This window comes from Opisthorchis viverrini (assembly GCF_000715545.1).
Source record: "Opisthorchis viverrini unplaced genomic scaffold opera_v5_310, whole genome shotgun sequence".
In the NCBI taxonomy this organism is placed as follows: Eukaryota; Metazoa; Platyhelminthes; class Trematoda; order Opisthorchiida; family Opisthorchiidae; genus Opisthorchis; species Opisthorchis viverrini.
The window spans coordinates 1-72,089 of record NW_008751966.1 but is presented as its reverse complement, the minus strand read 5'-3'; the positions used below and the strand labels follow the sequence as shown (position 1 = coordinate 72,089).

At 43.4% G+C, this 72,089-nt stretch overlaps 2 protein-coding genes across 2 annotated transcripts; both read left to right on the top strand.

The window, feature by feature from the left end:
- Positions 1–18,492: 18,492 nt before the first annotated feature.
- On the top strand, positions 18,493–37,180 carry T265_09830 (hypothetical protein; the record flags this gene model as incomplete). The annotated part of the gene is made up of 8 exons (XM_009176016.1): positions 18,493–19,036; positions 22,558–22,683; positions 26,503–26,771; positions 27,716–27,916; positions 28,602–28,751; positions 32,380–32,464; positions 36,791–36,895; positions 37,008–37,180. 8 exons carry the CDS (start codon positions 18,493–18,495, stop codon positions 37,178–37,180), a joined length of 1,653 nt encoding a protein of 550 aa, XP_009174280.1.
- A 15,095-nt stretch (positions 37,181–52,275) lies between these two features.
- Positions 52,276–71,021, top strand: T265_14965 (hypothetical protein; the record flags this gene model as incomplete). The annotated part of the gene is made up of 5 exons (XM_009176028.1): positions 52,276–52,840; positions 59,537–59,662; positions 67,570–67,838; positions 69,351–69,551; positions 70,872–71,021. Coding segments are annotated over 5 exons (1,311 nt in total), but the record flags the coding sequence as incomplete, so codon positions are not given.
- Between the last annotated feature and the right edge of the window lie 1,068 nt (positions 71,022–72,089).

The window sequence follows — 72,089 nt, the reverse complement described above, 5'->3', positions numbered from 1 at the left end:
ATCCACACTGACAGCCAACGGGGGCGACGGTGCATTCAGGTCCCTCGATCGTCGAGTACTGAAAAGTCTCAGGAGAGACTGAGAGCTTGGGTGGACAATGAAAGCTCATGAGATGGAGAGGGTTTATTTAGCCTTGCCCTATTTAGCCTAATTCGATAGACTGATTATAGGAAATGATTAGTCAGAAAGACTGATCAGTGATTCATCCGCAAAAATGCCGATTGGAATGGTGGATTCAGCACTTCGAAATCAATTTTGCTGGGCTGCTGCAACACCGCATCCCCAGTTCCTCTGGCGATTAAAAAAATTCCTCAGCTGTAGCAATCTTTCGGTGTCTCACTGTCATGCTACCAGAAATAAGCACGGGGGCTGGGATACTGCTAGGTTGCCCAAGCTTAGACAGGGGAATTCGAGAGGCAGAGGTCGGGTTTGAACCACGGACCCTCCGGTCAGTAAATTCGTACTCTAACCACTGAGCCATCTCACCCAGTTCTTGATGATCTTCTGGGTCTTCTTTACGGCCCGTTCCGTCTATTTGTAGGTTAATATTAGTATGTGTTCGCAATTTGATCTTAATAAACATGTGGTATTCCTTAGTTGAATCAACAGATTCCTCAACCTGAGTGTTTCAGAACTCGTCGATTTGACGAGACGCGCTCGCATTGTTTACATTCTTGTTTAGAATGTCGTTCACATTCTTGGCTTCTATCTCACGTGCTATCGGCTCACTTAGCATCCTTGATGGCATGGCTTGTACTTCTGGGTTTCTTCGTTCAATTCAGTGTTGGATTTCTCAGTTAAGTGACCCTTGGGTCAAGGTTACTTTATTAGGTCTCCGCAACCACAAGGTACTTTACGTAGTGTGGCTTGTGCTTTTACTCGAATAACCTCGTGAGGAATTAGATGTATTAACGAGTGAGTGGGTGCATTTCCAAACTTGAGACCCCATTCAGATATGAAGCTTGGGTTTAACTCATTGGGAATTATTCATCTCACTGCTGGTGATTGAATTGAATTTTTTGTAAAAATGACCATCATTCTCCACGAAAGACCTCATAAGTCACGAGCCATTTAGTCGAATTCGACTGCAAGCTTTAGCAAATATGTAGTTAGATCCCGAAAAGCTCAAGCATGGGAGGGATTTCTTTCTCATGGGAGTTGGTGTAAAGAGTTCACCACATGCGTTAAAGGAAGTTAAGATGATCAGGAAAAGTGAAGTGGGTTCATTAGCACCTCTCTCAGTAATGTAAAGGGCAGCACCCCGGGTGAGCCGTTTCAAACTGTTCTCAACGGTGCTGTCTCCCCTTTAAAAAGTGTCCACACAGAGATCAGTCGATTTCCACACCTACTTCCAACTGGTCAACAACTAGGGGATCTCTCACTGTGAAACGGATAAACGGGAAGCCAAAAGAAATAAAAATTTTGCACAATATAGCATTCTAGTTTATAAAGCTATAAGTTTCAAAGAATTTTCGTATATTTGATCTATTTGCCAACCTCTTACCCAACCACCAAATCCTGTATGTAATTCTCCGGTTAAATGCGTTTCACGAAAAAGAAACTAGTGTGAAACGGAAATGTATACCATAGATTACGATTGGGTGCAACACTGCCTCAAAGTAAATGTTAGATTTCACCGGTATGGAAATAAAATCAATACGAGTCTTATTCTGTGCCATTCTCTACTAGTTGTGTAAACCGGTATTGGACAAAAATAATTCTCTGGTGCACAAATGTACGAAATGATAATTTCCTGAAACATTTTCAGTCTTTTATCGAATCAGGACACCGACGAGATTGGCAGTGTGTAACCGAAACTGAACCTAGTTCGACGGGTGCCGCGGCTGCAAGTTCCGTCACGTGATATGGGATAGCAGACAGATGACCTTGGGTTTTCGCGAGCACACACACACACACGCATGTACACGTGCTAACTGACGCCAGACAGGCGACGTAGGATGCTAAACAATCACGTGTGCGGTCGTCACCGATTCGTCAGTTAATTATCGATCATTTGGGATTTCATTAACTACATCCCATAAATTTAAGCCCTCAAATAACGATCACACTCTGACCGTTGGGCCTATCGACTTGTCATTCTCAAAGAGGAGGCAACTTGCCAGTTAACCACGGGGATAGCCGAGACGGCATTACTGGGACACCACCAACAGGGATAGATGCGGCGGCCACATGTCCACTGTGAGCAGCAACAAAAATAACTATACAGCACCTTTAGTACGTGTTTCCAGAGCACCAACAAACGGATGCCGAATTCCTGTAGTCACTCAAGACATAGCTCGCAGTCCTAGCCACATTACATACAGCGACTGTCTGGGGACTTATGCTAAAGAAGGTCTCGTTAACCGTCATTAATGAGTTCATTTGGACTCGGATAAAGGTACGGCATTTTCGTTCAGGTGTCAGCAATACGAAGACATTTTCGCGCTGAAAGAACCCGCCAAAGTGCGTCTCCTGATGCAGTGGCTATGTGCCGGGTAGCACACGCGGTATTATAACTATATTCCCCGACAGAAGCCTTTTCACTTCACCTTCAAAGGCTGCACTTTGGAACTGTTTCAGTTTTTAATGAAGCAACATCGACGTTTGACTTTCCGGGTAACTGCTTAAAATTTCTTGATAATCTACAGAAGTATCGTAGTGTTTATCAGCCGACTATACCAAGAGCTCGAACGCTTCCAAGTAAGACCGGTCCCTGAGTCACATTTGAAAACTCTACTATTCGCTACTGAGTTGGTAATCTCCAGAGAACGCTGATATATGAATGCTTTTTAATAAAACCTGGATTCCTCCACAGAATTCTCAGGACTCTTACTTCGTCAGTTCAACAAGGTAATTACAACGGACTGTGATATGTTTCACGAACGAAAACGTAGGCTTGAAGTCACAAATCACATGGCTGCTGGGCAGAATTTAACTATCAGTTCTCGTCTAATATGCATCGGCCTTGAGGGACCAGTGTACAATGCAACATCTGTAACAGCCAAGAACGACCGTGGACACCACATCGCCTTCCTTAGTGAGTGAATTTATACTTTCTGTTTTAGGAATAAGCTTGACTCTCAGTAATCTCCGTATCAGAAAAGATTGGTTTGTTTCGTCTACCGTTTAGTTCTACTTGTGACGCACAGCACTACTAATTTCCCGACGTTTTAAGGCGAGACAACAAGCTGCAGCAAACTGTACATCGATTCTTTTTAGCGGCCACCAGACAAGTTTTCCGACGCCTTTATGATCAATCTGGTCAAGCTCACAAGCTCATAAGACCAAAAACTGGGTCAATATTTTGTCCTAAATGTCGTGTCATGCACGATGGAGGTTGGAGGTTGCGTAAAGCAGCGTAGAAACTGCAAAGGCCTTGACAAGTGCATCCCCTCTTGGATTACTCCGATAATAGTGACGGCTACATTAGACACATTTGTGGGGATCCACCTACGGATCAAAACATGGTACTGCGGAACCATCAACATCCACTTCCCCAGGATTTATCACTTGTAACTGAGAAGGGATAGGCACCACCATTCGTGCGACAGATGTTTCTGAAGACGCCAAATAAACAGGCCAATTCAGCAGTCACTCACATTCCTCGATGCGGAACGTCGCGTCCCTTCGACTGAGCATGACTCCTCCAGAAAGGCTGTTAGATGTCAGCTCATGCACGGTCGGCGTGTTGTTATGGAATGCTGGTGGAATCAGAAAGCCCTGGAAATGGAGAAACCCAGTGAAACTCGGTATGTTCAAACTCTCTCCCGTAAAAGCTAGCTGGAATTTAATGGGTAACAAGGGCCGGCAACTTGACCACGGTCTGAGTATTCTGAGCGTAGACTTCCACTGTTTCTGAACTGCTACTATGGCCTTCCACTTTGAAGAGTCATCCGGTTGCTGGGCTGGCTGAGATCCAACCACTGTTGGACAGAGAGGTTGATGAGTCTTTTTGTTTTGCCTCGAGCAGATTTTTCAGATGTTTTTTTTTCAAAACGTTGGGGGTGAATAAGTCATTATGCCTTTATTCAACAGGTTATTCGAGCATAATCCGTACTCCGACTATTAGGTTCGATGATGCAACGACTTATGACCACATCACCCTAGACTCCGAGATCACCAGACAGAATGTTGACCAGGAATGCACTGAACACGTCTTTATATTAAGCGCATCAAATCAGCATCACAGAACGCTCACCAAATGCGGCGGTCTCCTCTGACTTCAAATGAACCTCCAATCCGTGGTTAGGTTGTTTCTCCCGCATATACTTGGTCAACAAGGAATGTCCTAGAGGTTTGCACTTATTCCTCGGATCGTTTATTGCCGCGTGTTGGGTTTAATAATGATCTCTCGTAGAGTTTTTTCATAACCAGTTGGTTTCACCGAATGCGTCACTCTCCCATTTTTGTTCAATGTTGTCATGGCCACCATCATGGGGTGTTCTCTCCAGGCAACCGCGAATTCCGTGATGAAATCGCACCAGGAAGAAGATGCATATACTTGGATTTTAGGGGTGGCCCTGTTAGTTATTTGACCCGTGCAAATTACTCCAATCAGAGCATCAGAAGTGGTCCCGTTTTAGTGTGCGCTTTTCACCATCAAAGTGCACAAGGACTTACATCAGGGTTTCTCGTACCCCTTTTAAACTGCAAACTGAGGAGCTTGGTTTTATTGATAGGTGGATATATAGGTCTTGGGTGCACTTTGACCGCTGAAATTGATGCGCGGATTGTCAATGCACGATCAATCTTTGCCAACTTGCGTCATCTTTGGCATCAGAAACCAGTGTGACTGTGGTTGAAGGACCGTGTCTATAAAACAAGTTACTCCGTGGCTTTGAAACAGTCTATTAAATACTCAATCAGCCTAATCACCAACTACCAAATAAAGCCGTATTTTCCATTCCCGACTGTTGTTGGCGAAGTGTTTTCGGAGGACGGGTCACAATTTTGTAAACTGAAACGAAAGCAGCTGCTGTTAAATTCAGCGTCGTATGATCTTCGCCCCTTCTGGGTAGGGTTGGAAACCCTGGAGAAGTCGAGCGGCTGGAGATCATAGAGGACTTCGCAAGTAGCCAATTCCATTGGCAAGCTTTCCCTCAATTCTCAGCCGAACTGCTAACCAAAGATCATTCGTCGTTGTATGCTCGGTTTGCATTGGCTGAGGTTCTCAAATTACGAGACAATCTGGCTAATGACGTCCTGGTCCAGCATGATGATCAAATGTGTTTTTCTCAGTGGCTTTGTAAAATATAAGCACGTCTTTGGCGTCTTCTCTAAAGACATCGGGCTTTTTCGCAATGAAATACCGCCCCCTTATTTCTTTTCATCCTTTACTAAAGTCTTCTTCCGCCATGATTGCATGGCATTTGAAAACTAGTTTCCACCAGTGATGGTGATGGTGATGATGGCCAACCGATTGAGTGAATTTGCAATCATTCTTGGGCCTCTAACATCAATACTATCACACTTTTATGCCCGGTATACATAGGCGATAAAGGCATTTCTGAATACTCTGTAATGCAAAGCTACCAAATGGGTTCGGTCTTGTGCCTGTCCGTCTGCGTTTGGTGGCCTCGATCGGATCTTGACGCCTGACCTATTATTGACACATGACCCTGATATCTCAATCATTCTGCCTACTGGCGCTTCTGACTGCAGCTTTAGAGTGATGAATTTAAACATTTTTCGGACGGCCACCAAAGAGAAGTCAGTCGCGCTTCGCAAGCTGAAGGGCATGCTACTTCACCTGCCAATGGGACTTCAAAATCTAGGACAGGCTATTCATTGCCTATGATTCTTTGCTCAGGTACATCCGAACAGAGTTACTTGGTCAGGCTAATACACTCTCCAAACCGATTGTGGCTAAGTTTAATGAGCGACGTGGCCATTTACCCACCGAGGTCGACAGTAATGTTCAGAGATTTTGTCGAAACTTTGTTACTTCCACCATGATTAGGTGTGTCACGTGACTAGATCTTACCTTACGAATAATAATGCTCTGCTTGCCTATGGGCTGGTCAAAGGAAGTGCCTCAGGGTTGCCAACCATACTTCCAACACTGTGATGCCCTAACGGTTGCAGACGGTTACTTGATGCCGTCAGATTGGATAATGATACCACTAATCCCGAGAAAGTCTGATAAACAAATGCTTCACTGTGCTCACTTTGGTATAACAGGTATTAAAAATTTTAAAGCGAAGTTACGCATACTGACAGTGAGTCAAATACGATATTAAAAGCACAATGAAACCACTTAGACGGTGTGCACAAACACCCTTGAAGCCTGAATTACACCGTCATTATCATTGAGAGCAACATACTGGTAACATGCTGGTGCCATAAGTGGCACCACTTACCCGTGCTAGGTGGTCCCCGAAAAGGAGTTAAGGCAGATCCCGCTGGCCTACTCAGTGGCTAGTAATTTCTTTCCAATTTTCTGCGACCACCACTTTTCTGAATCACATGGTCGCTCAGTTCACTTGTGACTGACAGAGCTACAAAGTTCGGTTCAGAGCACTTTTCTCAGTTTTGAGAGTCTTCTGATTTAGGCTGTGTCCGAAGTCTGCCATACTATCCTCCGTCAAGCAGAAAAACAGAACCATTCGCTGATACACTAAAAAGGTTGTTGGGCGAATGTGAGTAGGGAGGGGGAACGGGTGAAAGTATAGATACTTTGGCCACCTGCTGTGCTATGCTAAACACAGCTGTGCCAAACGGCCTTTGATCATCCAAATCCTGTCGAACAGGCAGGATAACTCGGCATCAAGGTGAGGGGGCACTTCGGTCAACATATGGAGCCGAAACCTGTGAATCCAGTCCAGGTGGCCCAGTATATACTCGAAAAAATTTGGCATCACCGCTGTACGTGGGTACCAGGGACTGTGGTTCAGTACCGTCGTCGTTCGCTGTGTGTTAACATCAAGAAGGAAGGTCATCACATTACCGACAACCTACGGGTCAGTGAGAGTCACGTGGAGGAAAGCGCAACACGAGAAAACCTTGTCATCGAGTCACGGCTCTCGCGAACTCGGGCTTCAATGAAACACTTTAATGTGGTTCCTTCCAAAAGTCATACAAGCAGTGTTTAATGCAACAGACGAGTGTTAGATAGAAGACGAACGACCAGTCCTGTGTTTACACACACACATCACGCATGCTAAGTCTTCTCAGATGAATAACGGTTCTCCAGTTTGTTATTGGTTCTTCCGCATTTGGCAATTGGTCACAACCTAGAAACTTGTTCACTCACCAACTCATGTCCTGTTTAATCCAGGATGGGGCCATTCGACGGTCAAAAATAAGGTTAAAAATAAGTCGTGGGTGGAACCGGTCACAATGAGAACGGAAGCTCACGAGAATGGGTCAAGAGCCCGTTGTGAGCCTGTTTTTTATCTGACATTGGGCGGCTTCATCGGAACGCCGTTGCAGGGGCAATGAGGCTGCGCATCATTTCAATACAGCGTCAATGGAAATTTGAGCAAAATTTCAATGAGCTGAAAATGTAGACATAATACAGACGAATGTTTAACTCGTGATATTCTCCTCAAAGTTTGTCCAAAATTCAAAGAAGGCACACAGAGATCACCCATCAGTGCCAAGTTCACTACAAGGTCGTGGAGGAACGTCGAATTTGAAGGTCCCTGGGGACTATCACCTGAAACTTGCAGTTGGACAACTTCGAAATCTGACTGTTTACTGTGCTGATTGTTCAGACAACGAAAGGTCTTTTCAACTCGTTCAGAAGAGCTTGGTAAACAATCGGTAATTTTTATTTGTTTGGCGTTTCGCTTTTGACACAAAAGCTTGGCCTGATGAAGCTTTTGTGTCAAAAGCGAAACGTTGCCCAAATAAAAACTACCGATTATTTACCAAGCTCTTCTGAAACGATGACTTCTCAATCGGTTCCAAACTTTTTCCAGTCCTTTCAGCTCCTTTAGCCAACGAGGCTATCTTACAGGAACACAAACAAGTGCAAAATACGCGATCGGTTTTCATTCTCGTCCGTGCGTGAATAGCAAGAAGAACAAATTTCGATTTGAATAACGTTGATATACGAGCACAAGCAAGAATAAAGTAGAAATGTGAGTTCAGGGAAGCATTGTATTCCACCACCAGTGTGAATGATCCAACTACTAAGGACAAGAGAACTCCAAAGACCCGAAACTGCGCAACAAACACGGGGTAAATCTGGGGAAGAAGCGGGAAGCCGGAATCTAACAAAAAATACTTTACTTACAGTTTACAGCCAGCCAATAAATTGAGAGATTAAACTGGAGAAAGGACAGCATCTGAGTAACAGGTCAAACACAAAGTAGTCAACCACTATAAACAGCGATTCCAAACAGTCAAGTAAGCTGGCTAGGGTCGGACTGCAAACCTGTGCCAATTTGGAACCGACGAAGCAGAATTCAAAGAAAGCCAATGAAAAGGACACCGGAATATCCAAGCAAAATCGAACAAGACAGATCGCAATGCAACATAAAGCGTGAACAGACCAACGAACCAGTTGAATGCAGAGAATACGAACCATGCACAACAAACTCTCATGACCATTCACGAGGAGGTTGTCCCTGGACCAGCCAATCACGTCAAAACATATCAGATAGCCCGTAAAGACTATATAAGCCTCAACCGGCAAGGAGAAAGTGCACATTTAATCGTGCACTCAGTTGGTGACGAAATACTGCCAAACTAATTACCAAGCTCGGCGGACGGATCAACAGTCAGCTGGCCAACAACCAATGGGTGTCGGTTTTGAACACCCGGCGGGTGTCGATTCAGGTGCCAGATGCCGGATAGCGGAATTATGCGGTGCCACTGGAGTGGTGGAATATTTTCGTCAGGCCCATGGGTGCCAGGAAGTGGCAGCGTTCAACACAGAATATCGGTATAACAGGAGCACATTATTAACATCCACATGGCCAGCTGGCATCCTCATAGGTAGACCAGTGGAGAAGAAACCCCGCACATGCATGGAGTGAACATGAATTGTAATTACTCTCCAAACTCTGTTGTGTTGCTCACTTTAGTTTCGGCCTCTCAGCAGAGTACCGATAGTGGTGTTGTAATGAATGACACCACTTGCGCATACGGACCTTGGGTCTGCAACAGGAAACCGGACCAAACGATGGCCAACCATAAATCATGTCGTGGACATATATTCGTGGACATCGAGGACGTAACTCACCACTTTCTGTCTTATCATCAGTGTTTCCAACAGAATCAGGAAAATGAGACATTTGAAAAGTGGCTGGCTAGAGTTGTGTGAGTGATTCCAACACCTCAAGAAACTGAACCAACTGATCTGGAAAGGATGGCTGCGTAGCCGAAGAAAGATCACATAGAAACAACCAACCACTGATAGATGTCACATTCCAGTACACTGCCAAACAATACATGTACTTATACAGAACAAACACTAGCTGGTAAACAGGCCATGCACTCAATAGGTGATCACCTCGCTGAAGTGTGAAAATTAAGGAGAGCTTTTCGTCATATTGCTCTGTTTTCTCTTTTAGCTTTCCAGTGTCAACTTGCTTGTTGAACATCTGTGATGCCGGACCAGGAAGGTGAGTAAAAACCTGCTCTTTCTATATTCTTATGGTGACTGTATATAGCATTTTATGTAATACTAGAGCGTCGTAGATGACATATTATTCGTTCAGGCATAACTACAGTGAACTTTATTGTCACGTACCTCAAACTTTGTCAATCCTCTCAAAATTACATTAGGCCGCCAATGGATTAGTCTTGGCGAATACAGTCTAAGCGAATACAAGCAGTTATCAAGTGTCCCGATAGAAATTTTGTCAAGATGAAATCAGGGACCCAAAAGGGTTAACAATTCTTCCAAACATGGAACGCCGTATGTCTTTTTGCAGAATACAAGACAATGGACGCATTGAATCGGCAGACACATACACGTTAGCTTCGTTTACAATTCGATGCCTTGCTAGGTCTGCTTGTCACCTTTAGGTTGCCTAATTGTCTGGAAAACTTCCACAGCCTCATTAAAAACAAAACGGCACGGACAGAGCTAACCTTTCCGATATCTTACCTTTTGGCTCACACTTGTATTCATATACATCTGGTCAAATCACTAGAAATAATTAGCCGGAATCACTAAGCTTAGAAGAAAGGTTAACGTTCAAAGTGTTTGTCATAACTAACACGCTGTTTGAGAGTTGCGCAGATATATGATGAGTTACGTGCGTAGAGTATTTCTGAACACAAAGTTGAGGTGTATATATTCGTACACCAACGGCTTCAGCAGTGACTTGACGGAGCCTTCTCAATAGTGTAAAAACAGGTGCAACGATGACGTGTGTCAAGCATATGTACTAATTGTGTACTTGAAACATGTCCAGTCTTATTGCTTGACCGTTGTACACGGGAAGTGATAAATTAGCAAGAGATGCATATGGGTTGTCTGGCCGAGGTCCTTGTCCCTCAGATTTTGTCTGATGAAAGGGAAATCGACGAAGAAGACTTAATTAGGCCGCTTTGCAGGTTCTCTCAAAGGTTTTATTATAAACAGAATCCTAACCAGAATTTCACTGACTGGGTTTGAATGTCAAGGCATATGAGACCCACCGCGTAGCTTGCATGTGCTTCTCGAGAAATCTACCTGAATAACCAGCCCCCCTCCATTTTTCCAGTAGGAACTCCGTGTGCTTCGCCAGGTCATCTGAACAGATCTTTCTGGCTCTATCGTAGAGAGGACGTAGCAAGTTGCGCTTGATTCTCAGTGGTGCGAATTTGTTAAAGTGTACGTACTGCCCAGTCCATGTGGCCCCAGGGCACATGCGCTGCAGAAACTGGGGGTTCAGTAATTCGTTGGGAAAGGACACTTGGTTTTCCGGCTCGGACCCACAAGTGAATAGAATTTTCCGAAGTGTCTCGCTAAAAACAGTCAAAATGGACGATGGGTAAAGGCGGTAGTAAATGTCAGAAAAGTCCCACTGAAATATCTACCGAAAAGTTATTTTTTGCTGCCACATTAGCCAGTGTAGTGTTTGCAAGTAACGGGCCGAGTGGAGTGTCTTTGGATATTTTTTCACCTTTCTGTAAACTACTTCTCTGAATTGGAATTGGACGTTCAGTATGCAGCTCAAAACTAGTTCATTCAGCTCGCCAGAAGATAAGCTGATGCGGATTTGTTCACTCTGAATAGTGTTACGTACATAGTGCACATATTCACAGTCCAGTTCTTGGATGACTCCACTGGTCACTTTCTAGTTGGTTGGTGTACACGCGCTTTTGAGTTTGTGCCAATTTGACCCGAATGCAACACCTAACTCTCCCATCATTTGAGTTTGATCAGAGCTCTGGCGCAAATGAGGCGGGTGATTGAGAAACGTGTGTGAATCTTGACTTCATATTGTAGGTTGCTGTGACCCTCGTAAGCACCGATATGCATCTCATGCTGCTTGAATGAAAACTAACGGATGCTAACTTTGTTAAGAGAATTAAGTTCGTATTAGATTCATTATGGCTCCACGTTGGTGTGCGATTACAGAAACCATTTACAAATACCTCTGGAAATCGGGCTGCGTTAAATTATTTTCAGAACGCACTCCTCAGTCAGACGAAGTATGCTTCATTCGGGAAATCCCTTATCTTCCCAGATAAATACTCAAACGAGATCAAGCAGTAGATCTGCGAGTTCTGTCTGTCTTCTAGAAGCATCTCACCCTTCCGCTCCCCGGAACTGTCAGCAACCTCGTGAAGTTGAGCGTAATCAATTGCCCGCCAGTATCAAATTCGTAAAATCACCGCACAAGAAGATGAAAGTGGCAAAAGAATTTCGTGCAAGTTGCATATTATGCCTTAACAAGAAGAACAACGACACAGTGAGGTAATTCGTCCTAGGCAACTCAGATAGATAAGAAAACCCGCTCTTGTTTGCTACCCAGGAGGCTTCTAGGCCAAACAACTCTTTCGGTTCGACTTTGTCACCAATGGCCGGCTACCTATAAGCTTATCAATAGACTATTAGTATCGATCCAGCTGGGTTAGGTGAGGCCGTTTGACTCGCTCACCTTCACTGTGAAGTCATGATGCACGCATGTTTCTCAATCATCAACATCGTTTGCATCAGAGCTCTGGTCAAGACCTAATGAAGATAACAATCACTTTTGCCTTCGGCCAATTTGACACAAAGAAAAAAGTAAGCGCACACTAGCCAACCTGAAAGTAACCAATGGAGTCATCAGTTCTTCAAATTTCCAATGAAATATGCGTGCGTAGTGTAAAGGTACAAAGTAGAGGTACAGTAGAGGTACAGTGTAAAGGTGTAAAGGTATAAACATTCAGCAACCTTAATGGATTCCACTTGCTTTATCCGCGTGTTCCGACCAACGGTTAGGTGACACATTGAATAGGGCAAAATAAGTGAGTCGCTGAAGGTACATCTGTCGGGCGACTGGAAATGTGTTTACTTTCAAGTGTCCTATTTTGCCTTACGGTATTCTTCCAGTTCTTTCTAGAAGCGAATGTATTATGGCTTCACGTTTTAGTGCTCAGATGCGCTATTCTTTTCCCTACTGATTACCATCTTTTTATTTTTGCTTGATAAACCGTTTGGACGCATTCCGTACCCGGAATTACCAGGTTTACGTCCTCAGATCGCTATTCTTTTCCCTTCTGAATACCATCTTTTTATTTTTGCTTGATAAACCGTTTGGACGCATTCCGTACCCGGAATTACCAGGTTTACCATTGTCATCAGGACTGCCGCTCCGTCATGGTGGCGCAGTTTGAGTGGTTTGTGATACACTCACTGGAACTCCGCTTACCTAAGTTCAGTCACGCTAAGGAAGCCGTAGGTAAGGGCGAATTTCTGCACGGTGAGTAGTTCTATTACAAGGAGGCCTCCAAGTCAAACCATTGTTCGTTGCAGTCAGTGTTCAGGCAATGGAGTTGCTCATTCCAAAGGCCAGTATGTCCGTGTTCCTCAGTCTGAAGAATGATGGACTAGAAACGATCGAGCCTAAACTCGCACATCGGTTGGTCGCGATTTTCGGAAACGTACGAAATAAGCTTGTAAACCCCAACCTTCTTAGAGGTAAGGTGTAGCCGTATCCGAATCTTTTAGGCACAGCACCTCTACCAAGCTTCCCACATCCTCAGGAGAAGCTAGTCGTCGCATCCACCCCTGGATTGCTAGCATCGGACGGTGTTCCCCATGAAAGGCTACAATCCGTTGCTTTATGTTTTTTGTCTCAAAAAGGCACATAAGGCCCCAAGCTAACCATTTTCCTCAAATTACTTAGAAAGGGCCTACTTACTTCATATTTCATTAATCACGTATGGTGACCCCATGGGTGCTGTTGCGTGGGACTTGCGTTCAACTGTAGGGCTGAAATCGGTTCAATTAGGTCGACACGGTAGACTGCGGTACTTTGTGGGCCAATTAGGTTAAAAAGAACTCGACACGGTAGACTGCGGTACTTTGTGGCCGGCAGACTGCGGCTCGGTAACGGAGAAATGTAATTTCTAACTAACTGTTTTACGATTGTTTTCATAAATAAAATGCTCAGATATTGTGAATATAGTAAGTGATATGGGTGAGAAGGCTGACTTAACTGAGAGAACAGAACAGTTTCATTGAAGATTTGGAGTTGATTTCTACCGTACGAACAATGGAGAGCAACTAGTCCAGTTATTAGCCAAAAATAACTCGAACTTTCGGCACATGTGCTCGCACCATATGACTTGGTGACCAACAATGGCAAACCACACATAGATTCAGTTACGTCATGCGGCGGTCAGTTACGACCATAGTTTAAAAAATGTTGTTATTAGTTTCGAAATACTCAACTTGATTCTGATCACGCGGGTTTGGCAGTGCGTTCGATTAACTTCAGGACCACACATACCTATCAACTACAAAATATCTGTCACTCGACAATATCGATTTGAACTTGTTAGAAAGCCATCAGAAATTCGGAAAACAGTGATGGTGGGGATCATTCAGGGGAGTCTCCCGAGCGAACGGCAGATACCAGGAAGATCAACATCTCTTATTGATGCCGGAAAAAGCAATTAACGGCTATGACTGCCTACACAGATCAATCAAATGTCGAATATTCAGGATCCCAAAGAATGGCAAGAAGCACTGGCAAACATCAAAATCTCAAGGGATGGAAAGTGCGACTGGAAATAAATTTGCCCGATATCATCGATTCGATTGACTGGCCAGGAGAAGATGGATTTCGGCGAAACAGTCTAAAAAACAGGAGAGGTCAGAAATCCGTTCACGAAGTTGTCTTTTTCAGTAATGGGCTCAACGAACACTGAAATACATTTCATATGTTTCGCCAGAAGACAAGTTGCAGAAGAACCCTACGAATCTGAGTGAGATGTCGACACAGGGCCACAACGGAAATCCAATGAGAGACCTGGTTCACTCAGTGCAAGAAGGCGCCATGCTCGGACCGTTGGCACCCCACTTTCTTCAAGGATTGGAGTGAAGCTGAGATAGTGGATCTGACAATCTTACCGCAACTTTTTGGAATGGGAACAGAATATCGCCGGAGTGGAGAGTCAGATCACTGTACGACAACCAGCTAGGTATGCGCCTGGCAACCGTGGGTATGTTGCATTAGGTGATCGATTAGCCGGAGAGATAAATTACTGAGACAAAGCTGGATGGCGCATTGGTCGAAGATGCCGTGATCGTATCTGGGCCGTGAGACGGATGATGGAGCAGGGCAGCTTCTTCCAGTGATCCGCAATGGTCCTTTCTCTCAACTATACAGCTGCGTTTGCCTCTCTTGATCGCTAGGCACTACCAGTGTCCGGGAATTGGAGGTGTCGTTGCTAAATTCTTGTCTATTTTAAGGGCCTATTACCTAAACTTCCATGGTCGCTTACGGTTAGCTTTCGTTTGAGTTTATCGTGCACAGTGGTACCAGACAAGGCTGTTATCTCTCAACAATTCTTTTCGATTTTCTTTCCAACTTACTTCTTGGAAATTGTTTCTTCTGTCATCAGGGCGTTTGCTCATAAATGCTCAGTACGCGGGCAATTGTGCTGTTTTTGGACTGTCCGCTTCAGAAATTCAAACAATTTTATACAACTTTAATGATGCACCTACTCGGTTTGGGAATAGTTTCATACCCACTATTGGGTCATTCAAGATTTATGGTTGCGGAAAGACCAGTCGATGTAGTAGTTAAATTCCTTTAATTTGGAGTTGTATGAAATAAAATCGCTAGTCTAGTTGGGAAGGATATAGTGAGCTGTCGACACAGAGGTACCAGTGTCAATTTCTCTATGAGAACAGAATGTCTGCTGCTTTTTGGATCACGAACGAAATGCCCGGAAGCTTTTAGCCTTTAACTCTTGGTATATTAATGGCATTATCTCATTCTGGTAGGAACGTCTGATCCGTAATTCGGGGGTGAATAAAATGGTTAAAAAAAGAAAACTTCCACTGTAATATATGAGCTGCTCACATCCAGCGGGTTTCGCTGGTCAGGTGAAATACTTTCTAAAAAGCAGCCTGCCTTGCGAATTTCTGTTTGCTTAGTTTTGTGCCAAATGGCGTCGACCGGAAGGTCATCACGCAACGAACTATGAAAGCTCTGACCAGTAAACTCGATCGAGTTGACTATTCGTGCCTCTGGATGTGAACTCTGAGACGCGACACATCAACGGTTAACCATGCTAACAGACGTGGATTAGTCTCATAGTTAAGGGTACATTTTGATCAAAACTATCACCTCCACTGTTTGTCGGTCACTTACCTTATCAGAATAAGATCAGTGAACTGGCTATGCCATTGCCTCCAATCAATATCAGTTCCGTCCTTATGGGAACGTTGAAACCCTGGCACCAACCTGCCTCCAGTACAAAGTTACCACTATAAAAACGTCGAAATTCGCCTCCGTAATACAACTGACTGCGGCAAATTCTGAACGCGACAAGTCTAGTCGCTTGATTGGAGGTATCGCACGGATATATCAATGCCTTACATCGTTTAATAGCGGCTTTTGTGTTCTCAGAAGGTCATGTCAAAAAGACCTCAACTATTCGTGGCAAATCCTGATGTCAACAACCTACACCCGAGCTTGTACCAGTTCGTTCGTTAAATCTTACGGAGTTGTCAGTCACTAAAAACTGATCAAACCCTTGGCTATTTCGTGGTTATTGCAGCGCACAATTCAGGCTGAAAATTCACACTAAATGCTGGATATATAGTGGATGGACCATGTTGACAGCCTGTGAGTAAATAATTACAGAATACCCAAATCAGGTTGTTTTGTGGGTAGTGACAGAGGCCAAATAGCCATGAATTTACCATCAACGCATGGGTATATTGTGAGTGCATTATGGTTAAGTAACCACGGAACGCGAGTAGAATGTGGCTAAATATCAAACGGATGACCACAAAAAGATGATGCTTACATCCTGATTAGGCTTTGGTATCATACCCATTCAGTATGGCGATTTCGTAGACTGTTCACACTTATTTCACCGCGAGTGTTGGGTAGAATGTGGCAGAATACTAGTCACTTACCCACATTTGGGCATAATCGTCGCCTGGAACTACTCATTTAGTGGTTGTTTCACAGGTTTTTGACGATTAAGTCACTACGAGCGGCTGTCTGTTACTCGTAAATCGAAAGTTACATCATGCTAATAAGGTGTGGAGTCACCATCCGACGGTTATTTCGTGAGTAACCATGGATTTCGGTTAAGTTATCACTGAAATGCGAAATGACCGAGGTTACCACTTAGTTCGATGGCATATAATCAACCATGCAACGGCGGTTGTTTTACCCATGTGTGCTGCTAGGAATGTTGTCGCTTGAATATCCCGTCAGAAATGTTGAAATGTATAACCCAGCAACCAATCGTACCACGGGATTTCATTTTGCTAGACCATTTCACATAACCTTATCAGTTCCATTTTCTTCATACTGCTACTTTTATTATTCATGGTACTGATGGTTTTGTCGTTTAGTTTGGTGCAGGTAAGTCCCTCTTATTTATTGTACTGGACTATGCCAACCAATACCGTTTGTGGGATCCTTATGGTAGAAAAGGCTAGCCTTCTAATGAGGTGTGCGCTTTCAGTCACGGTGACACTAGTGGATTGCGAATGGCTTTCGCGTTAGTAAACTTACCATTCTCGGGATTTAGGACTTAAAACTAGCTGACGTCAGTAGCCTATCATGTTCTAAGTTGGTTTGAGATTCTTCAAAGTCGTCAGCTATGGATCTATATTGTTATATATTGTATTGTTATGATTGCGGGTCGGCTGTCTCATGTCATTTACAGATTACAGCGAAAGAAGAACGCAAATTCGTGATTAGTGTGTCAGCTACCGCCCCGTGGTTTCTAGGATTAGGTGACAAAAACAGTCAGATCACTTCTAATAACTGTAATTACATCCAAATGACAAAAGTTTTATCTACCGCGATTAATTTTCCTTCTGGATTGTATTTCGGGTAACCTGCTATTCATATTTGCTACTTATGAGTAGCTTCAGTTTCATCTGGAATTTTTTTTCTGCGGCTCAGGCAGCATTACCCGCAGTGACATGCCGAAAAAGCACACGCGAGAACCACTGTCTTGAGCTGATCAGACTTTTCGATGTTCTGGTGCAAGTCGTGTACTCTGTGCGTCGTTATCCAATTGGCGCTATCGAGAAAATTCATGTACTGAATGCTGGAATAGACACTATTAGATAGTTGTTGGTGCTCACGATCCGATTCCATTACGCGATACATGATACCACTCTGTAATATTAGGTCACTGAAGCGGCTTCCCCTTAGTGGATGCGCGTCATTTCCGACCCGAAATACTGTGTTTGATGCACCTCGTGGGATTCAGTTTTTTATCGTGATTTCTTGGGAGTCATCCCGATAAAAACGCTTTTTCAGTGGTGTTTGCCAGAGCGGGCTGCAATGGCTGAAAAGTAATAATGGAGTAGTAGTAACAGTACGGGTTGAGATTCCATGGAGTTCTAGTCTGCACTGCAAATAGGCACCTCCCATGGTGTCACCAGTATCGAATTGCGATCTTGTACTAATAATATTACTTCCGTTGACCAATGTATCTGTCGAAGCTTCGGCTTGAGCAGGACTCACAATCTGAATTTTTTCGCCCGTTCAGTTCAAGTTATTAAACAATTCATCTGAATAAACCGCTATAACGTTAGCGTATTGTAGGTGAAGTTCGTGAATTCCTGCTCAATTGACAATTGTAATGTTGCTAACGTTTTTTTAGATTCATTCTGGTTTCAAGCTGCTTTCTTTGACTTTCCCCTACAAGCAGCGAAAAGTGCCTAAAAAAGGCTGGCATACAGATTGAGTCGATTGAACGGTTTCAGTTGAAGATAGGCTGATTAAGATCACGTCCTAATTTGCAGTTGCATAGTGAAGAGTCAGCAGCACATATCAGCCGTTGGGCTCAACAGCAAGTTTTGATGCGATCTTGGCAGGCTCAGATAATTTTGTCATACTTTGCTCTCGTTACATGTTCTTGCTCACGGAAGTTATTCGTATGTTTCTCCGTATAGATCCACTTTCAAACGTGTTTCTCAGAGTGATTCCATCCACCCAAGGAGATGACGAAAGTGCTAAACTTGAAGTTCACAAACCGGAAGGTGCCAGGATGGAGAAGTCCATTGGTTTGGTCACCAGCATCACAATCATTGTTGGTTCGGTAATCGGATCTGGAATCTTTGTCAGTCCACAGTTTATTCTTGTGATGACAAATAGCTTTGGAGCCAGTATAGTCGTATGGATTGCATGCGGCTTGTTCTCTCTGATAGGTGCCTACTGCTATGCCGAGCTTGGAACAATGATGCCCAGATCGGGCGCAGATTACTCATATGTCTATGAGGCTTTCGGTCCATTCTTCGGATTTCTTCGTCTTTGGATTGAAGTGGTTGTTGTACGGCCTGTTTCGGCAGCTGTCCTCTCCATGGTATTCGCCAACTATGTGTTGAAACCAGCCTTCCCGGCATGCACAGAAACGCCACAGGCAGCTCTCAGACTTATAGCTTGTGTATGCGTGCGTAAGTTCACTTTATCGAATTCCTGGATAAAAAGCCGAAGGTTACTTGTTATCCATATCTTCATAGCACCAAATCCAGAGCAATTACCCTTTTTCAGTCGAGTCATCAGAACTTCTAAACGGTACCCACTACCGCATAAACCACCAGCGAAACAGAACCAGTTGTTTATTTGGTGGAGGAATAGTTTCACAAGATGAGCGAAGGTGAGAAGTCGTCACTTGAGGAGCCAGTCAACAAGGACCACTTGATGTGCGTCCCTCTATTGAAGGATAAGTGACGCTATATCCTGTATAAGTGATAACTAATCACACTGCTGATCAGCCACTCGTGACCGAACGGTTGTGCTCAATTACCACCCTGGAGGTTGTGAGTTTGGTCATTCCAACTGGAGTTTCGTGATCTCCAATAATAATGGAATAGCTGGACAGCGAATTTCGGCTTTTTCAGCCAAGAACGACATTACTTAAAAGTACAAAATCTCAACTAAGTAGCACTAGGTGAACTTATTCTTGTCTACAAAATGTGCTCTTGAGACGTCTTCCTATGCCCGCGATGGCAGCCACATGACAGACCCAATTGCGGCCTTGCAGTAGGTCCTCAATGTTGTAGTACCGGTGTTGACCTTTTCCGAAAAACAGCACTTTTGCGTGCGTTCCCTATAGTTGCCCTAATGATTGGACCAACTGAGTACCGCAAACGCACACAGGGAACATCCTCTTCACTCTGCCATAAAACAAATATTGCACCTGTTTGAGCTTAACCTTACTTCTCTAGCTAAACTGAACTATTTCCACTTGCATAACGATGGCGGACCAAAACTGTTCAGTCCTGTCTAGCATTCTTTTCAAACTGATTTTGTTTTTCTTCCAAACATGAATAAACACTGAAAATTACATCCAGGATTGTTGCCTTTACCAGTTGGTCATCAATGAAATTCATTTATCATCTTTTGGTTGTTTCACAAGAACGCATTTTGCCAAAACGAATCGGGCGTGAATATTTTTGCGCACCGAACTGAGTTGATCGCAGCTCCAGCAGCAACGTTGCAGTTGAATTGGTTTCTGATTTGTACTGACCCATACCCACTGTCTTTTAGGCATGATGGTACGGTTTTGCAAACACACAGAGTACAAAATTGAGGGGATTTCCTTTTTGGTGTTGCTAAATTACGTACATGACGTCATTTAATTGATAATCAAAGAATAACAACAGTTACTCGACTAACACACCTTGTTTATGTGAGCAGAGCTTCTTGAATCGCGACTGGATGATGTTACAAAGGTACCCTCTGCACTGACCTCCTGATGCAATGACGTGAGTCGTGTGATTCCAGTGGGCTTTTCAAAGAACTGATAAATACTAACAACCACTCAGCCCAGTTTTACATAGACCTCCCTGTTGATCGGTTATAGGTCGGTGTAAGGCTATATGGCTTTGTCACACGAATGTCTTCGTTTTTCGTCTTCGGCTGAGTGGAACATGTCAAAAGCCTCGGAGTTTTTGTCATGCACCTCAGCTGAACAAAGTTATTTGAGAAATATACTCATCTACACACTAGGTTAATTTGTAAATGGAAACCCAGATGAATGCCAACTGAATCTCTCGTTTATGGCGTCTATCGGCTGAATATGCCGCATAAGGCAGCTTCATTTTCCTTTGGTACGATATTGTAGTACATTTTCTTGAGGGAACAGATTATTTATAACGCTTCCGATAACCACAGCAGCCCACGACCGGTTTCGCCTTTCTTCGGGCACATGAGATAAGTGTAATTCCGTATTACCCGTCAACTTCAAGTTCTCCTTGCCCACTTTGCAAAACACACCAGTTTGTTTTTAACAGAAAATCCAACCGAATCCCAACTAAATCTCGTTTGTGATGTTCTCCTTCAACCCTTGGTGGGTTGTCCTAAAGTTCTAAGCAACCTAATGTATAGTATGTTGCATCTATTTGGATGAAGTTGTCTATGCCTTTGTAATGCACTACTCATAAGGTTGCTGAAAATCCGTGGACAGCCCACGACAGGTTTCGCCCTTTTTAGGGTTCATCAGGTAGGCGCAGTCTCCGGGTTTCCGTCAACCTTATGTTCTACTTGAAATCAAATTGCACCAAATTAACGAATATACGCTCATTTGCAAACTAATTTGGTTTTTCGAGAGACACACCTGGAACCTAGCTGAATCTCTCGTTTGTGGTGTTCTCATGCAACTGAATGTGCTGCACCAAGCTGCCTCATGTTTCAGTCGCTACGATATTTGAAATATCGCGATACATGCATATCTTTGTAATGTACTACTCATAAGGTTGGTGAAAATCCGCAACAGCCCACGACCGGTTTCACCCTTTTTGGGGCTCATCAGGTAGGCGCAGTTCCCGGGTTTATGCCTTAACAACTACGGGACGAAAGTATTCCATTGCTTGCATAATCTGACCTCCAGTCCAGCATTCTCTCACAGTTGATGTTCTCTTTGAAGAGGATTCAGTGGTGAATTTGGGACCGGAGGAAGTTAACTCCTAAAGCTAAGATTTTTACTAGAGGGACTCCCTTGTCAAGGGAACCACTGCGGGGACAAATATCGTGAGTTCCAAAGGGGGTGGGGTAAGGAACACAACACAACGATAAACTCGTGCTCCTCTCACACCGAGCGATTAATAAAGCTTGCCTCATCAGTCTCAGAAGTGTATCGGAAATTCTCTCGCTGACTTGCCGAAAGGTAGCCCAGGTGATGCAAAAACCAGCAAGACTTAACTTATTTATGGGAATGACTGGGAAAAAAGCGGAAATCTGAGGTGTGATCTTTCAGCGGCGAAAACCGACAAGTTGTCAATGCTTTTGTTTCGAACCTGAGATCGGTTAACCATAGATTCAGCTATCCTTCAAACATCGTTGCCAACCTCGCATTCTCTTCCAAGGCTTTGGAAAGCCAAATTCCAATAGACTCGCTCTGGAGGATATTTGGCCATGTCCAAGATACATGAGACTAATGCAAACAAGTACACACGTTTAGCGATCGTGTTGAATGCAATAAACCTATTACGAACCTCGCTCAATGGACGCACTACTCACTAACTCCACACAAACAGTGGGTGGGAGATACTACTAGTATATTCTCCACCGAGTCTAGTTACGTTTCGTTTTCTGCAGGGTTTTCCGACACGATCCGGGAGAATTATCTGGCACACACTCAGACAAGTTCGGAGCATTCACATTGGTCGGTTTGACGGTTACTGCAAAAAATTGCGTCTTTTCAGCTAATTAAGCTAAACATTCCGTCATCGTATCAACGCTTCCTTAAGGTAGGGACATTCGTGGAGCCAAAGATCCGGTTTCTTATGTATGTAGGCGATCATATCGCACTAGTACACTATTGTTGCACGCAGGACTTCAGTATTGACACGCGGCAGTGTCATCCACTACAATTGCTTCGACTATTCCGTAAAACAGTACCTACTGATTCTAAAGCAAGACAAATTGTTTTCATGTCCAAATCTATTACAGTTTGTTCTGTTTCTGTTCGCAGTACTTGTTGGTTTCATCAATTCCTTGTCTGTTCGCTGGTCTGCGCGAACACAAGATGTATTCACTTTCGCCAAGGTCGCTGCGTTGCTCTTGATCATCGTGACTGGTCTTGTCCAAATTGGACGGGGTAAGTTTTTGCTGTACCGAAGAAACCTTTTTGCTAAACGAATGATAGGAACATTTTTTGCGCTTGGTGCTTCCGTTGCGTTAGGTGCCCTAACCATTTTCTTGTTTAGCTTTGTAGGCTGAACACAGAATGATATGACTCAAGAGAGATCATGTTGTTTTATCAACTACCGTGAAGTCGAAAAAGGGGAATAACTGAGCAAAACCCAATCTGAGTTGCCAGTAAAAGTACAGTGAAGCGATTTTAAGGGCTTCCAAATGAAATAACAGGAATAACTCAACAAAAACTCGTTCAATGGGACGACAACCTTGGGTGCCTCTATAACTCAGTCACTTCCACTTCAAAGCCTTCTATGCACACCCTGTAACTTCTTGGTTTGGTTTTCAGTAGCATCTATCAGCTCCTGGCTACCCGTTCTCCTGATACTTATGTTTAAGGTGACTCCATAACTTTCAAGTGTGACCTACTGATAAGTTACAACCCCTGGGGTAGGTCAATAACCAAGATTGCTACATGGGCCAAGGTGCTTCTTGTAACTCAACAGCATGCTTAGAATTTGCCCATAACTTCTTAGGACTCCGTTTATTAACAAATTCGCCGTCAGTTCAGTACGTACACTTTATGATGCACGATCAGTTTTGTTTTCACTACCATGAATAAATGTCTATCATCCAATTGATCAGTGTGATTTTAGTTACAAGACACAGTGAGTCTGGATGTAGGGGAAGTGTTTGAAGATAGGAGCTGTGAAAGGTCAAAAACGAATGACCGTAACTATAACTATGGCATGAATCGAAAACGACCCAGAACTTTCACTGTGAATGGATAGAGCAAACAATATTCTCTCCATAGCCATCACATTAAATACACTGAACAAAAACATGGGAAGGTAGGATCGGGGTGCAAAATTCTGACTTGAGACGCGTAGTGGTCGTGTTTTTACCCTGTTTCCCACTATCTTTCAAACGATCTCATTCAGTGTCAGCTCATGTTTTTTGGTCGGCATTTAAGCTAACATAAAGGCGTAGTGTTCTGCAACGGAAATTTTATCAGAATATTCTAATGCTTCTAATCTAGACTTTATCTTGCGAGTGGAGTCAAGCTATGCTGAAAGGCTGAGAAGCAAGTCAGAGACATTTTAGCCCTTGAAAGGCTCATCAACATTGTGCACTCTTGAATTCCCGAGCTCATCCGAGCTGCAACTATGTCGATCGCCCCCACTTGGTCAGTTTTATCGGAGGTTCCAATTGCTTACTGTTCACGTCTTTTATGTCCATCTTTTCAGAAATAAAATGGAGAAATGGTAGGTGAATTGTGCTGTGCTATTGGGCATAGAAATTAGCATCACGCTATCGTTTCAGGGATATATATAGGTTGGATCACATCCATGCTAAGCAAGTGAATGAAATTAACAACACCATATGTTTCAGGGATATATATAGGTTGGATCACATCCATGCTAAGCAAGTGAATCTAATAATGACTTACATAATCCTGTTTGCCATATCTCCATCAGTGTTGCTTCGGAAACGGTTGGGACGTATCGCTGCTGTGGAGTCGTGATGAAGGACAACATTTTACGTATTTCGGGAACATTCCGTGGATTCGATGACTATTTGTACGATCCCGCCATCTATCGATCTTATAAGTTAGCTTGCATCGTGGCAACTCCATCCAAAATGATGAGTGATACGTAGGGTTGTATAATCGGACGTCATGTGAAGCCTGTTTTTCAGGTTTGTAAAGACCTGTTCATCGGTAGATGATACCTTAGAAAATGATCACTCTTTGACCACTACTGCTAGGGTTTAGTGAATAACGATTTCTAAGAAACACTATTCTTTCTAACGACTGAGCCTCGTTGAATAATTGTGTGCTTTTCTGAAACGTTTCCGCGCAGTGTCATTTTCCCGAAATAGGGTTTTTTAATTTACAGGAAAACCCGTAGCAAATCTAGTCACTGACACGCTCATGGTAATTTCAGGAGCATAACACTGCTTGCCCTGCTTTTGATTCTGGATAAGTAGCTGGTGGGGTTGAAAAGAACTTAACGTCACCGTGTGAGGAAACGTTGGTTACGAGTAGTTCGGCTCATCAGGCAATGAATGTGGGTTGGAAGTTTGGACCGGGGCAGATTGTACTACTGTCCATTTTAACTAAGGACGTTCTCAGTATTTAAGCGTGCCCTTGCTTATTTGTCGTCAGAACTTTATAATTCCTTCAATTCGTACTTAGAAAATTTGGTTACTAAGTTGCTACTCAAGCACTGGTCCACACCTGTCTGTTGCTGGATGCCACTGAGGGTAAATTTCGCTTTATTTTGTAAGTAAATGTTACTTCAGCCATTTTTGGCCACACTATCTCGGGGTCGTGCTTGATTACGCAAACACGCACACAGAAGGCTGAGTAGGAGGCCACTCCATCGAAGATGCTGGTGTTTCCCATTGTGAAGGAAGTACACTTTGTGTAAAAATCCCCTCTATCTGAATGGAGCTGAACTTTATTGCGTTGCTCATTCCGCTTTCGACTCGAGTTGGAGAGATGATGGTCATCATCTCCGACCTGTGCATCACAGTAACAACTGAATTCATCTGCCATTGAATACTTCAAGGCAGCAAAACAGAACCGCCCTAGACAACGGCTTGAAGTGGGTCATGCTGTGGAGTACCATCAAAGGTACACTGATCGAAAGTCGAGGGACAGGCGAACAATTCACTGTGAACACATCAGAAGTAATGAAAAATTACAGTAAAATGTACTAAAATATTTGAGAACGATTGTTGAAGCAGCGAAGGAAGTAAAGGCTTTTCAAATGACATGGCATTAGCCTTGCAACCGATGTGATTTAGATCGAGAATATTTACAATATTTCCCCAATTTTAAAGAAACTTCTCATTTCCGCCAATTACTCTCATTTGCACACTGAGTTGGCTTTCGGGGGGACTCAACTGAATCTAGGTGAGTCTCCCGTTTATGCTGGTCTACTCCTTGGAGACAAGATTGCTCAAATGGTTAGAGTGCTAAACTCACTGGAAGGTCTATGGTTCGAACCCGACATCTGTATATCGACTCCCCCTGTCTAGGCTGGGGCAACCTGGCAGAATCCCGGCCCTTATGCTTCCTTTGGGAGGCATGACAGTTAGGCACCGAAAAGGTGCTACAGCTGAACAATTTCTTCATCTATTTAAGATGGTTTTCTTCAGCTGAATGTGCTGCACAAACCTGCCTCACTTTTCGTTTCATACACTATTTGAGATATCGCAGATATCAAGATAGTTAAACAAAGCACATTGCCAGTAAAGCTGTTGGAAACTCTTGGACAGCCGATAAATTGAAATAACCTCTCATGGGCGGTGAAACTTGAATCGGCTTGTTTGGGAAACTGTGCACAAGGAACCCTTTTTTGAATGATTTTTTTTCTGAACGTTCAAAGCCGGTTATGTCACTCCGTAACTGCGAACGGTCTTGAAGATATCGGTAACACACACTGATCGCTGACTATCCTTTCACAAAAAACTTGGTCTCTTGCCTTTCGTCGACGCATTTTTCTTTCATTCAGTGAGCACTGTCCATTTGGGAAGAGAAAACCTCATCGTCCAATTTCGCTGACTCATTTTGTGAAGAATAGTCACAAATGCTAAATATTGAATCGATAATATAACACCAGGCTCGAATAACTCACTTGAACTATGCATACACGGTGAGCAACTGATGGGATATCTCCCCGGGTTGATATCTGTTCATTTTGGGTAATACCAGGTAGCATCCAGTCTGTTGTGGACCGTTCCTATATCTCTTGCTTTATTATTTACTTACCAGGTAGAATCCAGGAATTCCAAGACCCGTTCGAAGGTTCCAACTGGAACCCTGGGAATTTGGCTGTGGCCTTCTACAACGGTCTGTTTGCGTACCACGGGTGGAACTATTTGAACTGCATGATTGAAGAGATGAAGAATCCAAGACGTGACCTCCCCATCGCCATTGTTTTCTCTTGCCTACTTATCACGGCCATCTACACCATGGCCAACGTGGCCTATGCAACGGTGCTAAGGATACCAGAAATACTAACATCAGATGCCGTTGCTGTGGTGAGTTGTGTCCAGATAGACTCCTAGTTTCGTGTGTTCCATGTCCGTTGGATCTCCTCTATTTATCCTTGGTCTACAACTAATAAGTGATTTGAAAGTTAGTGTGATCAGAACTAAACAAATGGCGGAGATATGGACCCGTCGACATATTCCCATACTGTTGGATGCTGCGATGACTCCCACCGAAACAGTGCATTGTTTGAGAAAACTTCTGTACCACTCGATGTACTGGTTGAGTTCAGAATGATAAGCAACCGTCTTCCAATGTGTATTTCCCTTTCCGCTCTCTGAAAAGAGCACCTTAATTGGTCGACCGCAAGTGCCATATTCTTGAAGAGATCTAAGTTTAGAAAACAACTTTAACGGATCAACTCTGAATGATCCCCTCTTAGAGTTGCTCTAAGTTACTTTTGTGGTTGATACATTTTTCAGGTTGGACATCCAACTACTCTGGTAGCAGTGTTTATACGGATAGATGGAAGCGTGTGCTACGCTGGTGGACTTGTTTTTGTAAAGTTTCACCAGTAAATGACGTTTCGCAAGGGACTATGCATCGCCCTTGAAAAACCACAGTAATGCGTGACAGATTGTATGAAATGCAACACCCAATCGCTATCTCCATAGTGAAACCCTGTGAGAAGTCATCGCATACAAACTAGTTTGATAGAATTATACGACCTCCAACTTGATAGTCACTACTCGAGACGTTTGTAGGAAAATAGCTTATATTTGTCCTTCTGAATATCCGTTAGACAGCTTTGGATTTTTTAAAAATCATCGAGTGATTTAAGATCCCTCCTCACATCGGCTCCTAGGACAGTGGATTTCTAATAAAAGTTACTTAAAAAACGCGCCTTTCAACCTCTCCGCGACTATGAATTCGCTGAAGCGTATTTGCGTCTTTTCAACCTATTATTGCATATAGCATATCTATCGTTTCACAGTCCTTTGCTAATCGAATTTACGGACCGGCCGCGTGGATTATGCCAATATTTGTGGCGTTCTCAACATTTGGTGGCGTAAACGGGACGATCATGACAACTTCTCGCATGTTCTTCGTGGCCGGCCAACAGAGTCAGATGCCCAAATTGTTATCCTGCCTTCACATGTCCAGCCTGACACCAATCCCAGCGGTGGTATTTACGGTGAGCCCTTCTGTTAAGCAGACATCTTGCATGGTCAGATAAGGAACTTCCGGGATGCCTACAAGAAGCTGTCCACTAACTTCAAAAAGTTTTAAATCAAGCAACCTTTCTCGTTCGCGAGCTCAAGTCCAGTGTGTACCTGCCACCAAAGGTACCCTAGAAATTGACTCTTTTTGAGAAAACGAGTGGAATACCAAGTACCGTCTAGCTGATGTTCTTTATATAGTGAATTACGACTGATTACTATTCAGCTATGTGGATAATACTGATAGAACTAGGCGTCTTAAAATGGCTAGACATCCATCACTCTCGCTTGCACAGTTGTCCCCCTTTCCAGGTGTGGTTCCTAAAAGGGAAAATTTTATCACTTGAGTTGTGTTTCTATTATTAGGCTTGTCAACCGAGTGTGTGTTGAGCTTCGATCACTCGATGCAAATGTATCATTATTTATCTGCCATCGCAAGCCGTACGCGTCTGACTAGCACGTCAGAATGGGCAAAACTGTTGTGTCCTATTCCGACCTGTTCGAATACGTACCAACCTGAATGAAAGAAGGTGTTATTGAAACTATCCCTCAACGGGCGTGTATTAGTTAGCTAGTTCAGAGACACCTGCTTGCTTCATTCAGCTTAAGTGGGTCACTGACGAACACAGTTAGTTACCAAGGTTCGTTTGCTATTTTCAGTGCATCTTTACAATCGTCTACGTGGTAATCGGTGAGGTCGGTTCGCTTATCACCTACATGGGATTTGTTCTCTGGTTGGCTATCGGTATCTCGGTTCTAATAGTCATCATCTTCCGATTCACAAGACCCACAATGGAACGGCCTGTGAAGGTAAGTCATTTGACGTGAACGTCGTATCCTTATCAGCATTTAATTGAATTTCACTTGGGTTCCCGGTTAAAATGAGAATTTCCGCGCTTTGTTGATCAGCGGTGGTCTATAAACTTTAGTGTAGTGAGAAACGTCGACGAAACGCTGAGGTAATCCATTGGAACACTGTTTCAGTGAAGTTTTGTGGGTGTCTGGTTGTTTTCTTGTGGTATTTTTATCAACGCATGCTACTGGATAAATTGATTTTATCATATCGGATATCGACGAGGACTTCGTTAGGCCATCGTGGGACATTTATGAAGGCATCGTTAATTCAGAAGAGTTTGGTTGAAAAACAAAACACCCGATTGTTTACCATGCCCTTCCAAAACGAGGATTCCTCACTCGGCTGCAAACTTTTTCCAACTGATTGAAGATACCGTTGAATCCCCAATCGTACAACAAGTTGTCACAGGATGCACACGTTAGGTGTACACCACCCTAGGATAACTAAAAGACCTTTAAAACCACTACTGAAAGTTTCCAGCAGTATACTACAGACGACAAGCCATCATGCAGTGAGGTAGCACCAGTGTATGAGATATGCATAAATCATCAACATTATTTTCAGCTAGGAACCACGTACATGTTGTGCAGTGGTTATAGGTGCTACAGTTTCATTCGACGATGATTTGGAGAGGTGACAGTGGGTAGCTTCACAGTGAGGGTAGTAAGTGACACGACTGACGTGTGAATCAAGGAGTGACAGTCGGCATTTTATTGAACAGATCTGGAGCGAATGTTGTACAGCGAGGGCTACAGCGCACCATTGTACATCTGGCTGGGCTATATCTGAAAAATTTCTGACGAGTAATGTTTTCCATTTCAAGTTATCCATCAAGAGAGACGGTACTTACCAGCTCAGCTGCGTTTGTTGATAATGTTTTCATACTCTTCTGTCAACTTGACTTGTCTGGCTCGTTCGACTCCTCATCCGCATGACTGTACTAAGAAGTCTCTTCGAGGAATTCGATGGACTGATGTACAAAGCGCATGACCAATCCAGTGCAACCTGCCTAGTATGGTCAACTTCTATATCATGGACGAAAATCTTCGACATGCACTCGCATTGCTAATCCGATGTTGCCAACAGACTCGGGCAGTGCTCCGAAGACACCAGTAAGCCTTAGTTTACAGTGATCGGGGTTCTCACCCACATGACAATATGAAACAAGTTGCAACGCTGTAAACTAAACCCTTGAGTGTCATGCTCATGCCACAGATGATGCAGGTTGACAAAATCTGCTCTGACTTTCTCAATCCGGATATAAATATGGTCTTCAGCTGGACCACCGGGACTGGTAGAGCTACTCAGATAGACAAATTTGTCTACCACCTCAGTAGGTGCGTCCGCAATTAAGAGGTCCGAATATGATCTTACCTAGTCTTGCAGCAGCACTCTACACCTTGCATATATGAAGATCATACCAAATCGAGGTGAGAATGTTCACATTATTTACTGCTACATGGATTACGATAGTATTGGACCCAAGAAAAGCGCACTCGGTGTATGCAAACGAACACTCTGGGAACAGTGGGAACGTCCACAGGCGTTAGAGGCTGATGGTGAGATCTTAATGGCCATGTGGATAACATCATTAAAAAGAAGTAGGCAAAGAGAGTTACCCTCTGTGTTTCCAGTCAACCTACGAAGGGTGAAACAAGAGAACACTTTCGATGCAACAACTACGAGTCGAATGCCACGATGTTGTACATGGTGTCTGCATATCCTTTTTAAGGACAGGGACGATTCTTGATCTACTTCTTTCTGTGGGCATTATCTCTTCACCCACCATTACATCACATAGCTTCTCCAAGTGGGACACCAGATGGTCTCCATTTTCGTTGAAGGGACTGCATACAAATAACGGAGTGCTGGTGCATTTGCACATTTTGTGAGGGATGTTTTATACCTTACTTCTTCCTCTGACGAGCAATTAAGGTGTAAATTTCATTCGCCCTCCAGGGATTGCAAATGAATTAACGAGCCATCTTTTCTGCTTATCGTTTCACTGACAGATGCATCCGTTGCTGTAAGCGTTTTCGCTGTTCCAGAATCTATCGGGAAGTGGATATGTGACTGATGCATCCTAACTTGGTTTTCACTAATCTGCCTCTGTGTTTCCAGTCAGCCTACGAAGGGTGAAATAAGAGAACACTTTCGATGCAACAACTACGAGTCGAATGCCACGATGTTGTACATGGTGTCTGCATATCCTTTTTAAGGACAGGGACGATTCTTGATCTACTTCTTTCTGTGGGCATTATCTCTTCACCCACCATTACATCACATAGCTTCTCCAAGTGGGACACCAGATGGTCTCCATTTTCGTTGAAGGGACTGCATACAAATAACGGAGTGCTGGTGCATTTGCACATTTTGTGAGGGATGTTTTATACCTTACTTCTTCCTCTGACGAGCAATTAAGGTGTAAATTTCATTCGCCCTCCAGGGATTGCAAATGAATTAACGAGCCATCTTTTCTGCTTATCGTTTCACTGACAGATGCATCCCTTTAAACAGTCCACCCTATTTAGTGGTAAAGTACGCAGTTTTCGGTGGCAAACACTTCTGTTCGCTGAGCTCTCGATGTCCGCCAGAGCACCCAGTCTTTCCTAGGACTTTACTATCTGGCGCTTGAGCAATTTGCGTGCGCCATCGCACTGGTTGGCTGCTGGTATGGACGTCCTAGCATTAATCAGGACTAGAGATCTCGCAGATATCTGGTGGTCATCTCATCCTACTAGAGAGGTTCGACAGACTAAAGCGCGGTGGTTGTTTTCGGCCCAAGTAATGGTGGCACCATCAGTGAGTTGACATCTGCCTGTCAAGTGGCGGTATGTGCGTGCGTGTCAATGCGTGTGTTGATGGCTTGGAGTACTGTGATTGTGATTGGTTGTTTATTGGGGCTGTCTTCGGATCGGTTGATGTCCACCTTTGGTCCAAGCTTCTTTTCTGTTTCATTTGTCGATCCTCGAGTTAACTCTGATCTTGACCCCTCTGGTCTCCACCATGTGACTTTTACCGTTCTGCTTTCAGGATGCTTTCTGTCTTTTGGTCCGTTACTCCGACAGTGAGCTCCATTCGAATGTTCCATTTCAGTCGCTGCTTTTGCTCGCGATGGTTCGTGCACCAAATCAAAGCACGACGTTTTGTATCACCATTCTTCCAAAACTTCTCTCCCTCTGTCTTGTCTACAAGGCTCGGTCAAATGACCAATCACAATCAGCTAGCAACACGTGTAGCCATATAGCTAACACTCCCAAGTCCCACCACCACCGATCAGCCGCTGCGTCCCTTTGCTCATCAACGTACTGATGGTTTCACCGCGATTGGTGAAGTGTTCGCGACCGAACTGCCCAGGGGATCGAACGCATCAACGACTACCTATGCCACTTGGGCTAGTAACAACCTATTCAGAGCTTTTAGTATTACGAATAATACAACAACACTGTTTGTTATCATGTGTATTGTTTTGACTGAAGCATTCGCTTGTAACAGTCAAGTTTCCTCGATCTGTTACATGATTCTTCAAACTGAGCGGAGATAAATTATCTAGCTGTCTGATTATAGTCTTTTCCATTTTAGGTCCCCATCGTGTTTCCATTCATTTATGTCGGAGCAACCTTGTTGCTTGTCATATTTGCATTCGTCGGTGCTCCAACAGAAGCGTGTAAGTGCCTGGCTTTTCTTCATGGTTTTGAATGACGCTTTGTTACCGAAAACTCATCATGGTTAATATCGCTTGTTTGTACCAACGATTTCAGGTTTTTTCGTTTGTAATAGCTACCAAAACGAACCATCTAGATGTGGTCTTCCATAAGGGTTAATATCCTCTGGGGAACTGACCCAACCTTTTCAAGTAGTTCCAAGGAACTTTTGAAAAAAAAATGCGTAGAATTTTTTTGTAATAAGCCCTTTGTGTTTTACGACTACTATACACGCCCCCAAACAACCTCATTTATTCAGGCGCAAACATGGTGCTTTCGTTCGTACTTTTACTGTCGTTCATAATCCATTGGTCAGTGGGTATTTGCGATGTCAAGCAACTAGGTATTTCCTGCTGCTGGTAGCTATATGGCAAGGGGTGCTCTGAGTTCGGAATTGCCATCGAAACAGGCATAACAGTCCATGAAACTAGCCATTTTTCGTCTATCTTATGGTTTCACTGTTCACAGCCCGATTAACTAAAAGTACTTATTTGAAATGTCAATGAGCCAGAAATGGTTGTTCTTTATTTTATTCATTGGGGATGGTTCACCAAATAGCTCTAAGACTGAGAGACCTGAAACTGGAAGTCCAACTACACGCAGCATGCATGAAAGCACATGAATGAGGTTGGGTGGGGACCATCGGTCTAACACCTACTAGAGGAGCTACGAAGGAAGGTCTGCCTCTGCTACACCTTCGCCTGCTAGCAATATACACCCGGGAAAAACCTCACCCCCGAGGACCGAGCTAACACCTTATTCATTTGGTTCTCTCCCACGGCTTCTGCCTTTTTGTACGTCTTTTTGTATGAACTTCACTGTTCTTGGCGCCTGTTTTGTGTATCGGCGCATATGACGATATGGAAAAAGGCCAAAGTGGGTACTCTGGTCAGTGTACTGTCGACTTTAGTGTTGATGTTGATCGAGTCGTGCTCGACGAACTAAATATAGTCTGTTTGGGCAGTCCATGTAAATTCAATTGTTGGCTAAACCAAATGGTTGATCCTAAATAGCTGAAAGTGAACATGAGGACAATACAAATGTGCACCATGGACTGTGACAACAGAAAAACCTNGTGTTTTACGACTACTATACACGCCCCCAAACAACCTCACTTATTCAGGCGCAAACATAGTGCTTTCCTTCGAACTTTTATTGTCGTTCATAATCCATTGGACAGTGGGTATTTGCGATGCCAACCAACTAGGTATTTCCTGCTGCTGGTAGATATATGGCAAGGGGTGCTCTGAGTTCGGAATTGCCATCGAAACAGGCATAACAGTCCATGAAACTAGTCATATTTCGTCTGTCTTGTGTTTTCATTGTTCATAGCCCGATTAACTTAAAGTACTTATTTGAAATGCCAATGAGCCAGAAATGGTTGTTCTTTATTTTATTCATTGGGGATGGTTCACCAAATAGCTCTAAGACTGAGAGACCTGAAACTGGAAGTCCAACTACACGCAGCATGCATGAAAGCACATGAATGAGGTTGGGTGGGGACCATCGGTCTAACACCTACTAGAGGAGCTACGAAGGAAGGTCTGCCTCTGCTACACCTTCGCCTGCTAGCAATATACACCCGGGAAAAACCTCACCCCCGAGGACCGAGCTAACACCTTATTCATTTGGTTCTCTCCCACGGCTTCTGCCTTTTTGTACGAACCTCACTGCTCTTGGCGCCTGTTTTGTGCATCGGCGCATATGACGATATGGAAAAAGGTCAAAGTGGGTACTCTGGTCAGTGTACTATCGACTCTAGTGTTGGATCGAGTCGAGTCGTGCTCGACGAACTAAATATAGTCTGTTTGGGCAGTCCATGTAAATTCAATTGTTGGCTAAACCAAATGGTTGATCCTAAATAGCTGAAAGTGAACATGAGGACAATACAAATGTGCACCATGGACTGTGACAACAGAAAAACCTATCATATGGTTGTTCGAGAACTACTACTGTCGACGCCGAATTCGCGCTGGGGCGATGAGTCGCTTAGAACATTCTGTTGACGGTCTTTCTTCAAAACCTTTCGAATCTGTCGGTCTATTTTTTATTGTCTCAACAGAACCCGTTGGACCTCAATTATCAACTCTGTCGACATTGTGAGCTAATACGTTCGATGTATCGCAGAAAACAACACTTTCTTCTTAGATAAGTTTGTTACAGTAGTGCTTAAATTATTCGCCGAGTAGAAAACCAACTAAGGGGACACATCCCAGGAAGAGCATAGAGTTCTTTTCCTTTGCAACTTCCATCGAGGGACCGGGTTGTCCGCAGTTGTATGGCCCTCGAAATGGCTAGTTTGCCTCCCGAAATAAGGAAACAATCAAAACTTTCAATGCGCTTGGCTTAAACTTACCGGTCGACCACCACTCTGAACGGTTGGTTTCATAAAGAATACTGTCACACAATCTCACGATAATCGTGAATAATTTTCGGGCAAGTCTGACCTAAATTAGCTTAGGGTGTCCGTTCATCACCATCGCCGGATTACGATACAGTTTGAGCATGCACAGGAGATAGTGAATTTGGAAGAATCGAATAGAAGGTTTCTTGTCGTTTCGTTGTTATTGAGCGATCTAGCTTTGTAGCCCAGTCAAGCGGCCCAATGACATAATGACTTCATAATGACTTCGATGACAAAAACCTAAGGTTGCTTACATTCGTTCATCATATTGCATTTGTGTGCATCAGCTACAGAGGCGCATTTAAAAAAATAATAATTAACGCTCCCTCCAGGTGCACTGGAATATGTACACACAAAAAGTATTCTAAACAATCCAATGATGATAGAGTTTTCGTCTAATCCATGTTGAAGGCATGCAGTAGAGCCCTTTCAGGTGAAGAAGAAACAGTCTGGTTGCAAAAGTTCTTTTGCGCCCACGAGAGGTGTTTCTTTTTGAGAGGGTATTGTAGTCCATTTGATCTTTGAAGCAAAAAATAAAAGGTTACTTTAACCAGCTGTTTTGCGTATGATTAAGCTGGATTGTTGCTAACCGGTTAACTATCATTAGGCCTGGCTGAACATGAGGAACCAAAGCACAACTTAGTGAATAGACAGATAAATAAGTAAATAAATCAATTAAAATTGGTAACTGGACTAAAGATAACTGTCACACATAGGTAAATAGGTTGGTGGATAAACAAATAGATAGGAAGTAAGTAGTGGATAACTAAACAACAGTGTGACAAATGAGTGAAGAAACAGGAAACAAGGAATTAAATGAATAAATAAGTTAGTAATTCAGTGCAGTAGAGCGGACTAGTCAGTAGGTGAATGTGTAGTCAAACAAATAAATAAACGAGAACAGGAATAACTCGATTCATGAACCAGGCCGTCTCACTTTCCAGTTGTTACGATATTCAAAATATTGTGATACATGTGTAGAAGTAATACGCCTAAATACTACTCAAGGTTGCTGAAAACTCTTCAATAGTCAACAACCAGAGAGGAGTTTTCAGCAACCTTATGAGTAGTGTATTCGGTGTATGGTGCTTTCTTGGGAGCGTGAAGGTTTGCTTGTCAGATTTTCTCAGTGGTATTCTTCCAATGGTGTGGTGTGACCAAACGGACGCATACATATCTGCAAAGTGTTTTGCAGTTAGCAACTCTACGATAAATTTATTCAGTTCTGAAGACGGCAGATTTTGAGAAGAGCACTTGTCGTTGTTTTGTTCGCTGATTTGATTGCAATGTGATTGGAGACGTTTCATCACCAATCGAGGTGACATCATCAATGCGTTGTTAGGGAGCGTGGTGGTGCGTAGCGATAGATTGGCGGTAGTGCACACAGCCACCAGCTCAGCGAACGAACTAACGACCACATGTGCTACGTGAGCTACCAACATCCTCCTCTATAGCAAGGGCACTTGTGTTATTGCAAGTTTACACAAAACATTTCTATAAAGCTCCGAGGGCCGGAAAACAAGGAAAGTCAAATCATATCTGTATGATATGGTTTCATACACACTAATTGCTAACATGTTCTCACGTGTCACCAAATATTCCAGCTGCTTAAAGTAGCAGACAATGAACAAAAGTCTCGCCTGATATTTTGCTTTCCACATGTTTGGAAAAGTGAGTCAATGTAGTACTAATTGCCGTTTGACGCTGATCAGTTGACCAAGTGCAGAAAGAAAATTTTCAAAAGTTAAGTAGATACATTCGTTTTATCATCAGTTGATTGCATAGCAAGCAAGGGCTCTCAGACGCAAATATCACAAAATAAGACCATAGCGATCGATGTAAGTGACATCTGTTATGATCTGTGATGTTCCAATCTGTCTGACAGACTTGTATTCACGCACTAATTTATCAGCTCCCGCCTCCAATGCGCAGCTTCCCACCCCACCTCCCCAAATCATGGGTGGACGAAACTGTGGCACCTGCAACCACTGTATTTGGTCTTTACAGCTGATAATGATGATGATGATGATGAGGTAATCTCGCACCTCTCATCGATAACTTCGATAAAGACTATTCGCCCCATTCACATTTTCCCTCCACAGTGATTGGTGTGGCAATTTTGGCTAGCGGAGCTGTTGTCTACCTGATTGGAATGGCTTGGAGGTACATGCCAGAGTCGGTTCATGAGTTCACACGTGAGTTTGATGTGTTCTCCACCGCCCAGAATTTAGTGTTTATAGTAGCCTTTGATTTTGCTACATTAGACGAAAAGTGATGGGGTTTTACTTAATTATCCAGTTAGACGGTTTGTTGCAGCAGCCATCCTGTGGTCGCCTTGATACCAATCACAATATGGTACACAAAACAACATTAGTCTCCATCCGAGTGTCCAAAACAGAGAAGGTAAACTCTCTTGAACGCCTTTATTCTCCCGAGATGCTGTACAGTAATTTAACTGGCTCTGCAAGTGCATTCTCGTAAGAAGTGGCTTCTCCTCCTTCTCCCTCAGAGAAATGATCGGAATAGACGGTGATTTGGAAGTACCTGAAAAGAAAGATTCATGACAGTCAGAAAAGGCGTAGTATGAACAGAATGTTTGGGACATAGAAGAGGTTCGCAACATGCTTACACCGACACTGTTTCAGATAATCCACGGCATGGGGTTCAAAGGGCCATTCGTTAGCTAAGTGATCGAAAATGGCATTTAGGCACTTAAATACTTGAGTTTATTCTGGCATGACTCGCTGACGTTTAGCGCATTTTCCGATGGAGTTGATAAGATGATTCAGAAAAAGGAGGAGTTTGGATATTTCTTCTATCTTCAGGTACTTGTACGTAACCCAAAGTCTATCCAACCGTCGTTTTGTCAGGCTGGAAGTCCAAAGATGTGAGCGGAGAGCTCACATCCAATGTGACCATAATTTTGTCTTCGACTGTGTCTTTCAGTTTGTCAAATCGTTCTCCATCGCTGATTGATTATAGGGACCCACCGGTAATGTGCCTCAAGCTGTGGGTTAACGCCCCAAGGAATAACACAGTTGACAGTTACACTGTTAAAGTGTCCACCTTTAAAGTGTGCAGAAGTGGAAAACAATCTATTGCTTCGCTCTCACCCTCCTTTGCAGGTCTTCGCAGATCTTGTTGATTGCCTATTCTGTTATGACTCATTCACTTGGGTCACCTGAGCACTAGTCCAGAGCTATTGCCTGTTTACTTCCACCACATTGATGAAGTTTTACTTTTCACTTCAGACAAAGTCACAACCGGATCACAGAAGCTACTCCGTTTGGTGGAAGGTGTCTAGGTTGATACTGCGCCTTGGTTATATCCCCAATATAAGTATAATTCCGACCTTTTTAAACCCACCTATGTAATTGTCAACTGGGTTTTGTACTCAACTTCCTTCCGGGAAATATTATGCGTCCTTCACTGTTGACTAGACAACTTCAGTGGTCTTCAAATCTCACTGGTGCTGTTTGAAGACCCTTCACTCAACGACTATGGTCTTCAGCGCATCAACGTTACACTCGCATAAAATGGTCGACGGAAATCCAGTAATCAAAATATCATTCACCATCTACGCCTACAGGTGGCATGTGGGTGCAGATGGGGATTGCCTGGTGAGAAGCAGGGTATATGGATAGTCAGGGCTGTGAGATTGCATTGTTGTGGCTTGCAGCGCATTGTTTTCCAGTTTTGCACATAAGGCCGGATATATTTCTCTTCATACTGCGCTCAGGATGAAAATGACAACCACACAGCATTCACTGCCATTTAGCTCACTAGATAACAGCACTCGGAAATCGGTCACGGACTGTCGAGGAGTTCTCGGCAACCTCACCTGTAATGTGCTCCGTCGGGAAAACACGAAAAATCCCCTTTTCCTGCCGCGCCCTCTCTTGTAGTCTTTAGGTGGAGCGAACCCTCAGTTCCGCTTACTTGAATGGCTGAATGTGAGATTGATGAATGGCATTTGAGGCACTTTGGGTGCTGTACGTGGCATCTGAAGGCATGTTTTCAGGATAGCAGGTCTTGCCGCCTAACGCGTAGTTTTTGTTCGGAAATTTCACGTGATCTTCTACAGGCCCATCGGTATTATTTTTTTCTGGACTGCAAGAGTGAAAGCATGTAATTGAAAAGCACATGCTGCGCCAAAGCTGCAGCTATTGATAGATCGTTTGAATTGCAATAAAACGCAGGTTGGGTCTAAGACTAGAATACATCCTGACACTTGAGATCCTGTAATCCCGTTGGTCCCTGTTATATTTCCTATGGTCTTGGATACCACGACCTGGCGAACACTGTGTTTGATTTGGTAGTGGGACCTAACGGACTCTGGCCGAATGTGTACTGGAACGATGAAAGCAATAACTATATGAGCTATGTAAACAATGAAGCAGTTCGAACAGAGGTTCAGCGAGGATAAAAATAACAGAAGGTGCATTAAGACAAACAGGTTTACATCTATTACTGACATGCGCAATTTTATTTGAAATAAGCATGTGGAAGGCAGCGAAACAAAAATCTGGCGCGTGAAATGTCTTATATAAATTCAGCACGATTTTAGTGCCACACTCGCTCCCGGAAGCCTACAATGCAAACCAATATTGACGGTTTAGATGACCAAGTGGGATCCACTACTTCCCCCTCCAGTAGGCACATCTGTCATATCACTCTCCTGAATATTCCATTTAACGAATAGATAGCTGCCTAACAGCTGCTTTCAGTGGTTTCCCAATCAGTAGAGATAAATCGAGTTACGAGACCAGGTCCAATATCCTTTGGTCCCCATTTTTTTCCGGCAATCGGAAGTGTTAGGCAAGGACAGATAGATTTTGCACCACTGTTTCCAAACAATATTGGCAGGTTGCTGGTATCGCTGAAAATGAAGAAACATCTCACGAACATCGCATGAGCTCGACCAGTCTCCCCAAACCAGAGTTAACTTACTCAGCGTCAAAAAAGATTGGTCATGTGGATCCTCAGATAACTTTTCTGCCACTCGAAATATATTTGATCTCGAGCTGCATCACGAAGGCATCGACCGCGACATGAACACATTTGTCATAGTCAGTATAAACCGGATGACCATGGTCACATCCGGAAGCAAACCGGCGAATGCGGACCACGCGAAACTCCAAGTATGCGGACAAACATCCGCAACGCTTAATCAATGCCCGGCCACGCCTGATAGGAGGAAGGTAGGAATAATCTTCAAAAGCAGTGAAAGGTATCGCATCATCAAAGACTTTGTCGGAAAAAAGGGTAGCATTGTGTGTGAATAAGGTTGCAGGGAAAACCATTGGCGACTAAAGCGCCACCCCCTTGACAGACGCTGGGCAGCGAATGATGATGCCTGACTGTCAGCTTTGTAACCGAACCATCTGACGATGGGATAACTAGGTCGCTGTCCCAGAAAGAATCAGTGAGTTCTGAAGATATCCTCCAAAACACTGCCGATCATCAGGGATTTTAGCTGAGGATTGTAAACTAGGCCCATGAAACCATTGCGCGCGTTGCCGAGGTGTACCGGAACCGATATTCTTGGACTCATTCTCTGAAGTGGTAGCTCTTCCATTTACGTGTCGAAACTCCAAGTATGCGGACAAACATCTGCAACGCTTAATCAATGCCCAGCCACGCCTGATATGAGGAAGGTAGGAATAATCTTCAAAAGCAGTGAAAGGTATCGCATCATCAAAGACTTTGTCGGAAAAAAGGGTAGCATTGTGTGTGAATAAGGTTGCAGGGAAAACCATTGGCGACTAAAGCGCCACCCCCTTGACAGACGCTGGGCAGCGAATGATGATGCCTGACTGTCAGCTTTGTAACCGAACCATCTGACGATGGGATAACTAGGACGGTGTCCCAGAAGGAAGCAGTGAGTTCTGAGGTTATCCTCCAAAACGCTGTCAATCATCAGCGGTTTTAACTGAGGACGTGCACAGGCTTCACGGTGACGTTGAAAGCTTACCCCATCTCTGTGGTAGATATCCGTTGAGGACAATAGGTTCTCATGACCTCTGAATATAGGTAAAAAGCAAAGTAGCCAGTTGATTGCTTGCTGCCGGCAAATTCAAGAATTGCGGATAAAAACTTATGGGAAAAGGGATTTACATCTCCTGCACTCAGACAATTTAACCATTCATTAAACAGTCTGGTCCCATCTTGGCTGTTTAAAAGCTTACAAGACAACCTTTGTACCTTTAGTAATGTAGTATAATAGATCATAATATTTTAGATACTTCAAATACTTTAAGTTCTTTAAATGTTGAATGCAGAAAGCGCTGCAAGGTAGTTTGGAGAAACGCGACGCAGAATAGGCATTTTACGTATTTTGTCAGGTTTAGTGTTGCATCAGTTGTCGGGTAATGGGACAGGCAAATGGTTCACAGCATTACGAATTAGATCGGGTAATGGGACAGGCAAATGGTTCACATCATTTCGCGTATTCTTTACGAATTAGGCACAAGAAACAAATATGTTTTTACCAAAAGTTTATCTGATGATCTAGCTATAATTTCAGCAAAGTCAACTGGTCAATATCGATGTGATTCATTAATGTGCCACTTATAGTGGTCATGCACAGTCGGCCGAATTTGATGAAGCGGGAGTATTGAACCTTTAAAGCCCACCTAGTTTAATTTGAGTAGTTGTGAATTTAAGTAAAAGCGCCGGAACAAGCCCTATCAAAAAATACAGACTGCTGGAATATGTTTTTGATGGGGATGACTACTGCATGTGAAAAATGGCATTTCTGTATCTGGTGCTTCCCCCACTGTACAAAGGTACTGGGCGGATAAAGCGAACTCACGGGTTGCGGTTCCGACAGTCGCAACCTATCGAATGTCTTGGAAGAGCTTCTAACCTTAACCAACTACCAAGCTGCTTTTGTTGTATTAGTTAAAGGGGCATGTACTGTGGTGAGTGTCCTGAAATTAACACCTAGGAAAATGTTTCCAACCCATAAAAAATGTAATAAAGCTCACAATTCGTCTTCAAAAACTTCCCTTTCTAATGAAGGTCCAAAAGATCCGTAGTAATCATCATTATCGACAGCATAACATCAGTGTCCAGCACTGACGCTTCGCTGCCATACAACCACGATTTATTTGACAGACTTTTTGTGGAGAATGAAATAAAGGTGGATGGGGAGGGGACTTAGCGCCAGCTCACTACATCACTCTGGAGTGCCCACACTCATTCAGGCAATCTAGATAGAAGCTGACAGCTAGAACACCAGTGACGTCGATAAGTAGCCATATCTTAAAGCGTCCCCAACCAGGCGTAGTGGGAAACTCGTGGTCCTTATCCTGGAAGACCAGTTGCACTGACACCACTCAAACATTTCGTAATCTCTTTCATACCACTCTGACAGGTCAAGAGTTGCCCGCCTCTCTGTATCCACCACTCCGAACGGAACACAGAAAACAGCACTCTCTTCTAATACAATAAACCAAGGCCACTCCAAGTGCCTTGCTGGGGTATACCTAAGAACAGTTTACTGGTTACGGAAAAACCGGTTGATCAAATGTCAAGAGCGGCTTACAGCACGATATTCGTTTCAGTCTACTTGCTTCACTTATATATTTTCTACATTGACAGGGGTGGTAGTTGTTCTCAGTAGGATCTTAGTCTACGTGACATGAATCACTTGGAAGTTCAAATCAATCCACGTGTGATATTTTGTATTTTCATTTACTGTTCAGCTATTTCAGGTTTTCAGAGCTTTTAGTTTTGTTACTTGTGCTCGGTAACGGTGGCTTTTATTGAGACGGTTCGTTAGACAGGAAGTGGTAACCATGTTGGAAATGGTTTGTCACCAATCACAAAGGGACACTCAAATCCACGATGGATAACAAAAACAGAGCGGTTTTCAGCAGGTTGGTCATGTCCNTGAAAGGTTTATTAGATCGAGATCGGATGTTGTCTCTCCTATGAGATCGTACCCTTCGTCGTTGCTGACAAGGAACGTTGCTAGAAGCTGATTAAAATCAGTTGGCGAACTCGGTGGACGGATCTGTATGCAAATAACGTTATTCCTGACTTTCCAGAAGCATAGCTTTTCTTGAGCTCTTGGTTTTCAGGCCTATTCGCCACAACCTTATCGTAAAGAAAACTTGTGCAAGGATTGGGATGCATGGTGATTTCACAGACCTCGACAAATTGAGGAGATTGTCGAAGCCGTGGGATTCACGCAAGTTGTGATAACTAATCCGGAGCGCAGGATCTCAGTAAAATAATCTAGGTGACTTTAAAGTTTTAGTGAATAGCAAGAAACATAGTCCATATTTCACCTCGAAACTCCTCTCGATAAAATCCTGAAGGCGATCTGTGGGAAAGTTTAGGGTATTTCCATAACTGCAGAATGTGATTCAGTTACGATTTAAAACAGCAATTTGCTTTGTGCAACGCTCTGAGTTCCATACTAAGGTTTAAGAATCCCTCAAGCTCCCCCTAAAACTACTAGTCAATGCTAAATTCCTTTGGAAGCTCTCCAGTATTAGTAAAATTTATCTCACAAAATTTAAGTTTCCAACCATTGCCGGGTTGTCTCGACATGAAGAAGAGAGACGCCAGTTCTTGTCGCATAGTGAGCGAATATCGTGGTCCTTTAGTTAGGTGAAACGTAATGGCCCGATTCTGTTATGATTGGCTGAAACAGTTAGGTGAAACGTAATGGCCCGATTCTGGTATTGCTGATTGGCTGAAATGTCGTCATGGGGGCACGGGTCAGGTGGGAATCGGTTATTCACAGCAAGTCATATCGTCTGGTCTTTCCCAAATCTGGTCAGTACAACCCAAACAGGGTTCTGCGTTCGGACAGTTCACTCCTCAGTTTACGAAATACTGATGGCCTTCTGCCTTGAACACAACATCAGATGGAAATATTATATCCGGAGATAATTTTTTTTGCCCACTGATAGTTTCTAAGTAACCACACCCTCACTAACTGACCAGTCCAGGTCAAATAATGTTCCAAATCCGAAGAAATCTGCCTCCCACCTTATAGAAAATAACATTAATTTCGAAGTCTCGATCATCTTCATTCAAGCGTTGGTTTTGAAGATAAACGCCAAAGATATTCTGGAAACACAGTATGGCTTTAGAGAATGTCCAAATGCTTTCTTCGACACATGTTATTTGTTAGAACAAAATGTCATCAATAAGCATCCTATTTTACGAAAAAAATGCGGATTGTAGCTAAAAGCAAGGAATTTTCGCAAGAACTCCGAAATTTTCCCTTTGTAGTGACTCACGTGATACCAATCTAGATTGCAGTTCATTTGGATTAGACTTATTCGGTTGCAATAAGAACCAGCTTCGTTGTTGCAGAAGTTGAACCCCATCTCCTGCACTGCAGAATCTTTAGACTACAGCTTTCATATCTTGATTGTCCTGTACAACCTACCGAAATCANCACGGACATTCCGGTCAGTAAATTCACGCTCAAACCACTTGGACCATGTCGCTCCAGTCCGAGACTAGGGCGACAGCCCTAAATACAAATGAATTTATGTTTGTGTCAGATGTGCGCACGCGCACGTGCTAATCTGTTTTAAAATGGACTGTCTAGATTAGATACTATGAAAGGTCAACGAATTTTTGGGCTAGGAAGAGGCAACCTTATCGCAGAATTTTCGCATTTCTGCGGGTATCGGCCAGAATAACACTATTCACGTCCTTCCAAAAGTTCTCTTTATGTAACATACAACAAAAAAAGAAAAGTTTGGTCTTGTACATTCATCAGTATACCAACTGGAGTTCGACAGGAAGTTACGATATCTTGAATATCCTACCAGCCGAAACATGAGGCGGCTTGGTGCAGCACAGTCAGTTGAGTTAGAACGTCATAAACGAGAGACTCAGCTGGGTGCCAGGTGAGTCTCCTGTCAAAAACAATTTGATATGCAAATGGCTGTATTTCGCTGACCTAATACAATTTGGGTTCGAGTAGAACCTAGAGTTGACGGAAACTCGGGGTCTGCGCCTAGCTAATGAGCCCCAAGAAGAGCGAAACCGGTCGTGGGCTGTCGATGGATTTTCAGCAACCTTATCAGTAGTTCAATACGAATATACACGTGGCGCGACATATCGAATATCGTAGCGACTGAAACATGAGGCGGCCTGGTGCAGCACATTCTATTGCCTAGAAATATCATAAACGAGAGATTCAGCTGAATTCCAGGTGAGCCTCCCGTCAAAAACAATTTAGTATGCAAATGAGTGTATTTCGCTGACCTAATGCAAACATTGCTTTGTCCCTAAGTGGTGTTACCAGTGTTGTCTTCCTGTTGCTCCATCGAAATGTACCGGGTTAACAACAGGCGTTAGTTTCACTCCGATGATGGCACTTGTCTATTCATCATTTCTTTTCTGGGCTTAAGGCAGCGAAATAATGAGGTTGTATGTCTGATCAAGAAACAGCAAAATCCATCGCCGATTGTAGCAAGTCCAACACAGCANTTTCATATCTTGATTGTCCTGTACAACCTACCGAAATCAATAGAAACCTACCGATCGTCTTGGTGGCTAGCTGGTATCAGTTTTGTGTGGGTTGTGTCTGGCTGGCCATGCTTGAGGCAGCGTGTCATTTGTCTCAATCCTGGAGGTCTGTTGCCTTAAAGTCGTTGGAGATAACAGGTGCATTGGGCGGCACGGATGCACTGAGTGACGAGAGGATTGAGGTCATGATTCCCACCTGCCTGCTGTACCCACCAGTCTGTTCATCGTGACACCCTTTCAGTACCTAACTGACACGCCACCCGAAGGTTGTACGAGGGCTGGGATACTGCCAGGTTGCTCAAGCTTAGACAGGGGAAGCCGAGAGACAGAGGTCGTGTTCGAACCACGGACCTTCCGGTCAGTAAATTCACGCTCAAACCACTTGGACCATATCGCTCCAGTCCGAGACTAGGGCGACAGCTCTAAATACAAATGAATTTATGTTTGTGTCAGATGTGCGCACGCGCATGTGCTAATCTGTTTAAAAATGGACTGTCTAGATTAGATACTATGAAATGTCAACGAATTTTTGAGTTAGGAAGAGGCGACCTTATCGCAGACTTTTCACATTTCTACGGGTATCGGCCAGAATAACACTATTCACGTCCTTCCAAAAGTTCTCTTTATGTAACATACAACGAAAGAAGGAAAAGTTTGGACTTGTACATTCATCAGTATACCAACTGGAGTTCGACAGGAAGTTGCGTTATCTTGAATATCCTACCAGCCGAAACATGAGGCGGCTTGGTGGAGCACAATCAGTTGAGTTAGAACATCATAAACGAGAGACTCGGCTGGGTACCAGGTGAGTCTCCCGTCAAAAACAATTTGATATGCAAATGAGTGTATTTCGCCGACTTAATGCAATTCGGGTTCGAGTGAAACCTAGAGCTGACGGAAACTCGGGGCCTGCGCCTAGCTACTGAGCCCCAAGAAGAGCGAAACCGGTCGTGGGCTGTCGATGGATTTTCAGCAACCTTATGGGTAGTGCAATACGAATATACATGTCTCGCGGCATATCAAATATCGTAGCTACTGAAACATGAGGCGGCCTGGTGCAGCACATTCGGTTGCCTAGAAATATCACAAACGAGAGATTCAGCTGGGTTCCAGGTGAGTTTCCCGTCAAAAACAATTTAGTATGCAAATGAGTGTATTTCGCTGACTTAATGCAAACATTGCTTCGTCCTTAAGTGGTGTTACCAGTGTTGTCTTTCTGTTGCTGCTTCGAGATACACCGGGTTAAAAACTTAGGCGTTAGTTTTGCGCCAATGATGGCAGTTCTTGTCTATTCATCATTTCTTTTCACTAAGTGGCTTAAGGGAGCGAAATAATGAGGTTGCATGTCTGATCAAGAAACAGCAAAATCCGTCGCCGATTGTAGCAAGTCCAACACAGCACATGTACAGAGCGCTTTGAAGCCAAAAATCCGATAATCAGTCAGCCAATTAAGAGAATTCAGAATGTTTTGATCCAAATATTAACGTTATATGGTTCTAGTAGCCTTCAGAACAATGTACCTATCCGACCTTCCTGCTCCTGTTAAAGACTGCCAAAATTCAAAATAGGTTTCTTGATTTTTCAGAGAAGCATTGATCTCTGCCCTACTAACACGCCAAACTTCAGTCCCTTTGTCACGAGAGTGTAATTTGCCACTGGGATGAGAACCCACTCATAAATTGATGAAAGATGGATAGGTCTTCGACGTATGCAAATCAATCTGGTTTCAACGGGAGACTCCAATGAATCTCTTACTTGGGATGTGCTTTAAATGAATGTGCTGCACAAAGGCCGCCTCATGTTTCAGCTGGTATGATATTCGAGATATCAGAGTATATTTTCATAGAGAAAATCGCTCACAACTGAAACGTGAGTGTATTTATCGTAATCAGTCCCATTTGGGTTCGAGTAGAACATAAGGTTGGCGGAACCTCGGGAACCACACCTACTTGACGAGCCCCAAAAGGGCGAAACCGGTCGTGGGCTGTCGAGGTGTTTTCATCAAGTGTGAGTAGGTTCTTTTATGAAAATGGGTAGCTCTTCTTCTTTCTTTTTAAAGAATGCCCTTCCTAGGGAGTAATTACCCGGGGTGGGGGAGAACTGTACTTCGAGCAAATCACAATTAACCAGTATTTTTATTTGCCCTGTTTTGTCGGTTTGTTCACTCGACCACCCCATTTAAAATGGACATCGTGCAGGAGAATTCTTCCTCTAGTAAGGCTAATTTAGACTATCCTCGTGGAGGTTATACTGAAGTTACTGATCTGCAAAAATCAGCTTAAAGCTTCGGAGACGGTCCGGTTTTTGAAGCAACTTCTAAATATTATTACGAAAAAGAACCGAAATGCCCATCAGCTCCGCTTGTCTAAGGCATAAATGAGTGCTTTGTTGTTTTTGATGGTCATCCTTTGTCATTTATAGCGGCGTTTGACGATTTTGCATAATCTTGGGAGTTGGTATGTCCGGTATGAGATCAGTGTATGTAGGTCGGTGATGGGATAGAGTCATGATTAGCCGCCGCTGCAACAGGTATCCCGCTGCTTCCAACCGCATCTAGGATTACTAGACATTTTGATGGACTCAAAATCGATCGGTCTGAAAGCACCCTACACATTTAAGTTTCCGTGACTATCTCCAGCGAGTAGGGAACATTTAAGATTTGGCTGCGTTTACGCAAAGCAGCTATGTACCACGGGAACTAACGCTGCTGTGTACTTTACCTCGAAGCATAGGGCCGCCGGCGTTTTCCTACAACACAACTTTTGTCCTTAGACAGCCAACTTATGACAAAATCACATGAATCATAAGGCTCTGTTGTCATCGGTAAATCTTCCAGCGAGTTTCGCCATCAACGGGTGATACAACTGACTTCCTGTGGTATGCGAGAATAAAAATTTATGGCCATATTTTAACTGGGCTAGCTTAAAGTGCCAGAGTCTAAGTGATGTTCTAGCCCACACAAACTGGAGAATCCATAAGTAGACAAACGTGAAGAATCCCAGAAATCATAAGAAGAGACAGGAGCAAAAGGTGTTTTTTTCTCAGCAACTGCTGATTGGATCTTAGCACCCTGGCTTTTGGTGAATATCTAATCAACATTTCGTCCTGTAATTGAATTCAGCCTATGCTGAAAAGACGAGAAGCACTTACAACTTTTTCATCCTTTGGTACAGTCAGCGTATTTCAGGAACTCCAGCAGGGTGTTTCGAACCCCTGACCTCTGTCGATAGTTTGGACAACTGACCGTTCGGCTACGGGTGTGTGTGTGTGTGTGATTAACTCGCACCTAGTGAATAGTCAGATGATCTATCAGGCTCCACGGAAGTTCAGATTCTTACCTACCAGTGCAATTTGAATTCAGAGGTAGGTGTACTGTGAACCTAGGGGTTGTGCCGAAAGACATCTTTTTCAGCCACTGTTAGTATTCGCTAAAATCTGGAGCGAGATTCGAATATCCGCGCACCCCAACCATCTTGTTGAACTTTGCTCGAATGTCCTAAAAATGCAGTTTTGCCGAGTCGTTGCGATTTTTATTCTTGAGGCGGCATAACTGAACTTCCGAAAAACAACCCTCTATGCTAAATTGAATTACTTATTAGTACTCCATCTCCAGAATATGGACCGAAACTCGCATTCGGCTAGGCTTTCCAGAATCCAGCTAGGCGTTCAACAAAATATATGGAACTTCACTAATTCGGGATACTTGGCAGATAGATTTTATTGTTGAGAACGTCCGAAAAATTTCCACCTGACATTAAGTGCACATAAAGTAGGTTTGATGAGCCCAGGAGTGTGATGAAAAAAATTTAAAGGAGGGATGTTTTGATTCATGGAAAGATTGCAGCCGTTCTCATGAAGGTCAGTCTTGAATTGGTAGGCTTTCTACTCAATGTACAACAGGTATTTGCGACATACTACCAACAGAAGAAGAAGCTTTTTATGTAAAATATTTCCCTCTTTTTTTCTGTTTCCAGAAGGTTTTCCAGAAGACTACTTGTGATCATCTGGGTAGTCTCCTCGGAATCAGTGGGCTTCAACTGACACGACACCCTAGGCCGGAATCCGTATTACTCATATGATCAATCAGCGACGAATGAATTCTCATTAGAACACATGGCACTGCAGGTGGGCTTCGGATGAGAACACAAAAGCCGCAAGGTGCGCGTGTGTAGATCCTGTGACCACACATTCCACCTTCACCTGAATTAGTTTGGTCACAGAGTGTGAGTAGCTACCGATTGGTTAAAAAAACTGCGTGACGTGAATTGGTTGGCCGTTGGCTGTTGAATACATAGAACAGTAGGCAATATCTAAAAGTTGCTTTAGTGTACGTTAACCTCTATTAAAGCGGCGAATCATAAATATAGGCGAATAAAGGACTTACTTGAGAGAATTCCATGGCTTTCGGTGAGTTGTTCATCAGGCTAATATGAGCTATCGCAAATTAAGCATTGTTCACGCGCTCTCCTTAGACGAATTCAAGATGACTCTCTTCAGTTAAATTTTGCTTTACTTACGTGCAACAGAAAGTAAGGTTTATGAACTCCTGGGAATGAGCTAAGAGGGCGAAACCGGTAGTGAATCACTGAAGGTTTTTCATCAACTTCTTAAGTAATATCATGTTAAGTAAGGACTTTTGTCAGACGGGCTAGCTTTGCTAGGCTCTGTGTTGCCACTCCCGCTGCATCTGAATTCAATTATGTCTATTTTTCAACACGCGCCTACTTTCTTGTCAAATTATTTATTCTTGAACTGGAGGTCTGTGTGTTTGAAAAAGTCTGGTGGTACGTAAGTAAAATCCATTGGATAGCTATATTCAGAACCATATGGGATGGTCCGGGACAAATGAGTGAACGCTTGATTCAGCGTAATCGTGACAGTGTATCACGTGCCACGTGAGGAGATCGATAAGCGAGACCCTTCCTGAACTAGGCTTCGACCAGTAGTAAGCGAGAGTTTCCCGTTTAAACCAGTTGTCTTCAGGTTCACATTCGAAATTTTAATAGATTCCAATAAGTATTCGACTGAATTTTTCAAGTTTTATGCGCGTTCGTGGCATGCATGAAAGCATTTGCTGATTCCGTGGGTAGAACGTTATCGTAAGTGAGAACGGAATTCTTGTTCAAAATACCTTCTGCGGAACTGCCAGTTTGAGGGGGAGGAATGAACACATGAGAGTTTCATATGCTTTATTCTGCTTTAAGACCACTTAATCCATCAGCGAAAAGGTTTCAGAAGTTCAGCAGCATTATCAATAACTGAGATACAGCAAACTGGGGCTTAGAACGGCATGAGTTTCGCTTACAACTACTGGATCTGACAGCGCAGAAGCCAACCCACCTATAGCCAATTCCTTTTAAAATTCCTCGAACTCTGAACCGATTGTAGAAGACGACGCCAAAATGAAGACTTCATTCCAAGCTCATTTGTTTACTGTTGTTCGACTTTTGTATCCATATCACTTTGTTCTGATTAGACTGCACCAAGTACCTCTTTACTTAAAATAGCTTGCGTATTGGATGAACCATTTTGTTTTGTGGCAGAAAAGTCTTGAGGTGAAGTGATCTTACGTCGTAAGCTGGTGCAGTTGCATTGCCCGAATCTGGTGGGAACACCGGATCAGCAATGCTGAAGTTTGTCGAATGGTAATCGGGATAAATAAATCACCCTCGATAGGTGAACTGACACACTGCATAGGTTGCGCTGGCTTGGCTACGTGCTGCGTATGCCAGTCGACCGACTTCCTCGAAGGGTTTTTTTCGCACAACCACGTGAAGGGTGCAAGAGAGCCAGAGGCGGTCAAACAATCACTTGGGAGCGAAGTATAAAAGCCATTACCAGCAAACTCAGCTGCGCTGGTCATTGCCGTCTTCCTGGATGGGGACCCCGAGCCGGGCCATATTAATGGTTAGCTGCATTGTCAGTTGCGCCCTCCATGGCGCTCATGCGTTCCAGCTATTGTCCTCAATGCATAGCTCCCTTCCCAATCCCCCCACTTAACAGTCCACCTACACTGCTGTATTTGTGCACTAATTTATCAGCTCCCGCCTCCAATGCGCAGCTACCTACCTCGAATCATCGGTGAATGAATCTTTGGCAGCTACAACCACTATATGACAAGTACGCGGTTATTACAGCTGACAATGATGATGATGATGAGCGGAGGGGCACAGGGAGAAACGTGTTGGAAGTTGATGAACAAGAGTTTATACTGGTAATAGCAATTAATATTGCATACCAATATTACGTGTGCTGTGGCTTGCACCCGGAGGTCCTTGGTGCTATTTCGATATTGTACTGATAAAGTGTGCGAATATAGATACCTTCTTACCCCCGAGCTCTTCGTTCTTCACGAAGCTGGACATTTGTATACGGATCTGCAGAATTCAGAGCCACCTTTCATAAACGGATAAGTCGACAATTCGCTACACTGGGAATGGTGATTTTCACGAATGCATTTAATCAAGCAACACCTCGGAAAAATTTGCCCCTTTTATGTATCCAGACACCGCATCTAACAAAATAAGGTTCCCATCTCAGTAAGTGTTGTATGCGCCACCGTCGAACCGGAGACTCTGTTTGATTAGATGTTTTTATTGCAGTTGCTTCCTCAGTTTCTGCCTAATCCAGGTTTCCTTGTTTATCATATTCCGGGGACCGATTCTCTCTCCGTTGTTAGTGCAAGAACACATTTTTTGTGTAAGCCATGGCTCTATCCCATGTCTGCGCCATGAAATCAACACAGCTGGGAAAGCTACTGTAACTAAGATCAGTCGATAGTGCGTCATACATTTACACACCTCTCGGCTTATCATTTGCCACACCGATTTTGCGGAAGTCTTGGTGTCATACTTTTAGGCTTGAATGAGTTCATTACTAAACGCACCCATTTTCTCAACACATTTTATCGACTTTGTCACAGATTCACGTTCTATGACTGTTCTCAGAGTCATTACATCCACAAAAGGAGACGAGGAGTCCACCAAACTTGAAGAAGTGCCTGAACTCAAAGGAGGTGCCAGGCTGAAGAAGTCGATCGGTTTGCTGAGCAGCACCACAATCGTTGTCGGTTCAGTTATCGGATCTGGAATCTTCGTGAGTCCTCAGGGTATTCTTGCAATGACGAATAGTTTTGGAGCCAGTATAATCGTGTGGATTGCGTGTGGATTATTCTCACTGGTGGGTGCCTACTGCTACGCCGAATTGGGTACCATGATGCCCAGATCAGGAGCGGACTACTCATACGTACATGAGGCTTTCGGACCATTTTTCGGATTCATTCGTCTATGGATTGACGTCAGTGTTGCACAACCTGTTGCTGCTGCCATCATTTCCATGGTATTCGCCAACTACCTATTGAAACCGGCCTTCCCAACATGCGCGGAATCGCCTCCTGCTGCTGTAAGGCTACTTGCGTGTGTATGTGTGAGTAAGTGTACTTTGTTGAACCTACGATTTATATACAGTCTCCTTATCATTTGTAACATAGTATGAAAAAGGCCCTCTCAGTTTGCGTCAGCATTCCCACAGAATGACGTCGTCAGAAATCGTAACACAAGTTTTTTGTAATGGGACGCATGCATCAATCTAGTTAGATCGACACTTGTGAGGAGGCGGCTTTATCAGCTAGTGGGATTTTATTTTATTATCTGCGTAGGGGGGAAGTGGAAGCTAATTTATACTCTCTGAAAGTTTTTTTAGTAGAGCTTGGTCAAACCTCAGCTGGAGAGCCAGCTAGGCCAAGTTTCAGTTGTATTATTCGTCAATGACATGGTCATCTACAGAAAGATCCTACTGAGTACACTGCAAGTAGTCCTACCACGCATAACAAAATGAAGTCTGTGGAGATTTCGTTCTGTAAGTGAAGCCAATCTATGCTGAAAAGCCGAGAAGCACTGTGCAGCTGTTTCATCCTTATTGGAAATCATGAGCAGTGCGCATCTCACGAAACTCCGAAGAGTCTCGAACCCGCGACCTCCCGGCTAGTAGTTTGAACACTTAACCGTTCGGCCACGAGTGACTGATCAGCAGTACAGTGCTTCTCGGCTTTTCGGCATAAATTGGCTTCACTTACAGAACGAAATCTCCACAGACTTCATTTTGTTATGCGTGGTAGGACTACTTGCAGTGTACTCAGTAGGATCTTTCTGTAGATGACCATGTCATTGACGAATAATACAACTGAAACTTGGCCTAGCTGGCTCTCCAGCTGAGGTTTGACCAAGCTCTACTAAAAAAACTTTCAGAGAGTATAAATTAGCTTCCATTTCCCCCTACGCAGATAATAAAATAGAATCCCACTAGCTGATAAAGCCGCCTCCTCACAAGTGTCGATCTAACTAGATTGATGCATGCGTCCCATTACAAAAAACTTGTGTTACGATTTCTGACGACGTCATTCTGTGGGAATGCTGACGCAAACTGAGAGGGCCTTTTTCATACTATGTTACAAATGATAAGGAGACTGTATATAAATCGTAGGTTCAACAAAGTACACTTACTCACACATACACACGCAAGTAGCCTTACAGCAGCAGGAGGCGATTCTGCGCATGTTGGGAAGGCCGGTTTCAATAGGTAGTTGGCGAATACCATGGAAATGATGGCAGCAGCAACAGGTTGTGCAACACTGACGTCAATCCATAGACGAATGAATCCGAAAAATGGTCCGAAAGCCTCATGTACGTATGAGTAGTCCGCTCCTGATCTGGGCATCATGGTACCCAATTCGGCGTAGCAGTAGGCACCCACCAGTGAGAATAATCCACACGCAATCCACACGATTATACTGGCTCCAAAACTATTCGTCATTGCAAGAATACCCTGAGGACTCACGAAGATTCCAGATCCGATAACTGAACCGACAACGATTGTGGTGCTGCTCAGCAAACCGATCGACTTCTTCAGCCTGGCACCTCCTTTGAGTTCAGGCACTTCTTCAAGTTTGGTGGACTCCTCGTCTCCTTTTGTGGATGTAATGACTCTGAGAACAGTCATAGAACGTGAATCTGTGACAAAGTCGATAAAATGTGTTGAGAAAATGGGTGCGTTTAGTAATGAACTCATTCAAGCCTAAAAGTATGACACCAAGACTTCCGCAAAATCGGTGTGGCAAATGATAAGCCGAGAGGTGTGTAAATGTATGACGCACTATCGACTGATCTTAGTTACAGTAGCTTTCCCAGCTGTGTTGATTTCATGGCGCAGACATGGGATAGAGCCATGGCTTACACAAAAAATGTGTTCTTGCACTAACAACGGAGAGAGAATCGGTCCCCGGAATATGATAAACAAGGAAACCTGGATTAGGCAGAAACTGAGGAAGCAACTGCAATAAAAACATCTAATCAAACAGAGTCTCCGGTTCGACGGTGGCGCATACAACACTTACTGAGATGGGAACCTTATTTTGTTAGATGCGGTGTCTGGATACATAAAAGGGGCAAATTTTTCCGAGGTGTTGCTTGATTAAATGCATTCGTGAAAATCACCATTCCCAGTGTAGCGAATTGTCGACTTATCCGTTTATGAAAGGTGGCTCTGAATTCTGCAGATCCGTATACAAATGTCCAGCTTCGTGAAGAACGAAGAGCTCGGGGGTAAGAAGGTATCTATATTCGCACACTTTATCAGTACAATATCGAAATAGCACCAAGGACCTCCGGGTGCAAGCCACAGCACACGTAATATTGGTATGCAATATTAATTGCTATTACCAGTATAAACTCTTGTTCATCAACTTCCAACACGTTTCTCCCTGTGCCCCTCCGCTCATCATCATCATCATTGTCAGCTGTAATAACCGCGTACTTGTCATATAGTGGTTGTAGCTGCCAAAGATTCATCGCGGGTTCGAGACTCTTCGGAGTTTCGTGAGATGCGCACTGCTGATGATTACTAATAAGGATGAAACAGCTGTACAGTGCTTCTAGGCTTTTCAGCATAGATTGGCTTCACTTACAGGACGAAATCTCCACAAAAATCCAAAATCTCCTCACACTACCAACAGAAATGAAGTCTATCCAAGGAAACAGAGCTGATGATCATCGACGATCTGTGCCGCTAATTTTTAATGAAGGCGAATGCTGCACCTGTTATGGGAGGCTGGCTTCAATTGAGATGTGACACATACATGTATTTTCTACTGGACTTGGTCAACATAGTTGCAAATTCAGCCATTTGCGACCAGCTCTCTATCTTGACCCGCGCATGGCTGCATTGTTTTAGTAACATAGTCTGAAGGTATTATAACTGTACGGTAATAAGATGTTAGTAGCCTATAGTAGCATAGCATAGTTTCAACCAAATGGCCTCCTAGCCAGTAGTTTCTTGAGCTTTGTAAAATGCGCACAGCTAGTGGATTTCAGCAGCAGCGAACAGCTGTACGGTGCCTCTCGGCTTCTCAGCACTGATTTCCACAGTGAAATCTCGGTCAAAATAGCCTGCGATCCGCTTCGAAAAGTTTTGAAGTTGCATGTTCTATTCAGATTCAGTTGGCGGCATGTCCTACTGCTCCGTACCCCAAACCAAAAATACCGACATATCAAACGGAATATAGACTTTAAAAACGTATCTTCAGAAGACTCGCAGTTTGGAAACACTTCTGTACTCTTTTGTAGTTCCACCGGGAGATTATTCCCAGGTCACATATTTTTATTCACGTTAGATGAGTCCAAAGTCCTGAGGAATTCTGAACACCTTTCATGTTAAGGCCTCCCTGTACTTGGCAAAGGATGAATCGTTAAGGTCACCTAACAGGGACCATGAGCTGTCTTGCTGTAAGTATGGAGAGGACGCCTTAAGAGGTTAAGCTAACCCGAGAGGCCTGTGATTCTTTAGGTCCCATGCCACAGTATGAAGACCTTCTCAGGACATTGCGCCACCTTCTATGTACCTACAAGGGCACAATAAGTTTCTGTTCGGGCCATCCTATGAAGATTTTAATATAATTACATCAATGGTGCCTAAAATTCTTCAAAATTTAATTCCAGATCCCACAACATATCACCAGAAATGCAAAGTTTGCCCGATAATCTCTGAATCAACATCTCAAGTTGAAAAACTCACCGCAGAGCCAGAATCGATTAGCCAATTCATACACCGAGCATCTAGCGCAGTAAACAAAGGCCGGCCAATTGTCTTAAAAGGGCCCAATGTGGAAACCAGTCCAAGTGGAGAAGGCGGATAACGCTTCACATGATTTGAGAGTCATGCTAATTATAGCGTTTACCCTTGGTGCTTTTGCGCAAATTTTTGTAAACGAGCAGTCGAATGGTTGTCGTTTTGACTGAAGCCGTTGTTCACCTGGCTGATCCACCAACTCACATGGTAAGTGGAGATACAGCAAACTTGACAATAATTGACAGTTTTCGAGAAGATGGAAATACCGTAATAATCGAGTGTCGGTAATGTAGTGAACTATTGGTAGCTCGGTAGCCAATTGCCAAGCTGGGCGAACAGATCAACAGCCACCCGATCAACAACCAATAATCGAGTGTCTTTTGGCTTCAGAACTAAGGTAGAAAACGCGGGTTTTAATTCCTACCTGAGTTAGGGGAGTGTGTAATTTCGTGGTTGCATTACCCGTAGTGCCGGACAAATGTTTGAATAACCTTAGACTACTTCGCCTGAAAAGAAATACATTTTGCCCTAAAAGTTTATTAAATCTTATACCGAAAATTGCATAGAAAACGTAAGCCTTGGCATGTCAAGTAACAAATGTTAAAAACCACACATTGAGATTACTAGAGTGAAGTAAAGCAGTCCGACTTTTCGACATTCTAAAGTGTCCTATGTTATTTATTTATTTATTTATTTATTTATTTATTTATTTATTTATTTATTCTATCCACACAGTCACCGTGTGCTTCCTTCATGTTCCTACTATGAAGTAAAAACTACCACACTCTTCGGCCCCTCGAACTCAGTTCCGAAACGACGTGTTACAATTTGCTCACTCCGCTTCACACCTCAGATTGCGTATTGACACGATCCACAGACTAGCTGTGTCTGCCATCCGATCCTAAACGTTGCCATGCACTACCAATTCCATCTTCACAGTATTTATGGGGACAGGGTAATGAATGATGAATAGCTGCGAACCCACATCGCTGTCTGCCTATTGACTAAAACCTAACACCTTTGATTCAAAATGCTTTGGTACGTGTGGAGACTTCTGAACTGAAAATATTGTTCACCATTAGTGTAGAAGTGTCTTACACTGTCAAGGATACAAAGCTCCCGGCTTAAGGAAACCTATCCCCTTATCCTTACTAAATAGCCTTCATTATTGGGGATACTCAATGAACTCCGACAAAACCTTGAAACTAAACATGGAATAAGGTTAAATACAGACGCTGTCGCCACACTGTTCAGGACAAGTGATGACGACCTAAGTAGTGCAACATGCTTTAATCTACTTGTGTCATGGCTGGAGTGAGAATTCGGTTTGTGATCTCTTCCCGTATGGAGCGGTGTGTAAGGAACTAGAACTGCAGGTGGACATCCACCAAGAGAGAAGAACCACATCAATAAACCTTCATAATGGATTCACCTAGAAGCTACGTTTTTTTCTTAGTTTTATTCGGATTCATCCCTTATGTGACATAGTGTAGCTAGGTCGGTAACAGCAGTAGATTTAGAAACACTGGTTTCTCGAAAAGAGACGGCAGGAAATCGTATCTTGTTGAGGGTCCCGTTAGCGATGCAGTTCCTTCGAGGATAGTTGCGAGTCCCTGAAAACTTTATTCTAAACATCTGAAGTGCGACAACCTTGGGATTTTAAGAAGTCAAGATTTTACTGAGTGGTTTTTACTGGACCGTACACTTCGATGTTTGCGCGAGATATGCCATAGAAGCAAGATTTCGGATAACTGGCCGAAACAACGATAGATCTAAGATGGAAGGGCGAAGCCGGAGAAGATCCTTTGGACATGCTGAAAGTAGTGTATCCAAGATTTTTGCATTAACTATTAAAGCTCTGTCACTTTTCTTCTCCTATCTACATTCTGGTTGCTCTTCCACGCTTGGCCTTATATCACTAATCCAGTTCTGGTCAGTTTACTTCATATTCTTGATCGTAGACAGATCCATACAATAGATTAGACGGAGTTGCTTTCTGAGGTGTCCCGTCTTCGCAGCTACCACCGGTTTCTTAATGCGAGGGCTTGATGTCTCCAATTGTCACTCGAGGAGCCGTCACACGTGAGCATGTGATGTGGATTCCGTCAGTGAAGTATGGGTGGCACTGTTTTCTGTCTAAGTCTGAGTTAGTCACACGGCCGATCGACCGCTGGCGACCGAATGGTTAAGTGTTTGGACTGCTTCCTAATGCAGTTTCGTCAAATGAGCATTGCAGATGGTTTCAAATAAGAATGAGACAGTTGTACGGTGCTTCTCGGCTTCTATCATAGTTTGCCTTCGATTACAGGGCAAAATTTCAATCTAATCAAATGACAGGATCAGTCCAGCCCTCCTTGTCTCTGGTGTTGTTTGTCAATAGTCAGTATTTTGTCGGATGCAGTTACCCCATTTTCTTTGTTGATGGTTTGCCTGAAGCCGTCATTTTACCGCAGCGTTTGGGAGACTTCTCAACACAGACAACTAATATATGCGCTGCACTTTTGTTGTCGTTCACTCACGTGTCTTCAGTTCAGTGGTGTCCAGCCTGGATTCTAGGTCTCCATAATCCTCAACTGATGCCGGATAACGCTCATCAGCTAAAAACGTCCCATAGCTGGACAGTTCCGCCAGCAAATGAAGACAGCTGAAATATTTCAACTCAGATGGAGGTCGAACCGTCTAATAAGAAACCGAGATTGTCTATGATGTCAAAACGATAAATCTGACGGTAGAACACATTCAATTCGGGTTTTCATGTCGTAGAAGATTACTCAGACGAAAGATATTGTCGTTGTTTGCTAAGAAAAACCGAAATTTTGGGCAATCATCTACCTAGGTGTGTACAGTCAGGTCGACAATGCGCGGTGATAAGCCCTTTCTGCACACAAAGCTTCAGTTCTGGTTTAGAAGTGCACTAAGTTGAAGGTCACTTGTCGCTTTTTAATTGCAACGTACTGTGCCCATGTGAAACTCACAAGAGCTTTTCCCCATTTTTTTTGTCCAGTCACCGTCGGATTTATCAACTGTATGTCAGTTAGATGGTCAACGCGAACGCAAAACATATTCACTTTCGCCAAAGTCGCAGCGCTGGTAATGATCATCATAACTGGTTTTGTTCAAATTGGACGGGGTAAGTTTGTAGCTGAAGAGCAGAAGAGATTTGGGAGATATACACTAATTTACAAATCAATTTGGCTTTCACGAGACTCAACTGAATCTCTCGGTTATGATATTCTACAACTGAATGTGCTGCGCACAGGCCGCCTCATGTTTCAGTTGGCACGATATTCGAGATATCGCAGCATATTTTCATAGAAGAAACTACTCACAAGGTCGAAGGGTTTTCAGCAACCTTGTGATTAGTTTCCTTTGTGAAGATTTGGGAGATGTTAAGCACGAAGCCATGTTTTGATTGATAAATTATGCGGATGTTTCATTGAATATATAGGTCTTCACTTGGCTACATGATGTGTGGCCTCTCTTGATGGCTGTCAACTGAAATCTCATTGGTTAAAAATGCTAACGCGGACTGTCCGTTGGGACGGTTTGTTCTCGGAGTTGATTTTTTGAGAGGACTGATCCATCCGTACGGAATACACCGGTCACTGAAGTAATTTTGGGTGGCCACTGCTAAAGGCAGCACTATTCCCGGCGTATCGCACGTAGGTCTCAGTTGGCTAATGGATACTTATGAATTGTGCTCAACGTAATTTGGCCTTCTGGACTTGAACTCCCTGATGTGCGGCGAAGTAACGGTAACTATTATCACTTACCAGTGGTAGTATGGCCTTGAGATCATTCTGCTAAAAACTAGAACTTCTCTTACGACATTCCGAAGAGTTCCACTCGCTGAAGTCCATCTTTATGTCACAGAAGGAATTTTTGTGAATTTTTACGTTGTGCTGTTTTGTGCTCACGATACATGAAGGCTAGTATTTTAAATGAGCCTCTGGTCAAAACATTACTACTCAATAAAGACCAGTTTTTCCTTGCGTTCTGATCCAATTATTCTGGTTAGTCGGTACCAAAGTAGGGAGTTACTGGATCGTCTTGTGGGCTTTCGACGACCGATAACATCGCTGAAGTGTAAATACGTTCGTCTGTTCAGAAGTCATGATTGAAGTGTATCCATTGCGCGTTGACGTGCTACTGATAACATAATCACCCTGCACGTCCGATGTTCAAATCCATTCAAGACAAATCGCATCCAATACTGATCAGTTCTGATGCCTAAACCACAAATGGTATTAAGGAACTCGTATGAATCGGTATACTGCCACCAGGTAGCAAGTCCTTTGATCCGTTTACTACTTCTTCCATCACTCGTTCTTGAGTCAGTTGCGTTACTGACTCATGCCATTTATCCTGCATTCGTTTCTTGGCCGCGTTGTCCGAATAGGCGATAAAGATAACAGACACTTCGTTATCATCAGTTACTGCTCGTTTTAAACACTGGCCGTTTTCGGCAATCAGAGCTTCCTGATTACAGTCGCTCACTCTCTTCGGTTGCCGTAGTCAGCAGCTGATGCTTCAAGTTCCGCAACGCTTCTTTCCTCGGTCTGGATGGAATGCAGTTTGCCATCGTGCAGGCCAGTTGATTCTGGTGTATCATCCCTATTTTCAGGTTTGTCGAACATTTTACCTCGAACGCCATGAGTTGATTGGTGTTGTTGTTTAGTGTGGCTTACGAAGCTGGATATTTAGCTTCGTTCTGACGTGCCGGTGACATGTTCCCTACAACCCTCTCACGATGTACGGCTTCTCGAAATACTCGCTGATGCACGATAACTCATGTGATTGCTGCTGTTACGTGGGCGTATCCATGTCACATTCTGTTGCTACTTCAGGAAGGAAGTTTAATTTTACAGATGATCAGATAGTGGACAGCCCTTGGTCTGAGAAGTCGGTCACCCTCGGTGTGTACAGTCCTCCTTCCTCGGCCTCATCATCGTTGGCTAATGGATACTTATGAATTGTGCTCAACGTAATTTGGCCTTCTGGACTTGAACTCCCTGATGTGCGGCGAAGTAACGGTAACTATTATCACTTACCAGTGGTAGTATGGCCTTGAGATCATTCTGCTAAAAACTAGAACTTCTCTTACGACATTCCGAAGAGTTCCACTCGCTGAAGTCCATCTTTATGTCACAGAAGGAATTTTTGTGAATTTTTACGTTGTGCTGTTTTGTGCTCACGATACATGAAGGCTAGTATTTTAAATGAGCCTCTGGTCAAAACATTACTACTCAATAAAGACCAGTTTTTCCTTGCGTTCTGATCCAATTATTCTGGTTAGTCGGTACCAAAGTAGGGAGTTACTGGATCGTCTTGTGGGCTTTCGACGACCGATAACATCGCTGAAGTGTAAATACGTTCGTCTGTTCAGAAGTCATGATTGAAGTGTATCCATTGCGCGTTGACGTGCTACTGATAACATAATCACCCTGCACGTCCGATGTTCAAATCCATTCAAGACAAATCGCATCCAATACTGATCAGTTCTGATGCCTAAACCACAAATGGTATTAAGGAACTCGTATGAATCGGTATACTGCCACCAGGTAGCAAGTCCTTTGATCCGTTTACTACTTCTTCCATCACTCGTTCTTGAGTCAGTTGCGTTACTGACTCATGCCATTTATCCTGCATTCGTTTCTTGGCCGCGTTGTCCGAATAGGCGATAAAGATAACAGACACTTCGTTATCATCAGTTACTGCTCGTTTTAAACACTGGCCGTTTTCGGCAATCAGAGCTTCCTGATTACAGTCGCTCACTCTCTTCGGTTGCCGTAGTCAGCAGCTGATGCTTCAAGTTCCGCAACGCTTCTTTCCTCGGTCTGGATGGAATGCAGTTTGCCATCGTGCAGGCCAGTTGATTCTGGTGTATCATCCCTATTTTCAGGTTTGTCGAACATTTTACCTCGAACGCCATGAGTTGATTGGTGTTGTTGTTTAGTGTGGCTTACGAAGCTGGATATTTAGCTTCGTTCTGACGTGCCGGTGACATGTTCCCTACAACCCTCTCACGATGTACGGCTTCTCGAAATACTCGCTGATGCACGATAACTCATGTGATTGCTGCTGTTACGTGGGCGTATCCATGTCACATTCTGTTGCTACTTCAGGAAGGAAGTTTAATTTTACAGATGATCAGATAGTGGACAGCCCTTGGTCTGAGAAGTCGGTCACCCTCGGTGTGTACAGTCCTCCTTCCTCGGCCTCATCATCGGACATCAGGTTACGGGAAGGCCTTTATTGACAGTTACATTAAACACCCCGGAAGAAAATGTTATCGATTTTGTTTTTCGACCGAGGTGAAACTTGTTCACACAATCTTCAGATAGAGTGGTGTTGTAGCATGTGCACAAATTTTGACTGTCAATCTCGGCGGCCAGAAAGCAACATGTGAAGTGATTTCTCAAGAATTTTCCCGATGCATTCGCACAGCGAAAAAACATGGTATTTTTGGTAGGTTAAATACTTCAAGTGTGTTTCCTTCCGGGTCCCGACGTAGATTTCGCTTCTTTTGAATTGAGTTGTAACCAAAGTTGTCAATCTGGTCATTAGTTCAATCCATTATTGTTCACACCTTCAATGGACCCAAGATTAGTACTCACACAAAAAACAGTGATAGCCCTCCCAGGCGCCCAATCCTCGGGAGAGGCCATGACTGTCTGCCATCAGGAGACCATGCTTTAAACTAACCGCTGAAGCACTTTTTGATAATAGAAGTCTGAATTGGCTTTCACCATGGCCGGTCATGCCTTCTATTGGCCAGAATGACAGTGATGGGAACGTGCTAACTAGTAGAAATTAGTGTTTCAACTGAGCGTCACCCCTGAGAGACCGTTGATCCGTATTCAAAAGACCATGGTCTCAGCAAATCTCCTTACAAATCAAGATGCACGACTCGTAGTTTGGGTGAGTCCACAAGCACAAATAGTTACAAAGCGAATTCCTAACCATTACAAAATAACAATACAGTGCATAGGAAGTACATCTGAGTTGGGCGTGCAAATAAGGACATCAGGGATTAACCCAAATCACAGGCATTCATTTGAAAATCATATAGATCTCCTGTAGCTTCGAGTGTCTGAAACAAAATCCATTGATATTATTGGAATTTATAATGTTACAAAAGAGTACAATACACACGAAACGGACATGAGTGAGTGGTGAAAGCAGACAAAGAGAAGCAGAATTCGCAGCACACACACAAGCATATAAGGCATGCACAAGGTTTCACGTCGGGTGATTGTTATGTAAGATGTATGCGCCAATCAGGTGATTACCCGCCACTCTGCAATACCAACTATTTGGTCCTGTGTAACACTTGGTAGCTAGAATAGTAACAAAACAGGAGGCCAGCAAAGCATTACTGCGCATTACTGCACACAGAGTTAGCCGCATAGACATAGATAAAGAGGCCAGGCTGAAAAGCTCGTTGGAAGATGGAATGTTTTGAGGTATCAAAGAGATAAAAATGATAGGATAAGATGTTTTGACAGTAGATTCGCTCTGCTTCCAGTGGTTCCACTGGGCTGGGGAATATGATGCAATTTGAAATGCTTTGTCAAACTGCTCGTGATTTGTCTAATTTGCATGTATGAAAACCTGAATGGGAATGCGGCGGACTGAAGACCAATTCCGGAGCTGCGATTCAAATCGAATTTCGCTAAGGAACCTCTGGGCACAGTTGTTAATATCAGTTACAGCGTGCGCATCTGAACGCTGTTTGCGGAGTGTAAATTCGAGGGATTTGGACCGGAGGTTGGCTAAGACGGTCAGTTTGGAAGGCATAAGCATGCTCAGCTGGTGACTATACATCTCAGGTCAGGTAGGGACAAATGAACACTTGTAATCCACGGTGTATTCAGGTTGTATGGTGTAACAGTTATAAGCCACAAACCACGCAAACACATATGGCTAACTAGTACTAGCCGTTTTTCAGCTTGTTAATCGAGATTTCCCTTTAGTAAATTAGATGGAACACAATAGATCATGACGCGAAACCAAACGAAGCAACGTAATACAACTTGTACAAGATAAAGATTGGATAGCAATAAAAATCAACGGACAAGAGGGCAACCTAAACGAAAGCCTATCAGTGGCCTCCATGAGAATACTTTCATGGACGATGGCAAGGGCCCTCTTCTATACATATGCATACGTATGTATACAATCAAGTAAAGTGTCCTCAGTCGACGAACTACAGATCACTAAGAGCTGCTTCTGGATCACCCATCACTGGTAGAGCTAAGCCAGAGGAATCAAAATTGCTTTAGACTGTGTTTGGTTACACTGACGTAGTAGGATCTGTTTAGGCATATTCAGGAGTAAAATCACTCATTATTTTTAGGAAGAAGGGGCTTGAGAATTGAAGATCTTTGCCTGCCGAAATCTGGGGTGCAACCAATGAACTCCGCTAGGTTTAGTGGATTCCTAGCTATAAGTAACGTACACTCAGCTTCTGTTTCTATGATTATGTGCTAAAAACGAATTTCAAATGGTAACATCGGAAACATACGGGCCAGATTAACAGGGAAAGTAATTAGAGCTTGTGACGAATGAAGGAAACCAATTGCTTTTCCCAAGCTCCATGTGCAGTAAGGCTGCTTAGGTTTGGTGGGGTTTGGCTGAGTGACCCAAAGTTGGAAACTCAAAAAGTCCACGCCCATAAAGCAGCGGGTAAACTTTTGTTCGGAGACCCTCTGATTCCACAATCTGAGTTGCAAGGCAAGATCCTGAAAGAGCCTGGTCGGAGCCAATCGTCCAGTTCTCCGTTGCTCTGTCCAAGTCCGAGGAAATCTGATTTCCAGTACTGCTAAGCACTTTGAACCCATTTGTGGCTAGTTTGGGGTTAGTTTTAGTTTTTCGGTCGCATTGTGAAAGCGGCGGTCATGGTCAAGCGTTGGGTAATTGGAGTATGTCGTTTCCAGGGGCTGATTGCTGTACCACGTCTTCCCTTGTTGAAACACGGTGTCATGGTTTCTACAAATGGGAGCAAGTTGCCCACTTGATTGAAGCTATTTACTGACTCCACATGTCCACCGTGGAAGAAAGTACAACTCACGCCCCCTTGCCACTCTCGTAGTGGGGAGACTAGTCTCACCGCTGAACTTCGTGATATGGCTATCCTTTGAAAAACGAAGTTCAAGCAAATGTAGGCCATGGGATCATTGCAGTACTCAGGCCAGCCACTTGAAGGTGGCTGTTCTGTTAACTGACCAAACTAACCTGTTTTCCTTCTTTAACTAATGTAAATACTCCGAATAAAAGAGGAAGCATCAATATGTAGGTTAGTTTGTAGGGTACCTTACCTTGGCCGGTAAACTGTCAAACGGTGGCCTAGCACAGGCTTGCCTTTTGATGCAACTGAGTAACAACCTTCTTTACGACATCACCTACCAATATTTCTTTAACTTTTCAGCCACTATCTTAATTATTATGTCAGGTCGCTGCTTGAATCTAGATGATAAAGTCAGTATCTCTCTACGTAGATGTTTATCCCAACGTATCAAATTCGAGTCGGTCATCTAGTCACCTGATTTCAGTATTCAAATATTACTGTTTAGCCTCATCGTACGTGAGAACTGAGCACACATGAGCGTGGCCAGCAAAACTCAGTACAAAGAGCAGTGGTTTTTCAGGAATGCTGTCGTTAAATGAATTATCGTACCCTTAGAAGACCTGAGGTTGACTTAGTGTATCCAAGCTTTTGGCCGGAGATATTTTTGTAAGCTGCAGCTATTTTAGTAGTTCGGCAGCCCGGGTATCCTTCAGCATCCTGTATGGTGGATAAAACCTGATTAAATTCGGTCATGACGCATTAGAATTCCTCTGATTACTAACTCTGCTCATGTCGCATAGATCGGTTTTATCTTTACATAGGCAAGTTCGTTGTCACAGATTTTGTTATCGTGGTCCTCCAAGTCAGAATTTTCTTTATCATTGCTCTGTGGTGACAGGCCACGCTGATGGAATAAGTCTGGAGTGAACTGGTTGTCGAGATCATCTATGAGACAATAAACGACAAGATCGCTTTTGTACTCATGAACTGAGTAACGCTGGAAGCCAGATGCTTAACGTGCGTTTGTAGATTGGCCGTGGACAACCGAACTCCCAAACCTGAATTTAATAATCCATAACCAAGCTCTGAACATAGAACGTCTGAATTCCATGACACGCTCCAACTCAAATTTTGATTATTTCAATGTATCTTATCCGGCTGTAAGTGCCTATCAAGTTGGTGGTTCACCTCACTGTTCACTCTCCGTTTTAGAAACTTACTTTTGTCTTTTTTATCACATATATTCCATGTGGTTGCTTCAAGTGTAGTAACTTCAGTGCAGTACACTAATTTGTGTACCAATTTGATTTTGACGGCAGACTTACCTGGAACCCAGTTGAATATCTCGTTTATAATGCTGTTAAGCTGTCAAAGAGTTTTCAAAAACCCTATGAGTAGTGAATTATGTCCATACAATGTATCACGACATCTCGAATATCGTACCAACTGAAACATGAGGTGGCCTGGTGCAGAACATTCAGTTATGTAAGAACATCACAAACGAGAGTCGAAGCTGGCTTCCAGGTGAGTTTCCCGTCAAAATCAAATTAGTGTGCAGATGAGTGTATAGGTGAAGTTTTGTTTAATTTGGGTTCGACTGGGACGCGAGGTTGACGGGAAATCGCGGGTTACGCTTTCCTAATGAGCCCCATGGAGAGCGAAACCGGTCGTGAGCTGTCGAAGAGTTTTCAGCAACCTTGTAAGTAATGCATTATGTCTACTTAATGCATAAGTTCCAGTTTTTATTTGTAATGAACGCGTCGATTCCTTTGCTTGTTATGACGAATAGTCGTCTTTTGAGTCACTTGAAATCACGTACAGATAACTTATGTCTACTGTCTGGCATAAATAATATTCTGGTGTACATGAGTATCAATAAACTCAGCGCCATACATAATGAAAATGTTCGCTAATTCAACCCCTTTAGCATTGTTCACATATTTCTGGTTACATTTTTTACAAACCAGGTCGAACCGAGGAATTTCAAGATCCATTTGAAGGCTCCAATTGGAATCCAGGCAGTTTGACTGTGGCTTTCTACAATGGGTTGTTTGCTTACTCCGGTTGGAACAGCCTTAACTGCATGATTGAGGAGATGAAGAACCCACGGCGTGATCTGCCTATCGCCATCATTGTGTCGTGCCTGATAATCACAATCATCTATACGATGGCGAACGTGGCCTATGCGACTGTGTTAACGATTCCAGAAATATTGAACTCGGACGCCGTTGCTGTAGTGAGTGATGTTCACCCAGATATGCTACGGTATCCAGCTATTTGCCTCCTAGTTTAATGGGCATTCCAATGAAAAATGTTTGGCGTTAGGTCTTGGGTGCTGAAAACTAATCGGAAGTATTCAACAGAGATTTCATCCTGTTAGTGAGGCAACTCAATGCTGAAAAGCCATGAACCTCTGTGCAGTCGTTTCATGCTTGTTGAGAATCACCAGTATTGAGCATCTCACGAAACTTGAGGAGCTTAGCCACTGACCGGAAGATTACGGGTTCAAAACTGTCTGAGTTTTGTGGGATGCGTACTGTTGATGATTCCCGAAAAGGATTAAACCGCTGTACAGTACTTATCGGCTTTTCAGCGTACATTGGCTTCACTGATGAGATGAAATTTCTATTAAATGTTACCAAATTTCTCATCATCAAGAACTAATAGGAAGTATTTTAATAATTGAGAGTTTAGTGGCGAACCATTTTCTGATTTTGGTGTTTATGGAGAACTGAAGTAGCAAGAAATCTGAACCGTTTCTCACGATTAGACAGTACACTGCGTCCGATTACGAGGATTTTTGATGCAACTAACCGCTAAATACAAAGGCACACTGGCATGAGGCGACTGAATACGAGCTTGGAACTGATCAGGCTCAGGAGCAGCTGATCCATCAATGCGCTATCTGTACACCGTTGATGCCCACACTCCTAGTGAAAAGGAGTTTGTTGTCATGGGCTGCTTTGTATAAGGGACTCACTCATCAGTGAAAATAATTGCAATGCATAATAAAAACATAATCTACGGAGTGATCTATCCTCAGGGTGGTATGGCTCGACAAATATCTTGTCACAGGTGACGTCGTAAATTAGTGAAGATAATTCTAGCTTATATTTGTAATGTACTACTCATAAGGTTGCTTAGTAGTATTGAGATATCTGGAGCCAATCATTCTTCAAACAAGGATAGTCACTAATACATCAGTAGTAAACTGTTTGTCACAGAACTGTTTGTCACAAGGAACTGGGCATTCAGGATAATGTGTCTGTCCTTCCTCAGAAAGAAGCTTCGGTTCATCTGATGTTTGGAACAAGAAGCTTGGGAATGAACTGAAACACAGTTTAGGTATTGCTGTTGCTAAGTACTGCGCAAGGTGAAATCTACATGATTGTCCACATCGTTGTCCAGTGCCTGCAGAACATGTTATACACACTATGCAGTCTGTAGAAAAATAGGACCCATTGCTAATTCTTCACGTTCATAAGGAAAACTCTGAAACCATGTACGAAAGAAGGCTGTTTTGTTCTCGCGGACAGGAATATTCGCTATATTTAAGCTATTTGCTATGACTTCCGATCATCAGAACCTTGATGGTTTTTACTGCAACCGGTTTTTGTGAAAATGAATTTTCACCGTTTGAGCAAATCCTGCATTGCTAAACAAAACCGTGTCATTTACCATTCTGGTACTATTTATTTGCTACTATCTTGAGTGATATTGTGCGCATGATGTATCTTTCTGTTGACAGTCCTTCGCGATTCGGATTTACGGGCCAGCCTGGTGGATCATGCCAATATTTGTGGCCCTCTCAACTTTCGGTGGCGTAAACGGGAGCGTCATGACAACTTCACGCATGTTCTTTGTAGCCAGCCAACAGAATCAAATGCCGAAATTGTTGTCGTTTCTCCAGACGTCCAGCTTGACACCCGTTCCGGCAATTGTGTTTATGGTAAGAGGTCCTACGCCAAAGCTAAGGGTATCAGTTCAGTTTTGCGAGTAACTGTTGAGTATAGAGATGGTAAACAAAGGCTTAATTGAGGTGCTAGTCTGTCTTCCAGTTAGACTGGGAAGAGTTCCGCTCTCAGTTTGTAAACTTCTCTCTAAATAACAATGCCTGACTACGGACTTTAAAGTTCACTGCATATAATTGTTCACAAATATCAGGGAACCTTTACTGCGAACCTGTCAAGAGAATGAAATTCTTTCCATCGCTCCAAGCTTTACTTCCCGGGGTCACCGACCTCTTTAGACTGAATTAGTTACCCGGCAAATTTCACTAATCTTGATAGTGACTTGTAATACAAGGTGGATAGCTTTATTTCGTATCCACATCAGTTTCGATTCAACAGTACTTCCCATTTTCCAGTTCGCTTAGTTTGATTATTCTACATAGATCAGCATAAGTACCAGACTACGAAATCCCGCTTCTTCTAGATCAAAGCAGCGACTTTTCAGCATTTCAATCTCCGATCATCTGAAATGCGATCCGAGCTTGTTGACTCCAACTCACCGCCCGCGCTAGACACCTGAACTATCGAATGTAAGAAGACAAATTTTAACATGAGTGGTGTGTGGTTAGTCAAATAGCTGGAACAAACTTACAGGGGCATTTCGGACTAGTGATTCATCTGTGAGAACTCTGCCTGATAGGCCCTAGGACTTGCCCCCTCTTCGGAGAAATATTGAATATTTGTGTTGAGGTTGTTGGATCGAAGCCCATTTCATCCGCGGTTCGACAAGCGGAGCGACAACAATAACTGCTTATAAATGTCACCAATGGTAGATCACTGAGGTAGGTCATTGTTTTTAGCTGACAAATCAAAGCTACGATGTATTAATTAACGCATCCTTCTGTCATGTGACCGTAAAGGAGGGACGTTAACAGTGAACTGACCATTAATCCCCAGATTACACTGCAAAATGACTTGAAAACATTTGGCCGCTCGTCGTGGAGGCAGGAACTGACACAGCGAAGTATACCGATTGGCAAATCAGTTTGGTTTTGCGAGAGACTCACATGGACCCAGATGAATGACTCGCTTACGACGTCAAAGCATCTTGAGCAACTTTATGAGTAGTGTATTGCTTCTAAACTGACACTTAGTTTCCTGGTGCATACCATATCGTTGACATCTTTGTCTGGCTAGTAGAAACAAGCTTTCTTTCAGTCACTGGATCTTCCTATTCACTTTCTGTAGTGGCGGTTACTCACATAAGATGAGGATTACCTTTAAAACCGCATCCGCTCAAAATTTACTGTCCTTTTTAGTGCGGCGTCACAATCGTTTACGTGGGTATCGGCGAAATCAGTTCACTAATGAATTATCTGGGCTTTGTCAAATGGTTAGCCGTTGGAATCTCGGTACTAATAGTCATCATCTTTCGATTCACAAGGCGAACGATGGAAAGACCAGTGAAAGTAAGTCCTTGGATGACGATGTCACGTCTATTCGGTTGAATATCAAAGGAAGTCCATGTAAAAATCGGAATGGGGTCTGTTAACATGCGTAGACATCATGAGAGTTAGCAGAAGAAGAACAACTGGGTCTTTTATGACGTTATGTCTCCATTTACGTTTGAGATGAGAAAAAATTGGGATGCTACAATCGGGTTCCAGCGAAACAATTTGAGAGTTTTATTAAAAAATTGGGAACAAAAATGTTCCGATTGTCAGATACTGACTTAAAATTTCACTGGACCTTCATTTCTTACATTTTCGAGCCCAAGGTAGCAAATTTACTGACCGTAAGATCTATGGTTCGAACCCAACCCCTGGGTAACCCGGGGATAGCTCGATCCTCGTGCTTCCTTCGAGCCGCATTGCAGCTAGCACTGGAAACGTGTTACAACCGAGTGCTTATTGTGATTATTATCTCTCCACATATCCTCAGCGTTTCACTTTTTGAAGTGATTTTGTCACGGGTGCCAAAGAAATCGACTTTGTTGTCAGGTCGACTAGGAGATTAGAGACGGCTGCAGTGGTTTACATACATTTGCTTCATAGAGCCTAAGTTGACTGAACTATGGCTCAACGGCCTTTACTTACATAAAACCCAAGAAGCTGTGAAAAGTGGCATCCGAGTGTGGAAAATAAAACTTAGTTTCTATGATGCTTCCGAAACTATAGGAAATCAAAGGGGGAATAGTCAGTATGACCTTATCAGTTCGCAAAATGGTACTTTCTGTTACACGAATTTTGCGCTCAAGCGATTCATATCATCATTCTCAACTTCGTCCATAGGACTGGAACGAGTCCTAAATATGGCTATCTAAGTAAACAAGGATAAAACTGGTCTTAGGTGGATGGTTAAATCAGGTACACTGCCTATCCAAAAACACAAGAATGCTGTTATACAAACAGCTAAATTAGAGCTGATCAAAATATTTATTTTCACGTCACCTTGGCCTGTCTACAAGGCATTTCCTATACAGACCACACCAGGTGATGGTCTGAAAGGATAAGCACGAAAGTAAAGTTTAACTAATG